The sequence below is a fragment of the Chiloscyllium punctatum genome, chromosome 23 (genome assembly GCF_047496795.1).
Source record: "Chiloscyllium punctatum isolate Juve2018m chromosome 23, sChiPun1.3, whole genome shotgun sequence".
Taxonomy (NCBI): domain Eukaryota; kingdom Metazoa; phylum Chordata; class Chondrichthyes; order Orectolobiformes; family Hemiscylliidae; genus Chiloscyllium; species Chiloscyllium punctatum.
Window position 1 is genome coordinate 39,557,941 of NC_092761.1, and position 72,089 is coordinate 39,630,029.

The 72,089-nt window shown below is 42.4% G+C and overlaps 1 protein-coding gene and 1 pseudogene across 1 annotated transcript; one reads left to right on the plus strand and one right to left on the minus strand.

The window, feature by feature from the left end:
* Positions 1 to 29,276: 29,276 nt before the first annotated feature.
* LOC140493946 (endogenous retrovirus group 3 member 1 Env polyprotein-like) lies at positions 29,277 to 41,624 on the minus strand. The gene is made up of 3 exons (XM_072592897.1): positions 40,797 to 41,624; positions 29,390 to 31,133; positions 29,277 to 29,283 (listed from the first exon to the last, which is right to left on the minus strand). The coding sequence occupies exons 2-3, from the start codon at positions 30,952 to 30,954 to the stop codon at positions 29,277 to 29,279; spliced, it is 1,572 nt and encodes a 523-aa protein (XP_072448998.1). The 5' UTR covers positions 30,955 to 31,133; positions 40,797 to 41,624.
* On the plus strand, positions 38,282 to 38,922 carry LOC140493947 (heat shock 70 kDa protein-like; annotated as a pseudogene).
* Positions 41,625 to 72,089: the final 30,465 nt, after the last annotated feature.

Here is a 72,089-nt window from a genome sequence, read left to right on the forward strand (position 1 = left end):
ACCTGCCAGTTTCTGCTGTGTGAATGAGTTTAATTATGGATCTGTACCTGCCAGTTTCTGCTGTGTGAATGAGTTTAATTATTGATCTGTACCTGCCAGTTTCTGCTGTGTGAATCAGTTTAATTATTCATCCATACCTGCCAGTTTCTGCTGTGTGAATGAGTTTAATTATTGACCTGTACCTGCCAGTGTCTGCTGTGAAAATGAGTTTAATTATTGATCTGTACCTGCCAGTTTCTGCTGTGTGAATGAGTTCAATTATTCATCCATACCTGCCAGTTGCTGCTGTGTGAATGAGTTTAATTATTGATCTGTACCTGCCAATCTCTGCTGTGTGAATGAGTTTAATAATTGATCTGTACCTGCCAGTTTCTGCTGTGTGAATGAGTTTAATTATTGATCTGTATCTTCCAGTGTCTGCTGTGTGAATGAGTTTAATTATTGCACTGTACCTGTCAGTTTCTGCTGTGTGAATGAGGTTAATTATTGATCTGTACCTGCCAGTTTCTGCTGTGTGAATGAGTTTAGTTATTGTCCTGTACCTGCCTGTGTCTGCTGTGTGAATGAGTTTAATTATTGACCTGTACCTGCCAGTTTCTCCTGTGCGAATGAGTTTAAGTATTGATCTGTACCTGCCAGTTTCTGCTGTGTGAATGAGTTTTATTATTGATCCATACCTGCCAGTTTCTCCTGTGAATGATTTTAGTTATTGACCTCTACCTGCCAGTCTCTGCTGTGTGAATGAGTTTAATTATTGATCTGTACCTGCCAGTTTCTGCTGTGTGAATGAGTTTAATTATTGATCTGTACCTGCCAGTTTCTGCAGTGAGAATGAGTTTAATTGTTGATCTGTACCTGCCAGCGTCTGCTGTGTGAATGAGTTTAGTTATTGATGTGTACCTGCCAGTTTCTGCTGTGTGAATGAGTTTAATTGTTGATCTGTACCTGCCAGTTTCTGCTGTGTGAATGAGTTTAATTGTTGATCTGTACCTGCCAGCGTCTGCTATGTGAATGTGGTTAGTTATTGATGTGTACCTGCCAGTTTCTGCTGTGTGAATGAGTTTAATTGTTGATCTGTATCTGCCAGCGTCTGCTGTGTGAATGAGTTTAATTATTGATCTGTACCTGCCAGTTTCTGCTGTGTGAATGAGTTTAATTATTGATCTGTACCTGCCAGTTTCTGCTGTGTGAATGAGTTAAATATTGATCCATACCTGCCAGTTTCTGCTGTCTGAATGAGTTTAATTATTGACCTGTACCTGCCATTTTGTACTGTGTGAATGAGTTTAATTATTGATCTGTACCTGCCAGTTTCAGCTATGTGTATGATTTTAATTCTTGATCCGTACCTGCCAGTTTCTGCTTTCTAAATGAGTTTAATGATTGATCTGGACCTGCCAGTTTTTGCTGTGTGAATGAGTTTAATTATTTTTCTGCACCTGCCAGTTTCTGTTGTGTGAATGAGTTTAGTTATTGACTTGTACCTGCCAGTGTCTGCTGTGTGAATGAGTTTAATTATTGACCTGTACCTGCCAGTTTCTGCTGTGTGAATGAGTTTAATTATTGATCTGTACCTGCCAGTGTCTGCTGTGTGAATGAGTTTAATTATTGACCTGTACCTGCCAGTTTCTGCTGTGTGAATGAGGTTAATTATTGATCCATACCTGCCAGTTCCTCCTGTGAATGAGTTTAATTATTGACCTGTACCTGCCAGTTTCTGCTTTGTGAATGAGTTTAATTATTGATCTGTACCTGCCAGTTTCTGCTGTGTGAATGAGGTTAATTATTGATCTGTACCTGGCAGTTTCTGCTGTGTGAATGAGTTTAATTATTGACCTGTACCTGCCAGTGTCTGCTGTGTGAATCAGTTTAATTATTGATCCGTACCTGCCAGTTTCTGCTGTGTCAATGAGTTTAATTATTGATCCATACATGCCAGTTTCTGCTGTGTGAATGAGTTTAATTATTGACCTGTACCTGCCAGTTTCTGCTGTGTGAATGAGTTTAATTATTGATCTGTACCTGTCAGTTTCTGCTGTGTGAATGAGGTTAATTATTGATCTGTACCTGCCAGTTTCTGCTGTGTGAATGAGTTTAGTTATTGTCCTGTACCTGCCTGTGTCTGCTGTGTGAATGAGTTTAATTATTGACCTGTACCTGCCAGTTTCTGCTGTGTGAATGAGGTTAATTATTGATCCATACCTGCCAGTTTCTCCTGTGAATTAGTTTAATTATTGATCTGGACCTGCCAGTTTCTGCTGTGTGAATGAGTTTAATTATTGACCTGTACCTGCCAGTTTCTGCTGTGTGAATGAGTTTAATTATTGATCTGTCACTGCCAGTTTCTGCTGTGTGAATGAGTTTAATTATTGATCCATACATGCCAGTTTCTCCTGTGCGAATGAGTTTAAGTATTGATCTGTACCTGCCAGTTTCTGCTGTGTGAATGAGTTTTATTATTAATCCATACCTGCCAGTTTCTCCTGTGAATGATTTTAGTTATTGACCTCTACCTGCCAGTCTCTGCTGTGTGAATGAGTTTAATTATTGATCTGTACCTGCCAGTTTCTGCTGTGTGAATGAGTTTAATTATTGATCTGTACCTGCCAGTTTCTGCAGTGAGAATGAGTTTAATTGTTGATCTGTACCTGCCAGCGTCTGCTGTGTGAATGAGTTTAGTTATTAATGTGTACCTGCCAGTTTCTGCTGTGTGAATGAGTTTAATTGTTGATCTGAACCTGCCAGTTTCTGCTGTGTGAATGAGTTTAATTGTTGATCTGTACCTGCCAGCGTCTGCTATGTGAATGTGGTTAGTTATTGATGTGTACCTGCCAGTTTCTGCTGTGTGAATGAGTTTAATTGTTGATCTGTATCTGCCAGCGTCTGCTGTGTGAATGAGTTTAATTATTGATCTGTACCTGCCAGTTTCTGCTGTGTGAATGAGTTTAATTATTGATCTGTACATGCCAGTTTCTGCTGTGTGAATGAGTTAAATATTGATCCATACCTGCCAGTTTCTGCTGTCTGAATGAGTTTAATTATTGATCTGTACGTGCCAGTTTCTGCTGTGTGAATGAGTTTAATTATTGACCTGTACGTGCCAGTTTCTACTGTGTGAATGAGTTTAATTATTGATCGGTACCTGCCAGTTTCAGCTATGTGTATGAGTTTAATTCTTGATCCATACCTGCCAGTTTCTGCTTTCTAAATGAGTTTAATTATTGATCTGGACCTGCCAGTTTTTGCTGTGTGAATGAGTTGAATTATTTTTCAGCACCTGCCAGTTTCTGTTGTGTGAATGAGTTTAATTATTGATCTGTACCTGCCAGTTTCTGCTGTGTGAATGAGTTTAATTATTGACCTGTGCGTGCCAGTTTCTGCTGTGTGAATGAGTTTAATTATTGATCTGTACCTGCCAGTTTCAGCTATGTGTATGATTTTAATTCTTGATCCGTACCTGCCAGTTTCTGCTTTCTAAATGAGTTTAATTATTGATCTGGACCTGCCAGTTTTTGCTGTGTGAATGAGTTTAATTATTTTTCTGCACCTGCCAGTTTCTGTTGTGTGAATGAGTTTAGTTATTGACTTGTACCTGCCAGTGTCTGCTGTGTGAATGAGTTTAATTATTGACCTGTACCTGCCAGTTTCTGCTGTGTGAATGAGTTTAATTATTGATCTGTACCTGCCAGTGTCTGCTGTGTGAATGAGTTTAATTATTGACCTGTACCTGCCAGTTTCTGCTGTGTGAATGAGATTAATTATTGATCCATACCTGCCAGTTTCTCCTGTGAATGAGTTTAATTATTGATCTGTACCTGCCAGTTTCTGCTGTGTGAATGAGTTTAGTTATTGACCTGTACCTGCCTTTGTCTGCTGTGTGAATGAGTTTAATTATTGATCTGTACCTGCCAGTTTCTGCTGTGTGAATGAGGTTAATTATTGATCTGTACCTGCCAGTGTCTGCTGTGTGAATGAGTTTAATTATTGACCTGTACCTGCCAGTTTTTGCTGTGTGAATGAGTTTAATTATGGATCTGTACCTGCCAGTTTCTGCTGTGTGAATGAGTTTAATTATGGATCTGTACCTGCCAGTTTCTGCTGTGTGAATGAGTTTAATTATTGATCTGTACCTGCCAGTTTCTGCTGTGTGAATCAGTTTAATTATTCATCCATACCTGCCAGTTTCTGCTGTGTGAATGAGTTTAATTATTGACCTGTACCTGCCAGTGTCTGCTGTGAAAATGAGTTTAATTATTGATCTGTACCTGCCAGTTTCTGCTGTGTGAATGAGTTCAATTATTCATCCATACCTGCCAGTTGCTGCTGTGTGAATGAGTTTAATTATTGATCTGTACCTGCCAATCTCTGCTGTGTGAATGAGTTTAATAATTGATCTGTACCTGCCAGTTTCTGCTGTGTGAATGAGTTTAATTATTGATCTGTATCTTCCAGTGTCTGCTGTGTGAATGAGTTTAATTATTGCACTGTACCTGTCAGTTTCTGCTGTGTGAATGAGGTTAATTATTGATCTGTACCTGCCAGTTTCTGCTGTGTGAATGAGTTTAGTTATTGTCCTGTACCTGCCTGTGTCTGCTGTGTGAATGAGTTTAATTATTGACCTGTACCTGCCAGTTTCTCCTGTGCGAATGAGTTTAAGTATTGATCTGTACCTGCCAGTTTCTGCTGTGTGAATGAGTTTTATTATTGATCCATACCTGCCAGTTTCTCCTGTGAATGATTTTAGTTATTGACCTCTACCTGCCAGTCTCTGCTGTGTGAATGAGTTTAATTATTGATCTGTACCTGCCAGTTTCTGCTGTGTGAATGAGTTTAATTATTGATCTGTACCTGCCAGTTTCTGCAGTGAGAATGAGTTTAATTGTTGATCTGTACCTGCCAGCGTCTGCTGTGTGAATGAGTTTAGTTATTGATGTGTACCTGCCAGTTTCTGCTGTGTGAATGAGTTTAATTGTTGATCTGTACCTGCCAGTTTCTGCTGTGTGAATGAGTTTAATTGTTGATCTGTACCTGCCAGCGTCTGCTATGTGAATGTGGTTAGTTATTGATGTGTACCTGCCAGTTTCTGCTGTGTGAATGAGTTTAATTGTTGATCTGTATCTGCCAGCGTCTGCTGTGTGAATGAGTTTAATTATTCATCTGTACCTGCCAGTTTCTGCTGTGTGAATGAGTTTAATTATTGATCTGTACCTGCCAGTTTCTGCTGTGTGAATGAGTTAAATATTGATCCATACCTGCCAGTTTCTGCTGTCTGAATGAGTTTAATTATTGACCTGTACCTGCCATTTTGTACTGTGTGAATGAGTTTAATTATTGATCTGTACCTGCCAGTTTCAGCTATGTGTATGATTTTAATTCTTGATCCGTACCTGCCAGTTTCTGCTTTCTAAATGAGTTTAATGATTGATCTGGACCTGCCAGTTTTTGCTGTGTGAATGAGTTTAATTATTTTTCTGCACCTGCCAGTTTCTGTTGTGTGAATGAGTTTAGTTATTGACTTGTACCTGCCAGTGTCTGCTGTGTGAATGAGTTTAATTATTGACCTGTACCTGCCAGTTTCTGCTGTGTGAATGAGTTTAATTATTGATCTGTACCTGCCAGTGTCTGCTGTGTGAATGAGTTTAATTATTGACCTGTACCTGCCAGTTTCTGCTGTGTGAATGAGGTTAATTATTGATCCATACCTGCCAGTTCCTCCTGTGAATGAGTTTAATTATTGACCTGTACCTGCCAGTTTCTGCTTTGTGAATGAGTTTAATTATTGATCTGTACCTGCCAGTTTCTGCTGTGTGAATGAGGTTAATTATTGATCTGTACCTGGCAGTTTCTGCTGTGTGAATGAGTTTAATTATTGACCTGTACCTGCCAGTGTCTGCTGTGTGAATCAGTTTAATTATTGATCCGTACCTGCCAGTTTCTGCTGTGTCAATGAGTTTAATTATTGATCCATACATGCCAGTTTCTGCTGTGTGAATGAGTTTAATTATTGACCTGTACCTGCCAGTTTCTGCTGTGTGAATGAGTTTAATTATTGATCTGTACCTGTCAGTTTCTGCTGTGTGAATGAGGTTAATTATTGATCTGTACCTGCCAGTTTCTGCTGTGTGAATGAGTTTAGTTATTGTCCTGTACCTGCCTGTGTCTGCTGTGTGAATGAGTTTAATTATTGACCTGTACCTGCCAGTTTCTGCTGTGTGAATGAGGTTAATTATTGATCCATACCTGCCAGTTTCTCCTGTGAATGAGTTTAATTATTGATCTGGACCTGCCAGTTTCTGCTGTGTGAATGAGTTTAATCATTGACCTTTACCTGCCAGAGTCTGCTGTGTGAATGAGTTTAATTATTGATCTGTACCTGCCAGTTTCTGCTGTGTGAATGAGTTTAATTATTGATCCATACATGCCAGTTTCTCCTGTGCGAATGAGTTTCAGTATTGATCTGTACCTGCCAGTTTCTGCTGTGTGAATGAGTTTTATTATTGATCCATACCTGCCAGTTTCTCCTGTGAATGATTTTAGTTATTGACCTCTACCTGCCAGTCTCTGCTGTGTGAATGAGTTTAATTATTGATCTGTATTTGCCAGTTTCTGCTGTGTGAATGAGTTTAATTGTTGATCTGTACCTGCCAGTTTCTGCTGTGTGAATGAGTTTAATTGTTGATCTGTACCTGCCAGCGTCTGCTATGTGAATGTGGTTAGTTATTGATGTGTACCTGCCAGTTTCTGCTGTGTGAATGAGTTTAATTGTTGATCTGTATCTGCCAGCGTCTGCTGTGTGAATGAGTTTAATTATTCATCTGTACCTGCCAGTTTCTGCTGTGTGAATGAGTTTAATTATTGATCTGTACCTGCCAGTTTCTGCTGTGTGAATGAGTTAAATATTGATCCATACCTGCCAGTTTCTGCTGTCTGAATGAGTTTAATTATTGATCTGTACCTGCCAGTTTCTGCTGTGTGAATGAGTTTAATTATTGACCTGTACGTGCCAGTTTCTACTGTGTGAATGAGTTTAATTATTGATCTGTACCTGCCAGTTTCAGCTATGTGTAAGAGTTTAATTCTTGATCCATACCTGCCAGTTTCTGCTTTCTAAATGAGTTTAATTCTTGATCTGGACCTGCCAGTTTTTGCTGTGTGAATGAGTTTAATTATTTTTCAGCACCTGCCAGTTTCTGTTGTGTGAATGAGTTTAGTTATTGACTTGTACCTGCCAGTGTCTGCTGTGTGAATGAGTTTAATTATTGACCTGTACCTGCCAGTTTCTGCTGTGTGAATGAGTTTAATTATTGATCTGTACCTGCCAGTGTCTGCTGTGTGAATGAGTTTAATTATTGACCTGTACCTGCCAGTTTCTGCTGTGTGAATGAGGTTAATTATTGATCCATACCTGAAAGTTTCTCCTGTGAATGAGTTTAATTATTGATCTGTACCTGCCAGTTTCTGCTGTGTGAATGAGTTTAATTGTTGATCTGTACCTGCCAGTTTCTGCTGTGTGAATGAGTTTAATTGTTGATCTGTACCTGCCAGCGTCTGCTATGTGAATGTGGTTAGTTATTGATGTGTACCTGCCAGTTTCTGCTGTGTGAATGAGTTTAATTGTTGATCTGTATCTGCCAGCGTCTGCTGTGTGAATGAGTTTAATTATTGATCTGTACCTGCCAGTTTCTGCTGTGTGAATGAGTTTAATTATTGATCTGTACCTGCCAGTTTCTGCTGTGTGAATGAGTTAAATATTGATCCATACCTGCCAGTTTCTGCTGTCTGAATGAATTTAATTATTGATCTGTACCTGCCAGTTTCTGCTGTGTGAATGAGTTTAATTATTGACCTGTACGTGCCAGTTTCTACTGTGTGAATGAGTTTAATTATTGATCGGTACCTGCCAGTTTCAGCTATGTGTATGAGTTTAATTCTTGATCCATACCTGCCAGTTTCTGCTTTCTAAATGAGTTTAATTCTTGATCTGGACCTGCCAGTTTTTGCTGTGTGAATGAGTTTAATTATTTTTCTGCACCTGCCAGTTTCTGTTGTGTGAATGAGTTTAGTTATTGACTTGTACCTGCCAGTGTCTGCTATGTGAATGAGTTTAATTATTGACCTGTACCTGCCAGTTTCTGCTGTGTGAATGAGTTTAATTATTGATCTGTACCTGCCAGTTTCAGCTATGTGTATGAGTTTAATTCTTGATCCATACCTGCCAGTTTCTGCTGTGTGAATGAGTTTAATTGTTGATCTGTACCTGCCAGCGTCTGCTGTGTGAATGAGTTTAGTTATTGATGTGTACCTGCCAGTTTCTGCTGTGTGAATGAGTTTAATTGTTGATCTGTACCTGCCAGTTTCTGCTGTGTGAATGAGTTTAATTGTTGATCTGTACCTGCCAGCGTCTGCTATGTGAATGTGGTTAGTTATTGATGTGTACCTGCCAGTTTCTGCTGTGTGAATGAGTTTAATTGTTGATCTGTATCTGCCAGCGTCTGCTGTGTGAATGAGTTTAATTATTGATCTGTACCTGCCAGTTTCTGCTGTGTGAATGAGTTTAATTATTGATCTGTACCTGCCAGTTTCTGCTGTGTGAATGAGTTAAATATTGATCCATACCTGCCAGTTTCTGCTGTCTGAATGAGTTTAATTATTGATCCGTACCTGCCAGTTTCTGCTGTGTGAATGAGTTTAATTATTGACCTGTACGTGCCAGTTTCTACTGTGTGAATGAGTTTAATTATTGATCTGTACCTGCCAGTTTCAGCTATGTGTATGAGTTTAATTCTTGATCCATACCTGCCAGTTTCTGCTTTCTAAATGAGTTTAATTATTTTTCTGCACCTGCCAGTTTCTGTTGTGTGAATGAGTTTAATTATTGATCTGTACCTGCCAGTTTCTGCTGTGTGAATGAGTTTAATTATTGACCTGTACCTGCCAGTTTCTGCTGTGTGAATGAGTTTAATTATTGATCCATACCTGCCAGTTTCTGCTGTGTGAATGAGTTTAATCATTGACCTGTACCTGCCAGAGTCTGCTGTGTGAATGAGTTTTATTATTGATCCATACCTGCCAGTTTCTCCTGTGAATGATTTTAGTTATTGACCTCTACCTGCCTGTCTCTGCTGTGTGAATGAGTTTAATTATTGATCTGTACCTGCCAGTTTCTGCTGTGTGAATGAGTTTAATTATTGATCTGTACCTGCCAGTTTTTGCAGTGAGAATGAGTTTAATTGTTGATCTGTACCTGCCAGCGTCTGCTGTGTGTATGAGTTTAGTTATTGATGTGTACCTGCGAGTTTCTGCTGTGTGAATGAGTTTAATTATTGATCTGTACCTGCCAGTTTCTGCTGTGTGAATCAGTTTAATTGTTGATCTGTACCTGCTAGCGTCTGTTGTGTGAATGAGGTTAGTTATTGGTGTGTACCTGCCAGTTTCTGCTATGGGAATGAGTTTAATTGTTGATCTGTATCTGCCAGCGTCTGCTGTGTGAATGAGTTTAATTATTGATCTGTACCTGCCAGTTTCTGCTGTGTGAATGAGTTTTATTATTGATCTGTACCTGCCAGTTTCTGCTGTGTGAATGAGTTTAATTGTTGATCTGTACCTGCCAGTTTCTGCTGTGTGAATGAGTTTAATTATTGATCTGTACCTGCCAGTTTTTGCAGTGAGAATGAGTTTAATTGTTGATCTGTACCTGCCAGTTTCTGCTGTGTGAATGAGTTAAATATTGATCCATACCTGCCAGTTTCTGCTGTCTGAATGAGTTTAATTATTGATCTGTACCTGTCAGTTTCTGCTGTGTGAATGAGTTTAATTATTGACCTGTACGTGCCAGATTCTGCTGTGTGAATGAGTTTAATTATTGATCTGTACCTGCCAGTTTCAGCTATGTGTATGAGTTTAATTCTTGATCCATACCTGCCAGTTTCTGCTTTCTAAATGAGTTTAATTATTGATCTGTACCTGCCAGTTTCTGCTGTTTGAATGAGTTTAATTATTTTTCTGTACCTGCCAGTTTCTGCTGTGTGAATGAGGTTAATTATTGATCTGTACCTGGCAGTTTCTGCTGTGTGAATGAGTTTAATTATTGACCTGTACCTGCCAGTGTCTGCTGTGTGAATCAGTTTAATTATTGATCCGTACCTGCCAGTTTCTGCTGTGTGAATGAGTTTAATTATTGATCCATACATGCCAGTTTCTGCTGTGTGAATGATTTTAGTTATTGACCTGTACCTGCCAGTGTCTGCTGTGTGAATGAGTTTAATTATTGACCTGTACCTGCCAGTTTCTGCTGTGTGAATGAGTTTAATTATTGATCTGTACCTGACAGTTTCTGCTGTGTGAATGAGGTTAATTATTGATCTGTACCTGCCAGTTTCTGCTGTGTGAATGAGTTTAGTTATTGTCCTGTACCCGCCTGTGTCTGCTGTGTGAATGAGTTTAATTATTGACCTGTACCTGCCAGTTTCTGCTGTGTGAATGAGGTTAATTATTGATCCATACCTGCCAGTTTCTCCTGTGAATGAGTTTAATTATTGATCTGGACCTGCCAGTTTCTGCTGTGTGAATGAGTTTAATCATTGACCTTTACCTGCCAGAGTCTGCTGTGTGAATGAGTTTAATTATTGATCTGTACCTGCCAGTTTCTGCTGTGTGAATGAGTTTAATTATTGATCCATACATGCCAGTTTCTCCTGTGCGAATGAGTTTAAGTATTGATCTGTACCTGCCAGTTTCTGCTGTGTGAATGAGTTTAATTATTGATCCATACCTGCCAGTTTCTCCTGTGAATGATTTTAGTTATTGACCTCTACCTGCCAGTCTCTGCTGTGTGAATGAGTTTAATTATTGATCTGTACCTGCCAGTTTCTGCTGTGTGAATGAGTTTAATTATTGATCTGTACCTGCCAGTTTCTGCAGTGAGAATGAGTTTAATTGTTGATCTGTACCTGCCAGCGTCTGCTGTGTGAATGAGTTTAGTTATTGATGTGTACCTGCCAGTTTCTGCTGTGTGAATGAGTTTAATTGTTGATCTGTACCTGCCAGTTTCTGCTGTGTGAATGAGTTTAATTGTTGATCTGTACCTGCCAGCGTCTGCTATGTGAATGTGGTTAGTTATTGATGTGTACCTGCCAGTTTCTGCTGTGTGAATGAGTTTAATTGTTGATCTGTATCTGCCAGTTTCTGCTGTGTGAATGAGGTTAATTATTGATCCATACCTGCCAGTTTCTCCTGTGAATGAGTTTAATTATTGATCTGGACCTGCCAGTTTCTGCTGTGTGAATGAGTTTAATCATTGACCTTTACCTGCCAGAGTCTGCTGTGTGAATGAGTTTAATTATTGATCTGTACCTGCCAGTTTCTGCTGTGTGAATGAGTTTAATTATTGATCCATACATGCCAGTTTCTCCTGTGCGAATGAGTTTAAGTATTGATCTGTACCTGCCAGTTTCTGCTGTGTGAATGAGTTTAATTATTGATCCATACCTGCCAGTTTCTCCTGTGAATGATTTTAGTTATTGACCTCTACCTGCCAGTCTCTGCTGTGTGAATGAGTTTAATTATTGATCTGTACCTGCCAGTTTCTGCTGTGTGAATGAGTTTAATTATTGATCTGTACCTGCCAGTTTCTGCAGTGAGAATGAGTTTAATTGTTGATCTGTACCTGCCAGCGTCTGCTGTGTGAATGAGTTAAATATTGATCCATACCTGCCAGTTTCTGCTGTCTGAATGAGTTTAATTATTGACCTGTACGTGCCAGTTTCTACTGTGTGAATGAGTTTAATTATTGATCTGTACCTGCCAGTTTCAGCTATGTGTATGAGTTTAATTCTTGATCCATACCTGCCAGTTTCTGCTTTCTAAATGAGTTTAATTATTGATCTGGACCTGCCAGTTTTTGCTGTGTAAATGAGTTTAATTATTTTTCTGCACCTGCCAGTTTCTGTTGTGTGAATGAGTTTAATTATTGATCTGTACCTGCCAGTTTCTGCTGTGTGAATGAGTTTAGTTATTGATCTGTACCTGTCAGCGTCTGCTGTGTGAAGGAGTTTAATTATTGATCTGTACCTGCCAGTTTCTGCTGTGTGAATGAGTTTAATTGTTGATCTGTACCTGCTAGCGTCTGTTGTGTGAATGAGGTTAGTTATTGGTGTGTACCTGCCAGTTTCTGCTATGGGAATGAGTTTAATTGTTGATCTGTATCTGCCAGCGTCTGCTGTGTGAATGAGTTTAATTATTGATCTGTACCTGCCAGTTTCTGCTGTGTGAATGAGTTTAATTATTGATCCATACCTGCCAGTTTCTGCTGTGTGAATGAGTTTAATCATTGACCTGTACCTGCCAGAGTCTGCTGTGTGAATGAGTTTTATTATTGATCCATACCTGCCAGTTTCTCCTGTGAATGATTTTAGTTATTGACCTCTACCTGCCAGTCTCTGCTGTGTGAATGAGTTTAATTATTGATCTGTACCTGCCAGTTTCTGCTGTGTGAATGAGTTTAATTATTGATCTGTACCTGCCAGTTTTTGCAGTGAGAATGAGTTTAATTGTTGATCTGTACCTGCCAGTTTCTGCTGTGTGAATGAGTTAAATATTGATCCATACCTGCCAGTTTCTGCTGTCTGAATGAGTTTAATTATTGATCTGTACCTGCCAGTTTCTGCTGTGTGAATGAGTTTAATTATTGACCTGTACGTGCCAGATTCTGCTGTGTGAATGAGTTTAATTATTGATCTGTACCTGCCAGTTTCAGCTATGTGTATGAGTTTAATTCTTGATCCATACCTGCCAGTTTCTGCTTTCTAAATGAGTTTAATTATTGATCTGTACCTGCCAGTTTCTGCTGTTTGAATGAGTTTAATTATTTTTCTGTACCTGCCAGTTTCTGCTGTGTGAATGAGGTTAATTATTGATCTGTACCTGGCAGTTTCTGCTGTGTGAATGAGTTTAATTATTGACCTGTACCTGCCAGTGTCTGCTGTGTGAATCAGTTTAATTATTGATCCGTACCTGCCAGTTTCTGCTGTGTGAATGAGTTTAATTATTGATCCATACATGCCAGTTTCTGCTGTGTGAATGATTTTAGTTATTGACCTGTACCTGCCAGTGTCTGCTGTGTGAATGAGTTTAATTATTGACCTGTACCTGCCAGTTTCTGCTGTGTGAATGAGTTTAATTATTGATCTGTACCTGTCAGTTTCTGCTGTGTGAATGAGGTTAATTATTGATCTGTACCTGCCAGTTTCTGCTGTGTGAATGAGTTTAGTTATTGTCCTGTACCCGCCTGTGTCTGCTGTGTGAATGAGTTTAATTATTGACCTGTACCTGCCAGTTTCTGCTGTGTGATTGAGGTTAATTATTGATCCATACCTGCCAGTTTCTCCTGTGAATGAGTTTAATTATTGATCTGGACCTGCCAGTTTCTGCTGTGTGAATGAGTTTAATCATTGACCTTTACCTGCCAGAGTCTGCTGTGCGAATGAGTTCAAGTATTGATCTGTACCTGCCAGTTTCTGCTGTGTGAATGAGTTTTATTATTGATCCATACCTGCCAGTTTCTCCTGTGAATGATTTTAGTTATTGACCTCGACCTGCCAGTCTCTGCTGTGTGAATGAGTTTAATTATTGGTCTGTACCTGCCAGTTTCTGCTGTGTGAATGAGTTTTATTATTGATCCATACCTGCCAGTTTCTCCTGTGAATGATTTTAGTTATTGACCTCTACCTGCCAGTCTCTGCTGTGTGAATGAGTTTAGTTATTGATGTGTACCTGCCAGTTTCTGCTGTGTGAATGAGTTTAATTGTTGATCTGTACCTGCCAGTTTCTGCTGTGTGAATGAGTTTAATTGTTGATCTGTACCTGCCAGCGTCTGCTATGTGAATGTGGTTAGTTATTGATGTGTACCTGCCAGTTTCTGCTGTGTGAATGAGTTTAATTATTGATCTGTACCTGCCAGTTTCTGCTGTGTGAATGAGTTTAATTATTGATCTGTACCTGCCAGTTTCTGCTGTGTGAATGAGTTAAATATTGATCCATACCTGCCAGTTTCTGCTGTCTGAATGAGTTTAATTATTGATCTGTACCTGCCAGTTTCTGCTGTGTGAATGAGTTTAATTATTGACCTGTACGTGCCAGTTTCTACTGTGTGAATGAGTTTAATTATTGATCTGTACCTGCCAGTTTCAGCTATGTGTATGAGTTTAATTCTTGATCCATACCTGCCAGTTTCTGCTTTCTAAATGAGTTTAATTATTCATCTGGACCTGCCAGTTTTTGCTGTGTGAATGAGTTTAATTATTTTTCTGCACCTGCCAGTTTCTGTTGTGTGAATGAGTTTAATTATTGATCTGTACCTGCCAGTTTCTGCTGTGTGAATGAGTTTAATTATTGACCTGTACGTGCCAGTTTCTGCTGTGTGAATGAGGTTAATTCTTGATCTGTACCTGCCAGTTTCTGCTGTGTGAATGAGTTTAGTTATTGTCCTGTACCCGCCTGTGTCTGCTGTGTGAATGAGTTTAAGTATTGACCTGTACCTGCCAGTTTCTGCTGTGTGAATGAGGTTAATTATTGATCCATACCTGCCAGTTTCTCCTGTGAATGAGTTTAATTATTGATCTGGACCTGCCAGTTTCTGCTGTGTGAATGAGTTTAATCATTGACCTTTACCTGCCAGAGTCTGCTGTGTGAATGAGTTTAATTATTGATCTGTACCTGCCAGTTTCTGCTGTGTGAATGAGTTTAATTATTGATCCATACATGCCAGTTTCTCCTGTGCGAATGAGTTTAAGTATTGATCTGTACCTGCCAGTTTCTGCTGTGTGAATGAGTTTAATTATTGATCCATACCTGCCAGTTTCTCCTGTGAATGATTTTAGTTATTGACCTCTACCTGCCAGTCTCTGCTGTGTGAATGAGTTTAATTATTGATCTGTACCTGCCAGTTTCTGCTGTGTGAATGAGTTTAATTATTGATCTGTACCTGCCAGTTTCTGCAGTGAGAATGAGTTTAATTGTTGATCTGTACCTGCCAGCGTCTGCTGTGTGAATGAGTTTAGTTATTGATGTGTACCTGCCAGTTTCTGCTGTGTGAATGAGTTTAATTGTTGATCTGTACCTGCCAGTTTCTGCTGTGTGAATGAGTTTAATTGTTGATCTGTACCTGCCAGCGTCTGCTATGTGAATGTGGTTAGTTATTGATGTGTACCTGCCAGTTTCTGCTGTGTGAATGAGTTTAATTGTTGATCTGTATCTGCCAGTTTCTGCTGTGTGAATGAGGTTAATTATTGATCCATACCTGCCAGTTTCTCCTGTGAATGAGTTTAATTATTGATCTGGACCTGCCAGTTTCTGCTGTGTGAATGAGTTTAATCATTGACCTTTACCTGCCAGAGTCTGCTGTGTGAATGAGTTTAATTATTGATCTGTACCTGCCAGTTTCTGCTGTGTGAATGAGTTTAATTATTGATCCATACATGCCAGTTTCTCCTGTGCGAATGAGTTTAATTATTGATCTGTACCTGCCAGTTTCTGCTGTGTGAATGAGTTTAATTATTGATCCATACCTGCCAGTTTCTCCTGTGAATGATTTTAGTTATTGACCTCTACCTGCCAGTCTCTGCTGTGTGAATGAGTTTAATTATTGATCTGTACCTGCCAGTTTCTGCTGTGTGAATGAGTTTAATTATTGATCTGTACCTGCCAGTTTCTGCAGTGAGAATGAGTTTAATTGTTGATCTGTACCTGCCAGCGTCTGCTGTGTGAATGAGTTAAATATTGATCCATACCTGCCAGTTTCTGCTGTCTGAATGAGTTTAATTATTGACCTGTACGTGCCAGTTTCTACTGTGTGAATGAGTTTAATTATTGATCTGTACCTGCCAGTTTCAGCTATGTGTATGAGTTTAATTCTTGATCCATACCTGCCAGTTTCTGCTTTCTAAATGAGTTTAATTATTGATCTGGACCTGCCAGTTTTTGCTGTGTGAATGAGTTTAATTATTTTTCTGCACCTGCCAGTTTCTGTTGTGTGAATGAGTTTAATTATTGATCTGTACCTGCCAGTTTCTGCTGTGTGAATGAGTTTAATTATTGACCTGTACGTGCCAGTTTCTGCTGTGTGAATGAGTTTAATTATTGATCTGTACCTGCCAGTTTCAGCTATGTGTATGAGTTTAATTCTTGATCCATACCTGCCAGTTTCTGCTTTCTAAATGAGTTTAATTATTGATCTGGACCTGCCAGTTTTTGCTGTGTGAATGAGTTTAATTATTTTTCTGCACCTGCCAGTTTCTGTTGTGTGAATGAGTTTAGTTATTGACTTGTACCTGCCAGTGTCTGCTGTGTTAATGAGTTTAATTATTGACCTGTACCTGCCAGTTTCTGCTGTGTGAATGAGTTTAATTATTGATCTGTACCTGCCAGTGTCTGCTGTGTGAATGAGTTTAATTATTGACCTGTACCTGCCAGTTTCTGCTGTGTGAATGAGGTTAATTATTGATCCATACCTGCCTCTTTCTCCTGTGAATGAGTTTAATTATTGATCTGTACCTGCCAGTTTCTGCTGTGTGAATGAGTTTAGTTATTGACCTGTACCTGCCTTTGTCTGTTGTGTGAATGAGTTTAATTATTGATCTGTACCTGCCAGTTTCTGCTGTGTGAATGAGGTTAATTATTGATCTGTACCTGGCAGTGTCTGCTGTGTGAATGAGTTTAGTTATTGACCTGTACCTGCCAGTGTCTGCTGTGTGAATGAGTTTAATTATTGACCACTACCTGCCAGTTTCTGCTGTGTGAATGAGTTTAATTGTTGATCTGTACCTGCCAGCGTCTGTTGTGTGAATGAGGTTAGTTATTGGTGTGTACCTGCCAGTTTCTGCTATGGGAATGAGTTTAATTGTTGATCTGTATCTGCCAGCGTCTGCTGTGTGAATGAGTTTAATTATTGATCTGTACCTGCCAGTTTCTGCTGTGTGAATGAGTTTAATTATTGATCCATACCTGCCAGTTTCTGCTGTGTGAATGAGTTTAATCATTGACCTGTACCTGCCAGAGTCTGCTGTGTGAATGAGTTTTATTATTGATCCATACCTGCCAGTTTCTCCTGTGAATGATTTTAGTTATTGACCTCTACCTGCCAGTCTCTGCTGTGTGAATGAGTTTAATTATTGATCTGTACCTGCCAGTTTCTGCAGTGTGAATGAGTTTAATTATTGATCTGTACCTGCCAGTTTTTGCAGTGAGAATGAGTTTAATTGTTGATCTGTACCTGCCAGTTTCTGCTGTGTGAATGAGTTAAATATTGATCCATACCTGCCAGTTTCTGCTGTCTGAATGAGTTTAATTATTGACCTGTACGTGCCAGTTTCTGCTGTGTGAATGAGTTTAATTATTGATCTGTACCTGCCAGTTTCAGCTATGTGTATGAGTTTAATTCTTGATCCATACCTGCCAGTTTCTGCTTTCTAAATGAGTTTAATTATTGATCTGTACCTGCCAGTTTCTGCTGTTTGAATGAGTTTAATTATTTTTCTGTACCTGCCAGTTTCTGTTGTGTGAATGAGTTTAATTATTGACCTGTACGTGCCAGTTTCTGCTGTGTGAATGAGTTTATTTTTTGATCTGTACCTGCCAGTGTCTGCTGTGTGAAAGAGTTTAATTATTGACCTGTACCTGCCAGTGTCTGCTTTGTGAATGAGTTTAATTATTGATCCATACCTGCCAGTTTCGGCTGTGTGAATGAGTTTAATTATTCATCCATACCTGCCAGTGTCTGCTGTGAAAATGAGTTTAATTATTGACCTGTACCTGCCAGTGTCTGCTGTGAAAATGAGTTTAATTATTGATCTGTACCTGCCAGTTTCTGCTGTGTGAATGAGTTTAATTATTGATCTGTACCTGCCAGTTACTGCTGTGTGAATCAGTTTAATTATTCATCCATACCTGCCAGTTTCTGCTGTGTGAATGAGTTTAATTATTGACCTGTACCTGCCAGTGTCTGCTGTGAAAATGAGTTTAATTATTGATCTGTACCTGCCAGTTTCTGCTGTGAATGAGTTCAATTATTCATCCATACCTGCCAGTTTCTGCTGTGTGAATGAGTTTAATTATTGACCTGTACCTGCCAGTGTCTGCTGTGAAAATGAGTTTAATTATTGATCTGTACCTGCCAGTCTCTGCTGTGTGAATGAGTTTAATAATTGATCTGTACCTGCCAGTTTCTGCTGTGTGAATGAGTTTAATTATTGATCTGTATCTTCCAGTGTCTGCTGTGTGAATGAGTTTAATTATTGCACTGTACCTGCCAGTGTCTGCTGTGTGAATGAGTTTAATTGTTGATCTGTACCTGCCAGTTTCTGCTGTGTGAATGAGTTTAATTATTGATCTGTACCTGCCAGTGTCTGCTGTGTGAATGAGTTTAATTGTTGATCTGTACCTGCCAGTTTCTGCTGTGTGAATGAGTTTAATTATTGATCTGTACCTGCCAGTGTCTGCTGTGTGAATGAGTTTAATTATTGCCCTGTACCTGCCAGTGTCTGCTGTGTGAATGAGTTTAATTGTTGATCTGTACCTGCCAGTTTCTGCTGTGTGAATGAGTTTAATTATTGACCTGTACCTGCCAGTTTCTGCTGTGTGAATGAGTTTAATTATTGATCCATACCTGCCAGTTTCTGCTGTGTGAATGAGTTCAATTATTGACCTGTACCTGCCAGTTTCTGCTGTGTAATTCAGTTTAATTATTTTTCTGTATCTGCCAGATTCTGCTGTGTGATTGAGGTTAATTATTGATCTGTACCTGCCAGTTTCTGCTGTGTGAATGAGTTTAGTTATTGACTTGGACCTGCCAGTGTCTGCTGTGTGAATGAGTTTAATTATTGACCTGTACCTGCCAGTTTCTGCTGTGTGAATGAGTTTAATTATTGATCTGTACCTGCCAGTTTCTGCTGTGTGAATGAGGTTAATTATTGATCTGTCCCTGCCAGTTTCTGCTGTGTGAATGAGTTTAGTTATTGACCTGTTCCTGCCTGTGTCTACTGTGTGAATGAGTTTAATTATTGATCTGTACCTGCCAGTGTCTGCTGTGTGAATGAGTTTAATTAGAGACCTTTACCTGCCAGTTTCTGCTGTGTGAATGAATTTAATTATTGACCTGTACCTGCCCGTTTCTGCTGTGTGAATGAGGTTAATTATTGATCCATACCTGCCAGTTTCTCCTGTGAATGAGTTTAATTATTGACCTGTACCTGCCAGTTTCTGCTGTGTGAATGAGTTTAATTATTGATCTGTACCTGCCAGTTTCTGCTGTGTGAATGAGGTTAATTATTGATCTGTACCTTGCAGTTTCTGCTGTGTGAATGAGTTTAGTTATTGTCCTGTACCTGCCTGTGTCTGCTGTGTGAATGAGTTTAATTATTGACCTGTACCTGCCAGTTTCTGCTGTGTGAATGAGGTTAATTATTGATCCATACCTGCCAGTTTCTCCTGTGAATGAGTTTAATTATTGATCTGGACCTGCCAGTTTCTGCTGTGTGAATGAGTTTAATCATTGACCTTTACCTGCCAGAGTCTGCTGTGTGAATGAGTTTAATTATTGATCTGTACCTGCCAGTTTCTGCTGTGTGAATGAGTTTAATTATTGATCTGTACCTGCCAGTTTCTGCTGTGTGAATGAGTTTAATTGTTGATCTGTTTCTGCCAGCGTCTGCTGTGTGAATGAGTTTAATTATTGATCTGTACCTGCCAGTGTCTGCTGTGTGAATGAGTTTAATTATTGATCTGTACCTGCCAGTTTCTGCTGTGTGAAAGAGTTAAATATTGATCCATACCTGCCAGTTTCTGCTGTCTGAATGAGTTTAATTATTGATCTGTACCTGCCAGTTTCTGCTGTGTGAATGAGTTTAATTATTTTTCTGCACCTGCCAGTTTCTGTTGTGTGAATGAGTTTAATTATTGACCTGTACGTGCCAGTTTCTGCTGTGTGAATGAGTTTATTTTTTGATCTGTACCTGCCAGTGTCTGCTGTGTGAAAGAGTTTAATTATTGACCTGTACCTGCCAGTGTCTGCTGTGTGAATGAGTTTAATTGTTGATCTGTCCCTTCCAGTTTCTGCTTTGTGAATGAGTTTAATTATTGATCCATACCTGCCAGTTTCGGCTGTGTGAATGAGTTTAATTATTGACCTGTACCTACCAGTGTCTGCTGTGTGAATGACTTTAATTATTGATCCGTACTTGCCAGTTTCTGCTGTGTGCATGAGTTTAATTATTGACCTGTACCTGCCAGTTTCTGCTGTGCGAATGTGTTTAATTATTGACCTGTACCTGCCAGTTTCTGCTGTGTGAATGAGTTTAATTATTGATCCGTACCTGCCAGTGTCTGCTGTGTGAATGAGTTTAATTATTGATCCATACCTGCCCGTTTCTGCTGTGTGAATGAGTTTAATTATTGACCTGTACCTGCCAATGTCTGCTGTGTGAATGAATTTAATTATTGAGCCATACCTGCCAGTGTCTGCTGTGTGAATGAGTTTAATTATTGACCTGTACCTGCCAGTTTCTGCTGTGAATGAGTTTAATTATTGATCCGTACCTGGCAGTTTCTGCTGTGTGAATGAGTTTAATTATTGATCTGTACCTGCCAGTGTCTGCCGTGTGAATTAGTTTAATTATTGACCTATACCTGCCAGTGTCAGCTGTGTGAATGAGTTTAATTATTGATCTGTACCTGCCAGTTTCTGCTGTGTGAATGAGTTTAATTATTGACCTGTACCTGCCAGTGTCTGCTGTGTGAATGAGTTTAATTATTGATCGATACCTGCCAGTGTCTGCTGTGTCAATGAGTTTAATTATTGACCTGTACCTGCCAGTGTCTGCTGTGTCAATGAGTTTAATTATTGACCTGTACCTGCCAGTGTCTGCTGTGTGAATGAGTTTAATTATTGATCTGTACCTGCCAGTTTCTGCTGTGTGAATGAGTTTAGTTATTGACCTGTACCTGCCTTTGTCTGCTGTGTGAATGAGTTTAATTATTGATCTGTACCTGCCAGTTTCTGCTGTGTGAATGAGGTTAATTATTGATCTGTACCTGGCAGTGTCTGCTGTGTGAATGAGTTTAGTTATTGACCTGTACCTGCCAGTGTCTGCTGTGTGAATGAGTTTAATTATTGACCACTACCTGCCAGTTTCTGCTGTGTGAATGAGTTTAATTGTTGATCTGTACCTGCCAGCGTCTGTTGTGTGAATGAGGTTAGTTATTGGTGTGTACCTGCCAGTTTCTGCTATGGGAATGAGTTTAATTGTTGATCTGTATCTGCCAGCGTCTGCTGTGTGAATGAGTTTAATTATTGATCTGTACCTGCCAGTTTCTGCTGTGTGAATGAGTTTAATTATTGATCCATACCTGCCAGTTTCTGCTGTGTGAATGAGTTTAATCATTGACCTGTACCTGCCAGAGTCTGCTGTGTGAATGAGTTTTATTATTGATCCATACCTGCCAGTTTCTCCTGTGAATGATTTTAGTTATTGACCTCTACCTGCCAGTCTCTGCTGTGTGAATGAGTTTAATTATTGATCTGTACCTGCCAGTTTCTGCAGTGTGAATGAGTTTAATTATTGATCTGTACCTGCCAGTTTTTGCAGTGAGAATGAGTTTAATTGTTGATCTGTACCTGCCAGTTTCTGCTGTGTGAATGAGTTAAATATTGATCCATACCTGCCAGTTTCTGCTGTCTGAATGAGTTTAATTATTGACCTGTACGTGCCAGTTTCTGCTGTGTGAATGAGTTTAATTATTGATCTGTACCTGCCAGTTTCAGCTATGTGTATGAGTTTAATTCTTGATCCATACCTGCCAGTTTCTGCTTTCTAAATGAGTTTAATTATTGATCTGTACCTGCCAGTTTCTGCTGTTTGAATGAGTTTAATTATTTTTCTGTACCTGCCAGTTTCTGTTGTGTGAATGAGTTTAATTATTGACCTGTACGTGCCAGTTTCTGCTGTGTGAATGAGTTTATTTTTTGATCTGTACCTGCCAGTGTCTGCTGTGTGAAAGAGTTTAATTATTGACCTGTACCTGCCAGTGTCTGCTTTGTGAATGAGTTTAATTATTGATCCATACCTGCCAGTTTCGGCTGTGTGAATGAGTTTAATTATTCATCCATACCTGCCAGTGTCTGCTGTGAAAATGAGTTTAATTATTGACCTGTACCTGCCAGTGTCTGCTGTGAAAATGAGTTTAATTATTGATCTGTACCTGCCAGTTTCTGCTGTGTGAATGAGTTTAATTATTGATCTGTACCTGCCAGTTTCTGCTGTGTGAATCAGTTTAATTATTCATCCATACCTGCCAGTTTCTGCTGTGTGAATGAGTTTAATTATTGACCTGTACCTGCCAGTGTCTGCTGTGAAAATGAGTTTAATTATTGATCTGTACCTGCCAGTTTCTGCTGTGAATGAGTTCAATTATTCATCCATACCTGCCAGTTTCTGCTGTGTGAATGAGTTTAATTATTGACCTGTACCTGCCAGTGTCTGCTGTGAAAATGAGTTTAATTATTGATCTGTACCTGCCAGTCTCTGCTGTGTGAATGAGTTTAATAATTGATCTGTACCTGCCAGTTTCTGCTGTGTGAATGAGTTTAATTATTGATCTGTATCTTCCAGTGTCTGCTGTGTGAATGAGTTTAATTATTGCACTGTACCTGCCAGTGTCTGCTGTGTGAATGAGTTTAATTGTTGATCTGTACCTGCCAGTTTCTGCTGTGTGAATGAGTTTAATTATTGATCTGTACCTGCCAGTGTCTGCTGTGTGAATGAGTTTAATTGTTGATCTGTACCTGCCAGTTTCTGCTGTGTGAATGAGTTTAATTATTGATCTGTACCTGCCAGTGTCTGCTGTGTGAATGAGTTTAATTATTGCCCTGTACCTGCCAGTGTCTGCTGTGTGAATGAGTTTAATTGTTGATCTGTACCTGCCAGTTTCTGCTGTGTGAATGAGTTTAATTATTGACCTGTACCTGCCAGTTTCTGCTGTGTGAATGAGGTTAATTATTGATCCATACCTGCCAGTTTCTGCTGTGTGAATGAGTTCAATTATTGACCTGTACCTGCCAGTTTCTGCTGTGTAATTCAGTTTAATTATTTTTCTGTATCTGCCAGATTCTGCTGTGTGATTGAGGTTAATTATTGATCTGTACCTGCCAGTTTCTGCTGTGTGAATGAGTTTAGTTATTGACTTGTACCTGCCAGTGTCTGCTGTGTGAATGAGTTTAATTATTGACCTGTACCTGCCAGTTTCTGCTGTGTGAATGAGTTTAATTATTGATCTGTACCTGCCAGTTTCTGCTGTGTGAATGAGGTTAATTATTGATCTGTCCCTGCCAGTTTCTGCTGTGTGAATGAGTTTAGTTATTGACCTGTTCCTGCCTGTGTCTACTGTGTGAATGAGTTTAATTATTGATCTGTACCTGCCAGTGTCTGCTGTGTGAATGAGTTTAATTAGAGACCTTTACCTGCCAGTTTCTGCTGTGTGAATGAATTTAATTATTGACCTGTACCTGCCCGTTTCTGCTGTGTGAATGAGGTTAATTATTGATCCATACCTGCCAGTTTCTCCTGTGAATGAGTTTAATTATTGACCTGTACCTGCCAGTTTCTGCTGTGTGAATGAGTTTAATTATTGATCTGTACCTGCCAGTTTCTGCTGTGTGAATGAGGTTAATTATTGATCTGTACCTTGCAGTTTCTGCTGTGTGAATGAGTTTAGTTATTGTCCTGTACCTGCCTGTGTCTGCTGTGTGAATGAGTTTAATTATTGACCTGTACCTGCCAGTTTCTGCTGTGTGAATGAGGTTAATTATTGATCCATACCTGCCAGTTTCTCCTGTGAATGAGTTTAATTATTGATCTGGACCTGCCAGTTTCTGCTGTGTGAATGAGTTTAATCATTGACCTTTACCTGCCAGAGTCTGCTGTGTGAATGAGTTTAATTATTGATCTGTACCTGCCAGTTTCTGCTGTGTGAATGAGTTTAATTATTGATCTGTACCTGCCAGTTTCTGCTGTGTGAATGAGTTTAATTGTTGATCTGTTTCTGCCAGCGTCTGCTGTGTGAATGAGTTTAATTATTGATCTGTACCTGCCAGTGTCTGCTGTGTGAATGAGTTTAATTATTGATCTGTACCTGCCAGTTTCTGCTGTGTGAAAGAGTTAAATATTGATCCATACCTGCCAGTTTCTGCTGTCTGAATGAGTTTAATTATTGATCTGTACCTGCCAGTTTCTGCTGTGTGAATGAGTTTAATTATTTTTCTGCACCTGCCAGTTTCTGTTGTGTGAATGAGTTTAATTATTGACCTGTACGTGCCAGTTTCTGCTGTGTGAATGAGTTTATTTTTTGATCTGTACCTGCCAGTGTCTGCTGTGTGAAAGAGTTTAATTATTGACCTGTACCTGCCAGTGTCTGCTGTGTGAATGAGTTTAATTGTTGATCTGTCCCTTCCAGTTTCTGCTTTGTGAATGAGTTTAATTATTGATCCATACCTGCCAGTTTCGGCTGTGTGAATGAGTTTAATTATTGACCTGTACCTACCAGTGTCTGCTGTGTGAATGACTTTAATTATTGATCCGTACTTGCCAGTTTCTGCTGTGTGCATGAGTTTAATTATTGACCTGTACCTGCCAGTTTCTGCTGTGCGAATGTGTTTAATTATTGACCTGTACCTGCCAGTTTCTGCTGTGTGAATGAGTTTAATTATTGATCCGTACCTGCCAGTGTCTGCTGTGTGAATGAGTTTAATTATTGATCCATACCTGCCCGTTTCTGCTGTGTGAATGAGTTTAATTATTGACCTGTACCTGCCAATGTCTGCTGTGTGAATGAATTTAATTATTGAGCCATACCTGCCAGTGTCTGCTGTGTGAATGAGTTTAATTATTGACCTGTACCTGCCAGTTTCTGCTGTGAATGAGTTTAATTATTGATCCGTACCTGGCAGTTTCTGCTGTGTGAATGAGTTTAATTATTGATCTGTACCTGCCAGTGTCTGCCGTGTGAATTAGTTTAATTATTGACCTATACCTGCCAGTGTCAGCTGTGTGAATGAGTTTAATTATTGATCTGTACCTGCCAGTTTCTGCTGTGTGAATGAGTTTAATTATTGACCTGTACCTGCCAGTGTCTGCTGTGTGAATGAGTTTAATTATTGATCGATACCTGCCAGTGTCTGCTGTGTCAATGAGTTTAATTATTGACCTGTACCTGCCAGTGTCTGCTGTGTCAATGAGTTTAATTATTGACCTGTACCTGCCAGTGTCTGCTGTGTGAATGAGTTTAATTATTGATCTGTATCTTCCAGTGTCTGCTGTGTGAATGAGTTTAATTATTGCACTGTACCTGCCAGTGTCTGCTGTGTGAATGAGTTTAATTGTTGATCTGTACCTGCCAGTTTCTGCTGTGTGAATGAGTTTAATTATTGATCTGTACCTGCCAGTGTCTGCTGTGTGAATGAGTTTAATTGTTGATCTGTACCTGCCAGTTTCTGCTGGGTGAATGAGTTTAATTATTGATCTGTACCTGCCAGTGTCTGCTGTGTGAATGAGTTTAATTATTGCCCTGTACCTGCCAGTGTCTGCTGTGTGAATGAGTTTAATTGTTGATCTGTACCTGCCAGTTTCTGCTGTGTGAATGAGTTTAATTATTGACCTGTACCTGCCAGTTTCTGCTGTGTGAATGAGGTTAATTATTGATCCATACCTGCCAGTTTCTGCTGTGTGAATGAGTTCAATTATTGACCTGTACCTGCCAGTTTCTGCTGTGTAATTCAGTTTAATTATTTTTCTGTATCTGCCAGATTCTGCTGTGTGATTGAGGTTAATTATTGATCTGTACCTGCCAGTTTCTGCTGTGTGAATGAGTTTAGTTATTGACTTGGACCTGCCAGTGTCTGCTGTGTGAATGAGTTTAATTATTGACCTGTACCTGCCAGTTTCTGCTGTGTGAATGAGTTTAATTATTGATCTGTACCTGCCAGTTTCTGCTGTGTGAATGAGGTTAATTATTGATCTGTCCCTGCCAGTTTCTGCTGTGTGAATGAGTTTAGTTATTGACCTGTTCCTGCCTGTGTCTACTGTGTGAATGAGTTTAATTATTGATCTGTACCTGCCAGTGTCTGCTGTGTGAATGAGTTTAATTAGAGACCTTTACCTGCCAGTTTCTGCTGTGTGAATGAATTTAATTATTGACCTGTACCTGCCCGTTTCTGCTGTGTGAATGAGGTTAATTATTGATCCATACCTGCCAGTTTCTCCTGTGAATGAGTTTAATTATTGACCTGTACCTGCCAGTTTCTGCTGTGTGAATGAGTTTAATTATTGATCTGTACCTGCCAGTTTCTGCTGTGTGAATGAGGTTAATTATTGATCTGTACCTTGCAGTTTCTGCTGTGTGAATGAGTTTAGTTATTGTCCTGTACCTGCCTGTGTCTGCTGTGTGAATGAGTTTAATTATTGACCTGTACCTGCCAGTTTCTGCTGTGTGAATGAGGTTAATTATTGATCCATACCTGCCAGTTTCTCCTGTGAATGAGTTTAATTATTGATCTGGACCTGCCAGTTTCTGCTGTGTGAATGAGTTTAATCATTGACCTTTACCTGCCAGAGTCTGCTGTGTGAATGAGTTTAATTATTGATCTGTACCTGCCAGTTTCTGCTGTGTGAATGAGTTTAATTATTGATCTGTACCTGCCAGTTTCTGCTGTGTGAATGAGTTTAATTGTTGATCTGTTTCTGCCAGCGTCTGCTGTGTGAATGAGTTTAATTATTGATCTGTACCTGCCAGTGTCTGCTGTGTGAATGAGTTTAATTATTGATCTGTACCTGCCAGTTTCTGCTGTGTGAAAGAGTTAAATATTGATCCATACCTGCCAGTTTCTGCTGTCTGAATGAGTTTAATTATTGATCTGTACCTGCCAGTTTCTGCTGTGTGAATGAGTTTAATTATTTTTCTGCACCTGCCAGTTTCTGTTGTGTGAATGAGTTTAATTATTGACCTGTACGTGCCAGTTTCTGCTGTGTGAATGAGTTTATTTTTTGATCTGTACCTGCCAGTGTCTGCTGTGTGAAAGAGTTTAATTATTGACCTGTACCTGCCAGTGTCTGCTGTGTGAATGAGTTTAATTGTTGATCTGTCCCTTCCAGTTTCTGCTTTGTGAATGAGTTTAATTATTGATCCATACCTGCCAGTTTCGGCTGTGTGAATGAGTTTAATTATTGACCTGTACCTACCAGTGTCTGCTGTGTGAATGACTTTAATTATTGATCCGTACTTGCCAGTTTCTGCTGTGTGCATGAGTTTAATTATTGACCTGTACCTGCCAGTTTCTGCTGTGCGAATGTGTTTAATTATTGACCTGTACCTGCCAGTTTCTGCTGTGTGAATGAGTTTAATTATTGATCCGTACCTGCCAGTGTCTGCTGTGTGAATGAGTTTAATTATTGATCCATACCTGCCCGTTTCTGCTGTGTGAATGAGTTTAATTATTGACCTGTACCTGCCAATGTCTGCTGTGTGAATGAATTTAATTATTGAGCCATACCTGCCAGTGTCTGCTGTGTGAATGAGTTTAATTATTGACCTGTACCTGCCAGTTTCTGCTGTGAATGAGTTTAATTATTGATCCGTACCTGGCAGTTTCTGCTGTGTGAATGAGTTTAATTATTGATCTGTACCTGCCAGTGTCTGCCGTGTGAATTAGTTTAATTATTGACCTATACCTGCCAGTGTCAGCTGTGTGAATGAGTTTAATTATTGATCTGTACCTGCCAGTTTCTGCTGTGTGAATGAGTTTAATTATTGACCTGTACCTGCCAGTGTCTGCTGTGTGAATGAGTTTAATTATTGATCGATACCTGCCAGTGTCTGCTGTGTCAATGAGTTTAATTATTGACCTGTACCTGCCAGTGTCTGCTGTGTAAATGAGTTTAATTATTGATCTGTACCTGCCAGTTTCTGCTGTGTGAATGAGTTCAATTATTCATCCATACCTGCCAGTTTCTGCTGTGTGAATGAGTTTAATTATTGATCTGTACCTGCCAGTTTCTGCTGTGTGAATGAGTTTAATTATTCATCCATACCTGCAAGTTTCTGCTGCGTGAATCAGTTTAATTATTGATCCATACCTGCCAGTGTCTGCAGTGTGAATGAGTTTAATTATTGATCTGTACCTGCCAGTTTCTGCAGTGACTGAGTTTAATTATTGATCTGTACCTGCCAGTTTCTTCTGTGTGATTGAGTTTTATTTTTGATCCATACCTGCCTGTTTCTCCTGTGAATGATTTTAGTTATTGACCTCTACCTGCCAGTCTCTGCTGTGTGAATGAGTTTAATTATTGATCTGTACCTGCCAGTGTCTGCTGTGTGAATGAGTTTAATTATTGCCCTGTACCTGCCAGTGTCTGCTGTGTGAATGAGTTTAATTATTGTTCGAAACGAAAATCGCTTCTTAATAATCGCTCTCGACAAATTCAGGAAAACAAAGGTTTATTAGCAAGTCTGCAGAAATGGGCACCCTTCTGAGTAAAAGGCGCGCTGAGGCTTACAAAGTTTCTCATTATATACAGCACAAGTCCCTCCCCTCCTTGGTTCTAATGAGCCATGAGGTTCACATTCTTAAAAACATTATTATTCTCCAATTTGCACCCTTATCACAAAGTCTGCAACAAATGTCTCCAGACCCTCCCCTTCCTGGCTCTTAACGAGCCATGAGGTTCACATTCTTAAAAACATCATTCTTCTCCAATTTGCACCCTTATCACAAAGTCTGCAATAAATGCCTCCCATGTTCCTATAGGTGCTGTCTTTCTTCCCCTGTAGTCTTATCAGTCAAGGACTCATCCTTCCCTGCCTGTGTTTATGGTTTCATCAATCAAGGGCCTGTTTGTTTTTACTCTGCTCACAAACTGCATACACTATTTTAAACTATTTTACTTTTGAGTATACAAAATGTTTTAAAAAAGCAAAAGTCTAATGTTTTAGAAAAGAAGCAAAAGTTTTGTCTTTTATTATAGATCAGTCTGTGGTCTAGGCACATCTTAAAGTTTGCACCGAAATTACCTCTCACAATTCCACCCTTTTCTCTTTTTAAGATGTGCCTAGACCAAGATAAACCCCCCCTCCTTAAGGGCCCGGGAAATCTTTGGTCTTTCGCAGCAACATCACTTTAAGTTCCCGTGTCCCATGTTGTGGAAACACCACTGCCTGGAGTCGGGAAATATTTTTCTGAATTAGAAGCTGAATACAGGGAATTAGGCAGGGTAATACGAGAAGAAGAATCACAACCCCCCCAACCATCAGTAACGCCGTGTGCCACCAACTACCACCTAGGAGACCACCCCACAATCCGATGCCACTAAGAGGACGCCAAGATTGTACTGGCACATGGGCCAATTTCCGAATTTCATCGGAAATTTCCAAAACCGCTTTACCATTATCGTCAATTTCTAGGCAGCAGTTAGTCAGGTTAAACTTCCCGCACACGCCCCCCTCCGAGGCAAGTCGGTTTTGATATATAGCAGCCCTCATCTGATTCTGCTGCTTAGCCAGCAGCTCCAGGGCCAGGGCAGTCTGGTTAGTAATAACCTCTACGACTGCTTGGAGCCTGATAATACGATTTAACATATAGATAGGAGTACGGTATCCCCATGATCCGTCCTGTGCCCATGTAGCTGGCCCATAGTATTCAATAATCCGGGCCGGTGGCCACTCATCCCCCCAATCACCGACTTGGATATCCCTTGGCGACCTACGGAGGGAGTCAAAGAGTTTAATTCCCAAATCGTCGCCTTCCTTCCGTGGTAATAGGAAGAACGCAGGTCGTATTAGACCCAGGAAGCATACCCCAGCCCATCCCATGGGCAGTTTGGAGTATGCCTGATTACCGCATATCCAAAATAGGCCATCTGGAGCAGGCCCTCCCTGCCTCACAACGTTATCCCACAGCTCCTTCACCCCGGGGACGCCCTCATAAGGACCAGGACCACTGCAATTCCAGTAATCAGCCCCCAGCTTGTCAGAGGAGGAATCAGTACGTATTGGAACGCACGAGCCATGATCTCGGTTTGCAATGTACCAAGTAATATCCTCAGGCCACCATACTCGCGTGGTCGCATCCAATACATTCTGACAGGGACTAATCCCTACCTCCACGGTCCCCTTGCCTTCAATACAGAACTGGCCCTCAGGGCTATTTGTCAGTCTCCACCCCTGGCTTTTCCTTTCGTTGACATGAGTCCAAGTGGTTTGCAGCAATTCCCATATGTCTAAGCTTTGACCAGTCCACGGCCATTGTTCTGACATATGCGGCCCCCCACAAACCCAGCAATTGCTAACATTTAAAACAGTGGCTATTCTAGAGGTGAGATCAATAAACAGGTTTTGTGTAATATCAGGGAGTTCAATCTTTTCTTCTACCTGTTCGTATACAGATGGCACTTTAGAGAGCACGACCATTCTTTGACGGTCTTGCTCTTTTCCCAACCCCCGATCAGTGTTCTGTACCCTGGTCTCCTTGACTCTGTCAACCTGCTCTCTGAGCAACACGGAAGATGGGTCCCACCTTCCAGTTTTGCTAATACATACCCAGCGCTCATTTATAGGGCATCCACGGATTTTGCCACCGTATCCCTTATTATACACCTGATAATAGGGTCTTCCGCCCTCCCAACATTCATGGCGTGCACTCACATCATAACACCAATCGTCCACATAGGAATGGGACACAAATGATCCCGTGTAGATTCGAATCCCAAGTCTTACTATAGTTCGACATTTGTCACATCTCCCCTCACCCTCCCCCACATACAGGAGTAAACTGATCAATATCCCCACCAATACAGTCCAAGTAGAGTTCATTATTGCTGTCTTTTCAGTTTTACCACCAACGGCTTGTCCCCTTGCTCGCATGTCCAAGTGCTTTCTCCTTCAGGCGGAACAGGCCCCTTTATCCTCGACGCGTGGACCCACCCTTTTTCTTTCGTCCGAACAGCTGCTTCAGTTGTTAACAGAACCAGGAACGGTCCTTCCCACCGCGGCTGGAGCTTTTCGGCCTTCCAGGTCTTAACAAGTACCCAATCTCCGGAGTTCTGCAAAAGAACGGGATAAGGCCAGTAAATAGTTTCTGACAAATACATCTCCCCCTTGTAAAGTGGGACATCCATCAACCTTACTCCAATATGGTAATCCAAACAGCATTTCATCGTCTCATACTTCAGGATGCGAGAGTCTGTTAACCAGCGGTGAGCCTTCTGAGCCAGTATGGCACTAACCGAATGTGGGGAATATACTGTGATCCTTCCTCCAAAGGTAAGTTTTCGGGCCTCTTCCACTAACATTGCCGTAGCTGCCACTGCTTGTATACAGGTCGGCCATCCACATGAGACAGGATCTAACATTTTTGACAAAAATGCAACTGGCTGACGTTTCCCTGCCCGCAGCTGGGTAAGCACGCCCTGGGCAATTCCGCCGGCGCTATTGACATATAACTGGAACGGTTCCTTCAGGGTGGGTAAAGCTAATACCGGAGCTCGGATCAGTTTACTTTTAATAATATTAAATCGCTGCTCCTCCTCATCTGACCAGTCCACCTTTTGTCCTTCTTGTCCCAGTTTGTCGTACAAGAATTTTACTAAAGTGGTGTAACTTTCAATCCATATCCGGCAATATCCTACTAGCCCCAGGAATTGTCTGATTTCCTTCTTCGTCCTGGGTATTGGCATACCCGTAATCCCTGATATTCGTTCTGGCGTGATACGGCGATGCCCCTTACTGACTTGATGGCCCAGATATCTTACTACTTGCTCCACAAACTGGAGTTTTGTCCTGGAGACTCGTAGGCCCTGTTTCCCCAGGAAGTTCAGCAGGGCAACGGTGTCTGCCCGTACCTCCTCCTCTCTTGGTCCTGAGAGCAAGAGATCATCGACATATTGGAGCAATTGATTCTCCGCGTTACACCGAAATCCTAAGATCTGCTCCAGTATTTGTCCAAACAAGTTGGGTGACTCCGTGAATCCCTGCGGCAAGACTGTCCATCTTAACTGTCGCTTTTGTCCTGTGGAGGGACTCTCCCATTCAAAGGCAAAAAGGTTCCGTCTTTCTTCGTCAAGGGGGCAACTCCAGAAGGCATCCTTCAGATCTATTACGCTGAACCATTCATGTTCGGGGGAAATTTTACTCATTAACGTGTAGGGATTGGGTACCACCGGGTACCTAGCCTGGACTACTTCATTCAACCCCCGCAAGTCTTGCACCAGCCTATATGTCCCATCCGGCTTCCTCACAGGGAGTATTGGAGTATTGAAAGGGGACATATATTCCTCCAGTAGTCCATCTGTGATTAATCTTTCTATCACAGGTTGTAACCCCTCCCGTCCTTCCATAGCAATCGGGTACTGTTTCCTTCTTACGGGGCCTCTTCCTGGTAACATGGTGATTTGGAGAGGTTTGATGTTTAAACCCCCTCTGTTCCCTTCTCGGTACCATACTTCCGGGTATATTTGTTGATCATCTTCTTCGGTGAGGGCGAACAATCTTACCACCATTTCCCCGTTACTTGGTACCGTTCCGATCCCTAGTTTGACCTGCAAGTCTCTTCCTAACAAATTAAACCCCGCCGATGGCAGTAGAAGGAGGTCTCGTTTAGTAGTTCTGTCTTCATACCCAATTTCCACGTCCTCCACCACTGGGACTTGTAATTTCTGTCCTCCAATTCCAGATATCCCCATAACTTTTCCTCCTGCTCGGGTGCCGGGGGGTATTTGGATTATACTTGATCTTTCGGCTCCCGAGTCCACCATAAATGTGATCTCCGATCCTTGGGGTCCTACTTTCAAGTTTACCAGGGGTTCCTGTCTATAGTCCTTTTGCCCCAAGGGTAGGAACCCCCGACCTCCCTAATCTTCCTCCATCAGGGCGTACGACCGCACTTCCCGCTTGTAGCGGGGGCACTCCCGTTTAAAATGTCCCTCTTCATTACAGTAGTAACATCTGAGTATCCTCCTCGTTTCCCTGTCGCGGTCTCGCGCTCCTCCACTCTTCCTTTGTTCCGGCCATGGTTCTCTTTTCCTCTGCTCTTGCCACGACTCTCCCCTTTCCTGTTTCTGCCACGGCTCCCCATTTTCCCTCCTTCCAGCTGTCACTTGTTGCACCGTTTGCATCATTATCTTTGTCGCCTTCTTCTGCTTCTCATCGTCCCTTCTCACAAACACCTTTTAAGCGTCCCGTAGTAGTTCACTTAGAGATTTACTATCCCAATCATCCATTTTCTCTAACTTCTTTCGTATGTCCGGCCAGGCTTTTGATACAAACTCTACCCGTATGAGTTGTTGCCCCACGTCCGTCTCAGGGTCCACCCCAGCGAACTGCTGCAAGTTCTTCCTAATCCTGTCTAGGAAGTCCGTAGGGGTCTCCTCCGGGTTTTGATGATTACCAAAGGCCTTGGTAAAATTGTGCCCCTTCGGGGCTGCCTGTCTTATTCCTTTTATCCAATATTCCCGCATGTCTCTCATGTTGCGCCGTCCTTCCTCCGTGTTCTTATTCCACTCGGGGTCGGTGAGGGGAAACTTCTGCTCCCCTCCTTCTCCCCCCTCTTTCTCCCAGACCAAGAGCGCAGCTTGTCGTATCATCTGACGTTCCTGGCTAGAGAACAATGTTTTCATGATGGAACATATCTCTTCCCACGTGTAAGTATTCGGACCCAGGAACTGATCTAATTGTTCAGCCAGGCCCATGGGGTCCTCTAGTAGACCCTTCATCTCCCTCCTGAAATTTCGTACTTCAGTACTCGTCAAGGGAACGTTCACATATCCCGTCCTTCCTTCCTCGCCCCCCATGGGCACTTCCTGGAGTGGATTCATTATTGCAATTGAGGTAGGGTTTTGTCCGTGACCCCTTCCAGCTCGAGATCTGGTCTGTACCCCTGAGGTAGCCTGTGATTCCCCCCATTGTCTTCCCCTTCCTCTGACTCGTCGTCACCCGAAGGAACATTTTGTGGGGCAGACGGGGTCACGTAGGGCGGTGGTAAGTGATCTAAAGGTTCCCATTCTTTCTGCCTTCTCGAGTCTTCATTAGTTGCCTGCATTTGGCAAGATATCGTAACCGGTAGCCAACAAAAGGCATAATCACTTTCTTCCAGATTATCATCAGGTTTTGAATTGACATATAAAATGAGAGCTTGCCGGACCCAGTCTTCGTCAGTACCGAAGCTAGGCCACCACACTGAGTCGCCCTGAATAGGTTTCTGGGACCACTTTTCACAGTATTTTACCATCTTCCTTCTAGATTTTCCTTTTCTCCCACCCTGATTCCAATTATTTAACATTCTTCCTAACGGACTATCGTCAGGTACCCCGGGGTATGTGTCATTGTCCCTGTTTAAGCCTACCCTTCCCTTAATCGCTTTGGATCCCCTATTTCCCATTGCCGAGGACTTTGCATTTCTCGTATTATCCCGTGATAATCTATCACAATTTAGCCAATTCCCGGACCTTCAGTCCCGTGATCGCCCAGGTTCCTTTGCAGGCACCCCCGGTCTTTGGATTCCTGTGTCCTACGTCTCTGTGACACAGATCACAGGCACCCCGTAGGTCCACGTTCCTCCTCAAACACGGTCTCTGCAAAATCCCTCACAGGCGAGCCCCGGCCTCTAGATACCTGAGTCCCACGTCTCTGTAGAAAAATCCACAGGCACCCCGTAGGTCCCCAGGTCTCCGGAAACACGGTCCCCGCAAGTTTTTTCTTACCTGGGTTCGGTGCACCGAAATTACTTGATCGTTAACCGTCCCCACTGCCTCGGCTACACCCCTCCTTTGTTTTCCTGAGCCTCCCGGGTATCACTCGCTCAAGCCGCGCGGGGCGACAAGCAAGGAATCAGGGACTGCCGAAATCGGCAGGGTGCACCTTCTCCGATGTCCTTCCTCAGCTCCCCTTGCGGCCGGAGTGTTGACCGGATGAGCCCCCAAGTTGTTAGAAACGAAAATCGCTTCTTAATAATCGCTCTAGACAAATTCAGGAAAACAAAGGTTTATTAGCAAGTCTGCAGAAATGGGCACCCTTCTGAGTAAAAGGCGCGCTGAGGCTTACAAAGTTTCTCATTATATACAGCACAAGTCCCTCCCCTCCTTGGTTCTAACGAGCCATGAGGTTCACATTCTTAAAAACATTATTATTCTCCAATTTGCACCCTTATCACAAAGTCTGCAACAAATGTCTCCAGACCCTCCCCTTCCTGGCTCTTAACGAGCCATGAGGTTCACATTCTTAAAAACATCATTCTTCTCCAATTTGCACCCTTATCACAAAGTCTGCAATAAATGCCTCCCATGTTCCTATAGGTGCTGTCTTTCTTCCCCTGTAGTCTTATCAGTCAAGGACTCATCCTTCCCTGCCTGTGTTTATGGTTTCATCAATCAAGGGCCTGTTTGTTTTTACTCTGCTCACAAACTGCATACACTATTTTAAACTATTTTACTTTTGAGTATACAAAATGTTTTAAAAAAGCAAAAGTCTAATGTTTTAGAAAAGAAGCAAAAGTTTTGTCTTTTATTATAGATCAGTCTGTGGTCTAGGCACATCTTAAAGTTTGCACCGAAATTACCTCTCACAATTATTGATCTGTACCTGCCAGTTTCTGCTGTGTGTTAGAAACGAAAATCGCTTCTTAATAATCGCTCTAGACAAATTCAGGAAAACAAAGTTTTATTAGCAAGTCTGCAGAGTCAGGCACCCTTCTGAGTAAAAGGCGCGCTGAGGCTTACAAAGTTTCTCATTATATACAGTACAAATCCCTCCCCTCCTTGGCTCTAACAAGCCATGAGGTTCACATTCTTAAAAACATCATTATTCTTCGATTTACACCCTTATCACAAAGTCTGCAACAAATGTCTCCAGACCCTCCCCTCCCTGGCTCTAACGAGCCATGAGGTTCACATTCTTAAAAACATCATTATTCTTTGATTTGCACCCTTATCACAAAGTCTTCAGAGTCTCCAAAGTTGTTTCTCTCACCCTGCAGTATTATCAGTCAAGGCCTCATTCTTCCCTGCCTGTGTTAATGGTTTCATCAATCAAGGGCCTGTTTGTTTTTACTCTGCTCACAAATTGTCAGCATTCTGCACAATTTAAACTATTCTACTTTTGAGTATACAAAATGTTTTAGAAAAGAAACAAAAGTTTTGTCTTTTATTATAGATCAGTCTGTGGTCCAGGCACATCTTAAAGTTTAAACCGAAATTACCTCTCACAATTCCACCCTTTTCTTTCTTTAAGATGTGCCTGACCAATATAGCCCCCCCTCCTCAAGGGCCCGGGAAATCCTTGGTCTTTCGCAGCAACATCACTTTAAGTTCACGCGTCCCATGTTGTGGAACCACCACTGCCTGGAGTCGGGAAATATTTTTCTGAATTAAAAACTGAATACAGGGGGTTAGGCAGGGTAGTACGAGAAGAAGAATCATGCCCCCCCCCAACCACCAGCAACGCCGTGCGCCACCAGCTACCACCTAGGAGACCATCCCACCATCCGATGCCACTAAGAGGACGCCAAGATTGTACTGGCACATGGGCCAATTTCCGAATTTCATCGGAAATTTTCAAAACCGCTTTACCATTGTCGTCAATTTCTAGACAGCAGTTAGTCAGGTTAAACTTCCCGCACACACCCCCCTCCGAGGCCAACAGATAATCCAAGGCAAGTCGGTTTTGATATATAGCAGCCCTCATCTGATCCTGCTGCTTAGCCAGCAACTCCAGGGCCAGGGCAGTCCGGTTAGTAATAACCTCTACGACTGCTTGGAGCCTGATAATTCGATTTAACATATAGATAGGAGTACGATATCCCCATGATCCGTCCTGTGCCCATGTAGCTGGCCCGTAGTATTCAATAATCCGGGCCGGTGGCCACTCATCCCCCCAATCACCGACTTGGATATCCCTTGGTGACCTACGGAGGGAGTCAAAGAGTTTAATCCCCAAATCATCGCCTTCCTCCCGGGGTAATAGGAAGAACGCAGGTCGTATTAGACCCAGGAAGCATACCCCAGCCCATCCCATGGGCAGTTTGGAGCATGCCCGATTACCGCATATCCAAAATAGGCCATCTGGAGCAGGCCCCCCCTGTTTCGCAACTTTATTCCACACCTCTTTTACCCCAGGAATGCCCTCATAAGGGCCGGAGCCGCTACAATTCCAAAACCGAGAGTCATCACCCAGCCTCACACAATTGCGGTTCTCCTGTTTTGCAATGTACCATGTGATATCCTTAGGCCACCAGACTTGTGTGGTTGCATTCAACACACTCTGACAGGGGCTGATACCCACCTCAATCTTCCCTTTCCCTTCAACACACAACTGGCCTTCCGGGCTGTTAGTCAGTCTCCACCTCTGTCCTTTTCTTTCGTTGACATGTGTCCAATTATACTGATGTAACTCCCATATATCTAAGCTATGACCAGACCACGGCCATTGTTCAGTCATATGCGGCCCCCCACAAACCCAGCAATTGCTAATATTTAACACGGTGGCTATCCTAGACGTAAGATCAATAAACAGGTTCTGTGTTACATCGGGAAGTTTGATCTCCTCTTCTACCTCCTTGTATATAGACGGCACCTTGGAGACAACGACCGTCCTTTGACGGTCCTGCTCTTTCTCTAACTTCCGTACAGTATTCTGTACTCTGGTCTCCCTGACTCTGTCCACATGTTCCTTGAGCAACATGGAGGGTAGGCCCCACTGCCCAGCTTTGTTAACACACACCCAGTGGTCATTTTTAGGGCATCCACGGACTTTGCCACCGTATCCTTTATTATATACCTGATAATAGGGTCTCCCATCCTCCCAACATTCATGGCGTGCACTCACATCGTAACACCTATCGTCCACATAGGAATGGGACACAAATGATCCCGAGTAGATTCGAATCCCAAGTCTTACTGTAGGTCGACATTTGTCACATCTCCCCTCACTCTCCCCCACATACAGGAGTAAATTGATCAATATCCCCACCAATACAGTCCAAGTAGAGTTCATAATTGCTGTCTTTTCAGTTTTACCACCAACGGCTTGTCCCCTTGCTCGCATGTCCAAGTACTTTCTCCTTCAGACGGAACAGGCCCCTTTATCCTCGATGCGTGGACCCACCCTTTTTCTTTCGTCCGAACAGCTGCTTCAGTTGTTAACAGAACCAGGAACGGTCCTTCCCACCACGGATGGAGCTTTTCGGCCTTCCAGGTCTTAACAAGTACCCAGTCTCCGGGCTCCACCTTATGCAAGAGGAAGTCGAGCGGCGGAGTCTGAGCCAGGAGACCTTTCCTCCGGAGTTCTCTTGGGCAAATTTGACCTCAGTGGGATCCCTCCTGCGCCACGTGGTGTACCACAGATTGAGGTCACCTTTGATATTGACGCAAATGGCATCTTGAATGTCTCTGCTGTGGACAAGAGCACTGGCAAAGAGAGCAAAATCACCATCACCAATAACAAGGGCAGGTTGAGTAAGGAGGAGATCGAGAGGATAGTGCAGGAAGCGGAGAGGTACAAAGGTCAGGATGATATGCAGCGTGAGAAAATTACAGCCAAGAATTCCCTGGAGTCGTACGCATTTAACATGAAGAGTTCAGTGGAGGAAGAGAAAACGAAAGGCAAGATCAGTGAGGAAGATAAGAACAAAGTCATCGAAAAGTGTAACCAGGCCATCTCCTGGCTGGAGGCAAACCAAACAGCAGAGAAGGAGGACTTTGAGCAGCAGTTGAAAGATTTGAAAAAAAAATATGCAAGCCCATCATTGCCAAACTTTACCAGGGAGGTATGCCCGAAGGGCCATTCTCAGAACAAGTCAGAAAGGACCCTTCTGGTGGACCAACAATTGAAGAGGTTGATTGAAACTTTAACTCTCTTCAAAGTAATATCATTTTCAGTTGGTCTCTCTTCTCCACCATTCCATCCCCCCACCTCCCTGAAATTGCAACAGTCCTTTAGAATTTCTCGGGGCTTCTGTAAACCCAGTTGATTTGGACATTTGCACAGTTAGGTAAATGATGGCCTACATTTCTGAAGTTTGGGTGTTTGAATGGTAGCAATTAAACGTGTCAATGGTGAATTTTTCTGCAAACTGTTTCCTGTATGTTTTATACATTGAGTAGTTTACACCCTTTTAGCTGCTAATGGAGTTCTTTCTCAGTTTTCTGCACACTACAAGAATGCACCGTATGATTCAGAAATTCAGTCAGTTGTCACTAATCCTGAGAAGTTATTGTTTAGACAGGTTATACTTACAGTTAAGCAAGCCAGCTATCCTTTCTGTCATGTAGTTGGAACAGTGTTCCCTGATAATAAATAGTATACAACAGAGATTCTATTTTCATACAGACCACAAGAAGGTGGTGTTATAACAATTGGCAGCCTTTGCAGACTTAATTTGTATGCAATTATTGGGGAAAGTAATCACAATTAAATATCTTTGGTGGAAAATGCATAACATCCGAGCAGTGGCTATCAATAATACAATTTCTCTCCGTGCACAACCAATTTTCAGATGATGTCCTTTGTGTTCTCCAAAAGCTTGTTTAACCATTTGAATCATTAAGTGGATAGGACCAATTTTCATGCATTGTGTGTCTGTTGCTGTCATAAATGTTTTTTTGTTTGCAGCAAAATTTAAGTTTTTTTTTGATACCTTCCAGACATTGATTCTCTCACAATCTTTTCCATTTTTATGACTTTTCTTTCAACTCTGTCTGTTTTTTTTTTCCCTTGGTTAATCATTCTTTGATATTCCCTTCCTGGAATCATTTTTCCTCACTGAGGAAACTGGGAGTCATGAACTATTTTCATAAAAGTGTGCAGTTGTTCATTAGTTGTCTTTTCTATTAAACTTCTTTCTGAGTCCACTCCAGTTAACTCTGCACAATGCCTACCTTCTTCGAGTTTATAGCACAGTTGTTTTCAACCCAAGTTTCTTACTCTTAACATGAATGCTAACTTCTATCATATTATGGTCACTGTAACCTTTAGAGTTTATTTTTACTTTGTGATCATGTATTAAACCTTCCTCAGTATATATTATCAGACGCAAAATAGCTTGATTCCCATTTGGATGTAGAACATATGATTCTAGAAAAGTGTCCTTCTGACTTCCTTAGGCAACTTGATTTTCCCAATCTACATGAAAATTAAAATCACCAGTGATAAATATACTGCCTGTTTTTTTACACACCTTATTTTCTCCCTGAACTATTCTGTCCCAAAGAAAGCTACTGTTGATGGGTCTGTGGACAACTCCCAGCAGCATCTTTACCCATTATTTTTATAAGCTCCCACTTATATGGATTTTACAACATATGTTTCAAAGATCATTTCCTGCTACTTATACTTATTCTATCTACAAATAACAAAACATACCCCAGCCCATCCCTTAATCGCCTTAGATCCCTTATTTCCCATTGCCGAGGACTTCGTAATTTTCCCGTGATAATCTATCACAATTTAGCCAATTCCCGGACCTTCAGTCCCGTGATCGCCCAGGTTCCTTTGCAGGCACCCCCGGTCTTTGGATTCCTGTGTCCTACGTCTCTGTGACACAGATCACAGGCACCCCGTAGGTACACGTTCCTCCTCAAACACGGTCTCTGCAAAATCCCTCACAGGCAAGCCCCGGTCTCTAGATACCTGAGTCCCACGTCTCTGTAGAAAAATCCACAGGCACCCCGTAGGTCCCCAGGCCTCCGGAAACACGGTCCCCGCAAGTTTTTTCTTACCTGGGTTCGGTGCACCGAAATTACTCGATCGTTAACCGTCCCCACTGCCTCGGCCACACCCCTCCTTTGTTTTCCTGAGCCTCCCGGATATCACTCGCTCAAGCCGCGCGGGGCGACAAGCAAGGAATCAGGGACTGCTGAAATCAGCAGGGTGCACCTTCTCCGATGTCCTTCCTCAGCTCCCCCCGCGGCCGGAGTGTTGATCCCGGACGACGAGCCCCCAAGTTGTTAGAAACGAAAATCGCTTCTTAATAATCGCTCTAGACAAATTCAGGAAAACAAAGTTTTATTAGCAAGTCTGCAGAGTCGGGCACCCTTCTGAGTAAAAGGCGCGCTGAGGCTTACAAAGTTTCTCATTATATACAGTACAAATCCCTCCCCTCCTTGGCTCTAACAAGCCATGAGGTTCACATTCTTAAAAACATCATTATTCTTCGATTTACACCCTTATCACAAAGTCTGCAACAAATGTCTCCAGACCCTCCCCTCCCTGGCTCTAACGAGCCATGAGGTTCACATTCTTAAAAACATCATTATTCTTTGATTTGCACCCTTATCACAAAGTCTTCAGAGTCTCCAAAGTTGTTTCTCTCACCCTGCAGTATTATCAGTCAAGGCCTCATTCTTCCCTGCCTGTGTTAATGGTTTCATCAATCAAGGGCCTGTTTGTTTTTACTCTGCTCACAAATTGTCAGCATTCTGCACAATTTAAACTATTCTACTTTTGAGTATACAAAATGTTTTAGAAAAGAAACAAAAGTTTTGTCTTTTATTATAGATCAGTCTGTGGTCCAGGCACATCTTAAAGTTTAAACCGAAATTACCTCTCACATGTGTGAATGAGTTTAATTGTTGATCTGTACCTGCCAGCGTCTGCTGTGTGAATGTGTGAGTGCTCTTATGAACATCATTGTCATCATCAATTTTTTTTGTCTATTTCTGCAATGTGAGTGAGTGTAGGTATCAATCTGTACTTGTCTGTTTCTACTAGTGTAACAAATTAGCTTAATTCTCTGCCAGCCACTAATATTCTCTGTTACTGTGTGATTCATTCAGTGATAGTGGTTGTTCAGGTTTTGAAGCTGGGTCTTAATTTCTTCTGCATTTTGTGATTTAAGAATTGACGGTGGTTTGGGGGATTGGGCGTGGGGGAGCTGGTGGTGGAGGCTTCATGGTAGGAGAATGTATATTTACCAGATACTAGTCCTGTCTTTCCATGTGGGATTTCAGTTTAGTTTTCTGTATGAACTCTGCAAAAACACACTGAACCTATGTGATTGACAGAATAGGTATGCTCCAGCATTTCTCTTTTCCACGAGGCTTAATTTAATTGTGCTCAGTCTCTTTTTAATATTATGTGTGCAGAGTACAGTAGTCTATATCAGCCACTGCTGGGCACTGAAGGAATCTAACATTTAGCACAATTTGAGAGTTTCTTCATTTTGTATCCAATGTCACTTGTATTTCTGTTTGAATGGAGGAGACTTTGTTTTTTTTTGGCACGTCCTTTGGTCCATTTAACAACAAAGTCTCATTTCAGTCATTTTTGTATGAGAAGTGTCCTGCTTTTGAATCCCTACTTCTCTGGAAACAAATTAAATTGCAACATTTGTTTCAGTCTGAAATTTGGCCTGCTTTCTAATTCCTCCAATTTGTTGAAAGCAGCATTTGTTCCATCTCCAATCAAAATCATGGTGAGATATTCGGAAGAGTAATTAACCTGCAATTCAAATTGGGCTAATTTACTGGAATTCATTCGACATCATGCAGTATTTTCTCTTGCAGTGAACAATGAGAATTTACTTTCTGATCAAGCTGATACCATGCATGTAAATCCTATAGGAAGTGCATTCATATACTCAGACTGAAGTATCTCGCACACACCCTGTCCTGTTTAACAATTTTAATGAAAGTCTAGCCGTCAACCATGTGACCTTTGTGGCTTGTGATGTTATATTCTTTTGGACGAGGCAAGAGAAAAAAGAAAATGGAAACATAGAAAAGAGTAATTTTGTATGTTTTATTTTCAGTTTTTTTCTTTTAACCCGGCAGTATTTGCACATTATTCTGTACTCACTGTGCACTGACAACATCTCATTACACTCTTTGTTGTGTCAAGAAATCATCAGTTTCCATCCAGCCCTGAAATACATGAAAAAGTAGAATAACTGGCACATTCTGCAACTGTTTGATCTTCTGCGTGAATGCAGAATTAATTTTGTTTGTTCCATGTTCTTGCACGGTTTGTACACTTTTTTGGAATTAATTCTCCATCCATCAGTATGCGCTATTTAATGGGACCGTGGGATTCAGTTTATTGTCAACGAGTCACACTTATCATTATTAAACTCCATTTGCTATTTTTTGGTCCACTTCCCCAGGCTGATCAAAATCCTGCTGCAATTTCAGATGATCTTCCTCACTGTCCACAATACCGCCTGTTTGGTGACACCTGCAAACTACATGCCTTGTACATTCTATCCAAATCATTGATATAGACGACAAACAGTAATGGGCCGGCACCGACCCCTGAGGCACTTCAATAGTCACAGGCCTCCAGTCTGACAAGTATCCTCCCACTATTACCTTCCACTTTCTACAATCATGTGAACTATGTAACCAATTTCACACATTCTAATATGTCCAACACTTCCTCTATTATGAAATAGACTGTACCCACTAACTTACCGAAGTTCCCAAGTCTTCATGTTTGTTTCTATGGTAAATACAGTGGAGAAATATTCATTGAGGTCCTTGTCCATCGCCTGCAGTTCTACACATGCATGTCCACTTTGTTCCTTGAGGGGCCCAATTTTCTCCCTCTAGATATTGTTTTCCTTTAATATACTTAAAGAACCTCATTGGATTCACTCTAATCTTCTCAGCCAAAGCTATTTCACGTCCCCTTTTTGCCTGCCTGATTTCCTTCTTCAGTGAACTCCTGTATCTCCTTCATACATTCCCTGATCCCTGATGCCTGTACTGGACCCGTGCCTGCTTCTTTTTTCTGGTCAAAGCCTCAATATCTCTTGTCATCCAGGGTTCCTTCTCCTGCCAACCTTGCCCTTCACCCTCATAGGAACATACAGACCTTGAACTCTAGCTATCTCACTTTTAAAGGCCTCCCACTTGCTGGAGATCCTTTTGCCCGCAAACAAACCTCTCCAATCAATCCCTACAAGCTCCTGTCTTGTTCCATCAAAGTTCATCTTGCCCCAGTGTAGCAGTTGAACCAGTGGACCAGTTTTATCCCTCTCCATAACAAAATTTAAACTTAATAGACCCATGATAACCATGCATAGTGACAATTCTTTTGAAGTAAAGGCAGATGTTAATTTTCTATGTTAGTGTCAAGGAGAAAGTGCAATGAACAAATCAACTGCATTGTGGCTGACTGACCACAGTGATCCCAATAAAGGAATGAGATTTGGCTCATTCACTTGCCCTTTCTTTTGTAGCTGGGACATTATCCAGCCGTGTACAGTGTTGTTGCTTTCCTTTCCTGGTATGCTTGTGTTGTTTTATGATGGAGAGGAGAAAGGCAGGAAGACCTTTATATTCATTCACGAAGGGGAGAAATTTGGAACAGTGAAACTATACTTATTGAAGAAACAACACTGTTGGAATCTTCTTGTAAATAAAAACAAAGTAAGCAGCTTGATAAATTCTCCTGATTTGGTTAAATCTGTCTTTCTCCACTGTTTTGAAAGATAATTATTTGATTATACTGATAACATGACATCAGGTTTGTGTGTGTTTTGTGCAATACTTCATAGGGAGGATCAAGAGGAAAACAAGGTCCTTTGAAGAACAATTAACCAAATTTGAAAAGAAAGGTATACACCGGCATGGTGGCAGAGGGCAGCACGGTGGCACAGTGGTTAGCACTGCTGCCTCACAGCGCCAAAGACCCAGGTTCAATTCCCGCCTCAGGTGACTGACTGTGCGGAGTTTGCACATTCTCCCCGTGTCTGCGTGGGTTTCCTCTGGGTGCTCCGGTTTTCTCCCACAGTCCAAAAATGTGCAGGTTTGGTGAATTGGCCATCCTAAATTGCCTGTAGTGTTAGGCGAAGGGGTAAATGTAGGTTGGGTTGCGCTTCAGTGGGTCATTGTGGACTTGTTGGGCCATAAGGGCCTGTTTCCACACTGTGAGTAATCTAATATTTCCGCAAGGTGAAGAAACTGAGGGATAATGTTGGGATAAAGAAAAATATGACATCGCTTCTGCCGCTGTGATACATTTATGGAAACAGAATAATGATAGAATTGTTCGCTGGTTGTTCCTGACCAGTGCAAACTGAATGGGCTGAAGATCCAAAAGAATTAACTCTGATTTCTCTTCACACACACACTGCTAGACCTGTTGAATTTTTCCAGCTGTTTCCGTTTTAGTGTATGGAAGTCATTTATTGATTTTTTGGGTCTATGTATGGGATAAAGGTGTAATTCTATCCTTTGCAGTTATTAGTAAACAAAATGAAAGTGTGATTTGTTCTTTACTTCTTTACTTTGGGCAGCACGGTGGCACAGTGGTTAGCACTGCTGCCTCACAGCGCTGGAGATCCGGGTTCAATTCCTGCCTCAGGCGACTGACTGTGTGGAGTTTGCACATTCTCCCCGTATCTGCGTGGGTTTCCTCCGAGTGCTCCGGTTTCCTCCCACACTCCAAAGATGTGCAGGTTAGGTGAATTGGCCATGGTAGATGTACATGTAGGGGTATGGGTGGGTTACGCTTCGGCGGGGCGGTGTGGACTTGTTGGGCCGAAGGGCCTGTTTCCACACTGTAAGTAATCTAAAAAAACTTTTGATAACTCTCATCCTATCTGTGAGTTCAGCTTCCTTCTATCTCTGTATTTATTGTCAAATCCATGTCATAGTAGAATTGCTATTTTAAACCTTATTCATTACTTTAAATATGCTCTTAATAAATGTAGATTTGATTTATTTGCTGAGTATATATCATGGATGAGGATTCGGTCTGTCCCCTTCAAAATATCAATGGGCTATAAATGACAACTTATTGGAAATTGGTTGGTGTGCATTATGAATGGAAGGAAATAAAACAATAAACTTGCATTTCCTTCCTGGTATTTGGCTCTTGTTTTGAACATACCTCTCTGGAAATTGAATCAAACTAACAGTGAGCTCAATCTGCACACGGTCATGGGAAAGGACATTCTCCACTCCGGCAGTGAGAATGTACTTGCTGTTTGTTAGAAGGCGCTGGTCATAGAGATGTACAGCATGGAAACAGACCCTTCGGACCAACCCGTCCATGCCATCCAGATATCCCAACCCAATCTAGTCCCACCTGCCAGCACCCGGCCCATATCCCTCCAAACCCTTACTATTCATATACCCATCCAAATACCTCTTAAATGCTGTAATTGTACCAGCCTCCACCACTTCCTCTGGCAGCTCATTCCATACACGTACTACTCTCTGTGTGAATATGCAAGATTCTGAGCAGACTCTCCCTTGTGGAAGAGTGTTATAATCTCAGAGAGGAGTTGCTCATTTAAGACAGAAATGAGGAAGAATTTCTTCTCTCAAAGTTTGGTGATTTCATCAAAGTCTTTACAGCAGAGGGCCATCAGGCCAGGGTTGTTAAGTATATTCAAAGCCCAGTAGACAGATTTCTATTATTAAGGCAATTAGGATTATGGGAATTGTAACAGAGTGGAGTTGAGTGCTATCAAATCAGCTACAAACTGAAAGCTCCTATGTCTTATGGCTCTTAATTCTTGCTTTCACTTTTTTTCCACCCCAGTTTTTCATTTATGGTGTTTTATGCATGTCACTGTGCTTTACCTTTTATTTTGTATATAGCTTTTTTCATGCTTTTCACTCGTGTTAAATATTGATCTAAGTGCACAAACATCTGGTCTACAAAAAAATTGTATTGCTCAGATATTTCAAAGGGCTTTGCTGCAAGAAGGCACAAAAAGTGAAAGTGGAGGTGGAGCGGATAGATGGGACCCCCAAATGATCCTTCCACATTCGACAGATATTTACCTGTACCTCTACCAATGTCATCTCCTGTTTCCGTTGCACCCAACGTGGTTTCCTCTACATCGGGGATACAGGGTGCCTTCTTGCGGATTGTTTCAGAGAAAATCTCTGGGACACCTGCAACCACCAATCCCACCACCCCTTGGCTGAACACTTCAAATCCCTCTCCCACTTCTTCAAGGACATACAAGTCCTAGATCTCCTCAATCGCCAAACCTGACGCCTGGAGAAAGAATGCCGTGGGACCCTGCAACCACACGGCACTAATGTGGATTTCAAGTTTCCTCATTTCCCCTCACCTCCACATCATCCCAGTCCCAAGTCTCCAACTTGGCACTGTCCTCCTGACCTGTCCATCACCTTGCCCATCTATCTACTCCATCTCCCCAACCTATCACCTTCTCCCTCACCTTTATCTGCCTAACACTTCCTCAGTGACCTTACTCCCCAACCCCACCCCACCTCCCATTTATCTCTCAGACCCTCAGCCTACAAGTCTCATTCCTGATAAAGGGCTAATGTTCAAAACATCGATTCTCCTGCTCCTTGGATGCTGCCTGACTGGCTGTGCTTTTCCAGCATCACATTCTCAACTACCTTCATATTTGATCCTCTCCTTCCTTATTTCTCTTTGTTATCCTCTGTTTGTTTTGTAGCCTTGCCAATATTCTGATTTCCCAGTAAACTTAGCCACTTTATAGGCTCTCTCTTTTTCTAAGATACATTTCCTGGCTTCCTTTGTCAGCCATGGCTGTCTATTCCCCTCCACCAACTCCCCCCACCCCCACCCCGAATAATCTTTCTTTTCTTTGGGACTTCTGTACTGTCTTCAATTACATTCTGCCATCGTGGCTCTACTGTCTTACCCACTAGGCTCTGCTTCCAGTCGATTTTCGTCAGTTCCTCTCTCATGCCCCTTTAATGGTCTTTATTTGATTGTATTACATCTGATTACATCTGATTTTGCCTTCTATCTTTCAAACTGCAGACTGAACTCTGATCGCTGCCTCCTAAGTGTTCCCTTACTTTAAGATCTTTTATAAAGTCTGGCTCGTTACATAACACTAAGTCCAGAATAACCTGCTCCATTTTAGGCTCCATCACAAGCTGTTCCAAAAAGCTATCCTGTAAGCATTCCATGAATTCCCTTTCTTTCAATCCACCGGCAACATTATTCACCTAGTCAATTTGCATATTGAAGTCACCCATGATTACCCTGACCTTGCCTTTTTGACATAACCTATCTATTTCCTGGTACATCATGCACCCCTGGTCCTGACCACTGCTGTGAGGTCTGCACATAATTCCCATTATGGTATTTCTTTGCCTTTTTGGTTCCTCAACTCCACCCACACAGACTCCACATCATCTGACCCGATGTCATTCAGTGCCATAGGTTTAATTTCATTCTTAACTATCAAGGCAACCCCACCCCCTCTGCCCACCTCCCTGTCTTTTTGAAGTTATAAATCCTTGGATGTTTAACTGCCCATCCTGAAGCCCCTGCAACCACATCTCTGTGATGCCTACCACATCATAATCATTTGCGATGATTCATACCGTTAATTCATTTACTTTGTTACGAATACTATGCAAAGTGCTAACTTTCTTATCATTATTAGAGACATTGAAAATCATAAGATGTCCTAAGTTATTGCTCCTTTTTGCTGCATTCCTGGTCTGCATCGAGCTGAAATCCACCTGCACACGTGTTATCCTGCTGTTCATCTTTCCATTTAACTCCACGATCCCTCTCACTTTCCTTTTCCCTTTCCCCTGACTCAGAATTTTAAAGTTCTCCTGACCACCCTATTTATCCTTTTAGCTAGAACACTGGCTCCAGATCAGTTCGAGTTGAGACCGTCCCATCAGTACAGATCCCCATGGTTCCAAAACTGATGCCGATGCTGCATGAAATGGAATCCCTCTTTCCGACATCAATCCCTCAGCCATGTGTTTACTTCCCTAACTTTCTTATCCCAACGCCAACTGGCACGTGGCTCAGGCAGTAATCTGGAGATTATGACTGTACATCAATTTCCTTCTTAGTGCTTGATAATCCCCAAACAGGTCCTCCACCCTAGCTTTGCTGACGTTGTTAGTCCTGACATGGACCACAACAACTGGATCCTCCCCCTCCCACTCCAATATCCTTTCAAGCCGGTCAGAGATGTCCTGCACCCTGGCACTGGGCAAGTAACACACCATGCGGGACTCCCGATCTGGCTTGCAAAGGATACTATCTGTCCCCCTAATTATAGAATCCCCTATAACAGCTACCTGTCTTTGTTCTCTCCCCCCCCACCCCCCCACCGAATGGTCTTCTGCAACATAGTACCGTGATGAGCTGGCTCATCCTGTCCACAGCCCTTTCCCTTATTCGTACAGGGAGCAAGAATCTCATACCTGTTGGGCAAGGTCAAGGGCTGAGGCTCCTGCACTCCTGAACTCAGGTTCCCCCTACCTGCCTCATTTACAGTCCCACCCTGTTTTCCCTGATCACTGACTGATTTTGAATTACTTAATCTACCAGGTGTGACTGCCTCCTGAAACAAAGCATCCAGGTACCTCTCCCCCTCCTGGATGTGTCACAGTGTTTGAAGCTCAGATTCCAGATCATCAACTCTGATCCAGAACCAACACTTGCTGCAGATGTGGTCACTGCCGTTCACAATGGGATCAGCCAGCTCCCTCATCGTACAGCTACAGCACTTCACCTGTCCATCCATCTCTACTTATTTCATTACTTTATACAAATTTATGAGTTAAATAATTTCTAGTATTTTTCAGCTGCAGTCTTACTCAGTTAACCAATTCAACTTTTAATCAATCACATGATACACAAGAAATATAAATTGAAAAGCCTTACCTTAACACGAGGAGTCCTTGTTGGTTAGAGCTGCCTCTGGAACAGAAATGGAGGGCTCTGCTCGTCGAGCTAAGTTTTTTTGAAACTTTAAGTGGTGACTCACCTTCCCTGTTGGCCCCCCAATATATTCACACAAAGAACAACTTCTAATAACAATTGTGGCCTTCTGCCATCTGCTGGATGAATGGGAGCAGTGCAAGGCAGGAACTGTCGTTCAGCCTGATTTTAAACTGCAATGAATAACTTCTGTTAGACAAAAAAAAACTGCAGATGCTGGGAATCCAAAGTAGACAAGCAGGAGGTTGGAGGAACGCAGCAAGCCAGGCAGCATCAGGAGGTGAACAAGTCAACAGTTTAGGTAGAACCCTTCTTCAGGAGGAGGGGTGGAGATGATGGGAGCTGCAGTTAAAGGTGTGGGGTGGGGGAGTAATGAGGGAATGATAACATTGGTATGGTACTGAAAGGTTACAATGATTACAAGATGTTATGATAATCAAATTTAAAGTTCGAAAGTCTTGCTGCACAGTCATTCTAACAGAGCTGTAAATCAGAGATGGTAGCAAAGTGTTGACCAGTGCAGCTTGTCCAGCTATGAACGGGACAGGGGTGTGATGGAAACCGCTCAGCAGGGTTAGAGGATCAGACACAGTCACAGAGGGAGGGAAATTCCCTGTCTAGAGATGGGAAAGGGGGAAGTGAACTCAGAAAGAGTTTGTGGCTGTGAGGGGGATCCAATGGGAATGGGTATTGAAACTGTCCTTTCAGATGAATGGAGACGTTGTCCAAATGTGTTTCCCCAGATTCGGTCACAAATAAGGCTTTCTCCCATTCTCATCAGCGTTGCTGATGCTGCCAATCAAGGAAAAAACCAGCTTCTTTTTATATTCATCTGTGGGACGTGGGCATCGCTGTCTGGGCAGCCTTGATATCCCATCCCTATTTGTCCCTTGAGAAGGTGGTGGTGAGCTGCCTTCTTGAATCACTGCAGTCCACTTGTTGTGGGTTGTCCCAGAATGCATTAGGGGGGGAATTCCAGGCTTTTGACCCAATAACTGTGAAGGAACGGCGGTATATTTCCAAGTCAGGATGGCGAGTGGCTTGGAGGGGAACTTGCAGGTGGTGGTGTTCCCAAGTACCTGCTGCCCTTGTCCAACTAGGTGGAAGTAGTCACAGATTTGCAAGATGTTGTCCAAGGAGCTTTGGTGAATTTTTGCAATCATCTTGTATATAGTACACACTGCTGCTACTGAGTGGAGGGATTGAATGTTTGTAGATGTAGTGCCAGTCAAGCGGGTTGCTTTGTCCTGGATGGTGTCAAACTTCTTGGGTGTTGTTGGAGCTCCACTCATCCAGGCAAATGGGGGATATTCCATCACACTCCTGACTTGTGCCTTGTAGATGGTGGATAGACTTTGGGGTGTCAGGAGTTGAGTAACTCGCTGCAGTATCCCTCATCTCTGACCTGCTCTTTTAGCCACTGTGTTTATGTGATGACTCCAGTTTCATCTCTGGTCATTGGTAACCCCAAGGATGTTGATGCTGGGGGAGGGGGTTGCGGGGAGTGGTGGTAATACCATTGAATGTCAAGCGGTGGTAGTTAGAGTGTCTCTTATTGGTGATGGGCATTGTCTGGCATTTGTGTGGCACAAATGTTACTTGCCACTTGTCGGATCAAGCCTGGATATTGTCCAGATCTTGTTGTATTTGAGCACGGACTGCTTCAGTATCTGAGGAGTCGCAAATGGTGCTGAACAGTGTACAAGTATCGGTGAACATCCCCACTTCTGACCTGATGACAGAGAGAAGGTCATTAATGAAGCATCTAAAGTTTGTTAGGCTGAGGACACTACCCTGAGGGACTTATTGCTGAGCAGGTGCTGAATGATAGCCCTGTTGGTGACCCCTTCCATCACTTTACTGATAATGGAGAGTAGACTGATTGGACAGTAATTGGATGGGCTGGATTTGCCCTGCTTTTTGTTTACAGGTCATGCCTGGGCCATTTTCCACATTGTCGGGTAGATGCCAGTGTTGGAACTGGAGAGGTACTGATTCATCAGCCGAAGGAGGACAGGACGTCGTAACCAGTAAAAGTTTTTCTTGCCCATGTTTAACCTGAAGTCATGAGACATCATGAAGCCTGGAGTCAATGTCAAGGACTCCCAGGACAACTCCCTCCCAAATATATCCCACTGTACCGCCACCTCTGCTGGGTTTATGCTCATGGGACAGGACATTTCCAGGAATGGTAATCTGTGAGGTCTGATTCCATAAGAATGACTGTGTAAGGCTGTTTCTTGACTAGTCTGTGAGACAGCTCTCCCAATTTCAGCACTAGCCCCCAGATGTTGGTAAGGAGGGCATCGCATGGTCGACAGGGCTGTTTGTGCTTTTGCTGTTGTCTTTCCCTGTTCCAAGGTCGATGCCAGGTGGTCCGTCTGGTTTCATTTCTTTGTTGTGACTTTCTAGCGATTGATGCAACTGAGTGTCTTGCTGGGGCATTTCAGAGGACAGCTGAGAGTTAACCACATTGCTGTGGCTCTGGAGTCACATGTAGGCCAGACCAGGTAAGGATGGCAGATTTCCTTCCCTAGTGAACCAGTTGGGGTTTTCTGATAACTGAAATGGTTTCATGGTCATCAGTCGACCATTAATTTCAGATCTTTGAAAAAATGAATTAGGTTTCTACCATGACAGGATTTGAACCCAGAACACTATTCTGGGTTTCTGGATTAATCGCTGAATGATAATACCACTAGGCCAATGCCTCCCATTAGCTCCAGGCCCAGGTTCTCAGTCTGTGTCTGACATTATCTGGTAACTTGGTTGAGGGAAAGACAGGACAAGTTCCCAAGAAGGCCGCTAAGAAAGTGTTGAAGAAGGTGTCAGCGAAGGGCGGCAAGAGGAAGTGAAGGTCCAGGAGAGAAAGTTACTCCATCTACATCTACAAAGTGTTGAAGTAGGTTCACCCCGACACCGCCATCTCCTCTAAGGCCATGAGCGTCATGAACTCGTTCATCAGCGATCTTTTCGAGCAGATCGCGAGGGAACCTTCCCGCCTGGCCCAGTACAACAAGCGCTGCACCATCAGCTCCCGGGAGATCCAGACCTCCGTGTGGCGGCTGCTGCTGCCCGGGGAGATGGCCAAGCACGCCGTGTCGGAGGGTACAAAGGCAGTGACCAAGTACACCAGCTCCAAGTGAAACACCGCATTGGACTGAAACACACACCCATCCAGAACCCAACGGCTCTTTTCAGAGCCACCCACCACTTCCCTGAAACAGCTGAAAAATTGTGTCTTCAACATTGATCTGTTTTATTTTGTGGAACATGTTCTGACGTCTGCTATGTTTGTGCTTTTTTCTCTGTGCCTGCCTTTGCTTCTGTTTATTTGACAAAGATACTCGAGCAGTTCAGGAATGACAAACCAGCGAACAAACAGCATTTGTCCGATTTGTCTGAATGAAGCTTTCTGATGTTAATGAGGGGCTTTCAAACTGAACTGAGATAAAACTAGAGCAGGGTCTGAACTGGAATAGCAAAGGGAGCTTTTGCTGAAGTCAGATCAAGTGCATATGGTTGGACCAGAGTCCTTTCGAGTTCCCTACATGCCCTCATCCCAATTACTTCTCGTGTAGGTGACTTCTACTGCCTTCCAAAGATACACAAAGCCACTATACCAGCACATCCCATCGTATCAGGTAATGGGACCCTGGGTGAGAACCTCTCTGGCTATGTTGAAGGCATTTTGAAACCCATTGTACAGGGGACTCCCAGCTTCTCTCACGACACTACGGATTTCTTTCAGAAACTCAGCACCCACGGATCAGTCGAACCGGGAACATCCCTCATCAAAATAGACGTTTTAGCACTCTACACCAGCATCCCCCACAATGAATGCATCATGGCAACAGCCTCAGTACTCAACACCAATAACTGCCAATCTTTGAGCACCGTCCAACAAATCATCCACTTTATCCTCGACCACAACATTTTCACATTTGACAACCAATTATTCATCCAGACACACGGAACAGCCATGGGGTCCAAACTTACACCCCAATATGCAAACATTTTCATGCACAGGTTCAAACAAGAGTTCTTCTCTACACAGGCCCTCCAACCAACACTATAAACCGAGTACATTGACAACATTTTCTTCCTATGGACCCATGGTGAGGATTCACTGATAAAACTCTACAGTGATATCAACAAGTTTCATCCCACCATCAAACTCACCAGAGACTACTCTCTACTATCTGTCTCATTTTTGGACACATCTCCATCAAGGACAGACACCTCAGCACCACACTCTACCGCCAACCCACAGACAACCTCATGATGCTACACTTCTCCAGCTTCCACCCAAAACATATTAAAACAGCCAACCCCTATGGACAAGCCCTACACATACACCAGATCTGTTCAGATGAGGAGGAACATGTCAGGCACCTGGAAGTACTCAGGGATGCCCTCATAAGAACGGGGCACGATGCTCAACTGATCGGCCGTCAGTTCCAACGTGCCACAGCAAGGAACCGTAATGACCTCCTCAGGAGACAGACACGTGCTGCAACCGACAGAGTAACCTGCATTGTCGAGTACTTCCCAGGAGCTGAAAAACTATGCCATGTTCTTCGCAGCCTACAACACATTATCAATGAGGATGAGCACCTCGCCAAGACTTTCCCCACATCTCCACTGCTCGCCTTTAAACAACCGCCAAACCTCAAACAGATCATTGTTTGTAGCAAACTGCCCAGCTCTCAGGGTAACTCCATACAACCCTGTCACGGTAGGTGCTGCAAGATGTGTCAGAGTGTTGACACAGATACCACCATTATGCATGGGGACACCTCCCATTATGTACATGACAGGTACTCATGTGACTCAGCCAATGTTGTCTATCTTATACACTGCAGGCAAGGATGCCCTGAGGCAAGGTACTTTGGTGAGACCAAGCAGAGGCTACGGCAACGGAAGAATGGATACCGCACAACAATCAACAGAGGAGTGTTCCCTCCCCTCAGAGACCCATCAGTGGTCTGGGACATTCAACCTCGGACCTTCGGGTGACCATCCTCCAAGGTGGACTTCGGGACAGGCAGCAACACCAAGTGACCGAGCAGAGGCTGATAGCCAAGTTCGGTACCCATGGGGAGGGCCTCAATCGGGACCTTGGGTTCATGTCACACTGCAGGTGACCCCATTGAGTAAAAACAATGACTGCAGATGCTGGAAACCAGATTATGGATAGTGGTGCTGGAAGAGCACAGCAGTTCAGGCAGCATCCGAGGAGCAGTAAAATCGATGTTTCGGGCAAAAGCCCTTCATCAGGAATATAGCCTGAAGGGTGGAGAGAGTATTTTACTTTGCTGAAAAACTGCATGAATCCATGTCACGTGACCCCATTGCATATACACACACACAGACACTCTCTCTCTCACACACACACACATACACGCACAAACACAGACAGACACAGACACACACACACTCTTACAGACCCATACACTCACGCACACGCTATCTCATTTGCTCACACATATACTCCCAAACTCACACATACACCCTCTGACAGACTTATACCCCTTTACACTCCCACTCACACACATACACACGCTGTCACAGACATGCGCACACAGTTTGTGGGGTGAATTTGCACTTGCAGAATTCCATTTTACTTTGCTGAAAAACTGCATGAATCCACGTCAGATTCGGTCAATCCATATTTTAGATTAGAATCAGTCTGACCATTGTGACACAGATAGTCTCACACAAGGCACCTCATACCTTCAATATATTATCTGGGCCGACATGACATCAATTGTTAAAGTTCACGTGAGAGTGTAACATTTCAAAAACGTTCTGCAATTTACATTCTGCGATTTACTTATGAAAGAACTCAAACCAACATGTTCATTCTAAAAGACTTAACAAAGAAGCCAGGTCTTTTTCAATATACAATTTCAGTTATATCACACTGTAAACTTTTGCTATAAATTTCGTGTCTTACAATCTTAAACTCCACAACCCCCTGATGAAGGAGCAGCACTCTGAATGCTAGTGCTTCCAAATAAACCTGCTGGACTATAATCTGGTATTATGTGATTTTTAACTTTTCTATTCATGTACCCATCCAGATGCCTGTTAAATGTTGTAATTGTACCAGCATCCACTCCTTCCTCTGGCAGCTCATTCCATACACTCATGACCCTCGATGTGAAAAAGTTTCCCCTTAGGTCCCTTTTCAATTTTTCTCCTCTCACCCTAAGGCTATGCCCTCCAGTTCTGAATTCACCCACCTCGGGGTAAAGACCTTGTCTCATCACCCTATTCATGCCCCTCATGATTTTATAAAACTTGATAAGGTGTCAGCTTCTGATGCTCCAGGGAAAACAGCCCCAACCTATTCAGTCTCTCCCTATTGCTCAAACCGTCCAACCCTGCCAACATCATTATAAAACCTTTCTGAACCCTTTCAAATTTTACAACAGCCTTCCTCTTGGAGGGAGACCAGAATTGCACACAATATTCCAAAATTCCTGTGATGAGGAACAAGGTTATTTTGTCCTTGGGTTGTTTTTTAAGAGAAGACACAAAGGCCAAAGGATCTGGGAAGAGCCTAGTTTAACAACGGCTGGGGCATGGCCCGTTCTCCCAATTCAGGTTTTTATTTTCTAGTTTGGTTTAGCTGTAGCAGTCACAAGATGCTGCAGGCCAGAAAGATTCCAAGATTCAGCAAGTGGTTCCTAACTGACTTTCTCTCTGTAATCTCATAGATGGTGTCCATAGAATCCCGACAGTTTGGATACAGGCTCTTAGGCCCAACAAGTCCATACCAATCCTCTGAAGGGTATCCCACCCAAACCCACTACCCTATTGCTCTACATTTACCCCTGACTAATGCATCTAACCTACACACCCTGGAACACTACGGGCAACATAGCATGGCCAATTCACCTAACCTGCACACCTTTGGACTGTGGGAGGAAGTTGGAGCACCCAGAGGAAACCCACGCAGACACGGGGAGAATGTGCAAATTCCATACAGACAGTCACCCGAGGCTAGAATCAAACCCAGGTCCTTGGTGCTGTGAGGCAACAGTGCTAACCACTGAGCCACCATGCCAGATGTTGGATATTGTTCCTTCCCGCCCATTTGAGTTTGGCTTTTTTGCCAAGGGGTTATTTATGGGATGTTAATGGATTGGAACAGCTCCTTACTTAAGTTGCTTACTTAAATTCAGGTCAGTTACATTTTCCAATTGTAATTCAAAATTCCGTTTTCTTTTGTTCATTTTTCAACTGTAGTATTTAAATAAATTATATTTTGCTTAAAGCTGAGTGGTTTGACCAACTATATCACACCTGGAATATCTACTTCACATTTGCCTTTAAGGTAAGAGAAAGTTCGGGTCCTGGCTACCTTCTTAAGATTTTTCGAGGGGGTCTGGCCTGGTCCAAAACAATTCTCACATATCTGCCCATGTGATTGTAATAACTCCTTCAGGACATTTTGATTTTCTTCTGGAAGGTAACTCAGTAATTTATCCCAATTTTTGAGAACTCGCTTATTATCCAATTTAATTTGAAGAATATGAAATTCAAATTTGTCCAGAGTGGATTGTCACACTGAGATGTAACAATAACCATGTTCTCCTTTTGCAAAAGCTTCCCCATGAAAATACTCTGTTGGCATATTCACATGACACGCTCTGTGATTTTTCCTTCTATCTGGTGTTCTTAATAAATAACTTGCCTCATTCAATCTCCTTTCAAATTGATTAGAGCCCATTAAACCTTGTTTTTAAAGATTCACCAACCACTGAATGTCATATGAACACTGTATCTCCTCGTGCCAAACTACAAATTACTTGTCTACTCCCTGTTTCATTACATGCTTTGTTACTTTCAATTATTGTTTAACCAACTCAACCATTCTATTTGATCTTCTGAAGTTTGGCCCATTTTCCAAACATGTGATCTTTGAACTCTGACTTATCAATTTTTCCTTAATTACTTTCAGTGGTCCTCTTACCTTATGCCAAAAAACTGATTTAATTGGACTGAATTTAACTAATTAATTAGGTGGTATCCCTAGTTGCAAGAAGTACAAATGGAATTTCTTTATCACAATCCCCTGGGTAATCTATGAGTCCTCCAAATGGTCTTTGAAGTTAAACACCTCCATTCTAATTCTCCTTGCAATTCTGGAAGGTAGGCATTTTTTGGCTGAAGCTATTCATAACTTGCTTGAATAATGTTGATGTAATTGATCTGATTATATTTCTGTGGGTTGTCCATATCTAGTTAAAAAAAAAGTAACTGTTCAACAATCCATTGAGGCATAAAATTGTGCAATAGAAAGGCCTCCAGAAATGTAGCAGATATATCTATTAGGATCAGTGAATATTGTTTCAGGGAGGGGTCCCATGCAATTAATTAAGACACATGTTGAAGTTTCCTTAAATGCTGGAAAATGTTTTAACTGTGCTGGTTTTATCACTGCCTGAGGGTTTCCTATTACATGGCAAATTCAAACACATCTCAGGCCAACCTCAGATTTTTTTTGTATTTTGGCTTCAGTTTTCCTTATGACCAAAAGGTGCCTGATAAGCTATCTATGAACTTCAACCCATATTTCATCTGCCCAAATATGTAATGGTCTCCATTCACTCATCGAGACTTCATTATGAATGTAGTAACGTTCTGGAATGCACTCAATCTTCTGTGTTTGCTTTTTGACACAACTGCTTAGTTCCTCATCTTCTTGCTGTAATTAACTACTTCCCTGAAATAAAGATATCCATTTTTCCTCTGCCTGTTTTTGTTTTTTTTTTCCTGACCATTTGACCAAGTATTGCTTCTGATAATTGAACTTCCTTAACTCTTTGATTCCTCCTCCTGCTTCAGCTTGCGGCTCTGTGACCTTGCTGCCACACAGTCAGGACACATCCTGGGATATACTTTCTGGAACATTCCAGTTGTCTGATATTCCACTGGCTTTTCAACCACAGTCGGCATATCTCCCACCCATGACTCAGCTACATAATTCCCAAGGATAAGCTGTAACTCTGCAACAGAGCATTTCTCTATTACTCCTTGCATCACCTCAACACTTTTCCCTGAACTCTCCAACCTGACTGTATATAATGGAACACTGCTCTTCTCATCATGAATTCCACATATTGACACCTTATCTGGTAACAATACTTCCAAAGCTGGTTAGACTTCCTTACCTCCCACCACCAAGCATTGATTTGCTCTTACATCTCTTTAAATCTTAGTTTCTTTACCTATTCCTTCTGGTACATGAGGAGACCTTACCCACACAAGTAAATTCTTTAAAGAGATTCCTTATTAACCAACCCCTGACCAGGCGGTATTCCTTTGCAGCTCTTTAGCTTCCATTAGAATCACTTTTACCATGTTAATAAACACCGCTGTCTTATCTTGATTCATCTAATCTTTTTCATGATGTTTTCTTAAACCACCAATGCTGCAATTTCATAAACAAAAACAGAAACTGCTGGAAAATCTGAGAGGAGAAGTCAAAGTTAACATTTTGGTACCAGTGACCCTTCATCAGAATTGATAGTAGCTGGGAAAAAAGTTTGTTTTTAATACAGAAGACAGGGTGGAGGGGAAGGGAAAAGTAGTAAGGGAAAAGTAGGGAAAAGTTGAGATCAAACTCAAAGACAGAACAGTTTGACAAACAAAGGACTGGATAACAGTCAACCCAGGGGAATGAATGGCTGCCAATGAGGACTATTATTGGCTAACAATGTATCATAGCAGACCACCTCAGCAAATTCTGTACTCAATGCCTCTGTGCCTCCTTCTTCGACGAAAACTCCCAACCTTCCTCCAACCCTTCTCCAACATTCCTACTTCAGTTGGTCACCCCCAACTGGCCATTGTATCTGCCCAACACCTCTTCATTGCTGGTTGCTGACATGACATCAGCCATCTCAATTTCTCCACCCCCCCTCTCGCCCACTCCAACCTCACCCCCTCCAAATGTGCAGTGCTCCACTCGCTCCATCCCAACCCCTGGTTCACCATCAAACCCACTGGAGAATGGACCTCTCCGTCGCATTGGTCAAACACCAACTCTCTGACACCACATCGTATCTCCCCTTTGCCCACAACTCCACCGTGACCAAACATGCTGCAAAAGGAAAACAATAAGCAGGTGTCAGGCAACTTGATTTCACCTTCAGTACATCCTAAAGCTCTGCATATTCGTCCAATTGTTTGGCAGCCTAAGGATCCATCTGGAAAACAATTCACCTGACCTGCATATCTCTGGACTGTGGGCGGAAACCCAAGCTGACACAGGGAGAATGTACAAACCCCACACAGACAGTCGCCCAAGGCTGGAATCGAACCTGGGACTTTGGAGCTGTGAGGCAGCAGTGCTAACCACTGAGCCACTGTGCCACCCTCAGGAGACAATTGGTCGATGGCAACTATGATGTAATTAAGAATAGGTCATGGCGAGAGTGGGTGAGAGCGGCGGGTGGGGAGGATTTGTTGGTGGAGGTGTGAAACGAGGGAATATCTACTTCACTAACGTCTATTAGGGAAGGAATATTTCAGTCCTTACCTGGTCAGATTTACATGTGACTCCAGAGTCAAAGTGATGTAGTTCACCTCTAAATGCCCTGTACGCAATTAGGGATGGGCAATAAACGTTGGCTTTGCCAGAAATACCTGCTTCCCACGTACAATTATTATACATGTCGACGGATTGATTTTGGACTCTTGTAAGCTAAAGCCAATGGAATGGAACTTGGTCTTGGGGGGTGGGGGGGGTGGGAATGAATGACTTCAATCTGCCCTTCTAAACATTTGTGAAGGCTGTTTGAGAAGAGATGGACTCACCTTTGGTAGAAAGACATTGATTCAATACTTCATCAGCAGTGCCTGGCTGCAGCATCACCAACAACGAAGAAAAGTTAAAAATCACACAACACCAGGTAATAGTCCAATAGGTTTAATTGGAAGCACTAGCTTCCAATTGATGAAGGAGCTCTCAAAGCTAGTGCTTCCAATTAAACCTGTTGGACTATAACCTGGTGTTGTGTGACTTTTAACTTTGTACACTCCAGTCCAACACCTGCATCTCCAAATCACGACAGTTTTCAAGCTCCACTGATTTTCTGCTGGAGGATGGAAGCTCTTTGTATGATAATACAGATGATCCTGCAGTTAATAATTACAGACACCCACAACACTGACAGAATCCATGATGCATCCTATTTCACTTATAAGTCAAACAGTAACACACACAGGTACACACGCATGACTGCACACACTGACACACACGCATACATTCACATGCAGATTCACACATATTCACACACACAGACACTAACACGTTTGCATACACATAAACTCACATACATTGAGACATGCACACTTCTACACAGTAACGCACATCAACTTACACAGCGATATAAATATGCACTTAAACAACAAGGGAGATACACATATGCAAAAACACTCTTTGTCACACAGACAGACACACACTCTATCACAGGCATATATACATACACAATTGTGCACATACACATAAACAGACTGTCATGCACACGCTCACTCATAGAGATACTGTACACAAACATGCATGCTCACACACATAGTATTATGCATTCACACACTCATTTGAACAACACACCCAACATTCACACGCAAAATGAGACAATGTGCACTAATACAATGGTGACAGTGTAGGATAACTGATATTTGAGCACATAGCAGTATTCAGCTGCCAGATCCAGCTGCCAACTATTGAGACTCTATAGTTAGGGGGACAGGTAGAAGATTCTGTGGGAACGAGAGAGCCTCGCGGTTGGTGTGTTGCCTCCCAGGTGCCAGGGTCCGTGATGTCTCAGATTGTACTTTCAGGATCATTGAGGGTGAGGGGGAGCAGCCCCAAGTCGAGGTCCACACAGACACCAATTATATAGGTAGGAAAGGGGTGGCAATATAAGGAAGAAATTCAAAGAGCTAGCATGCAAGCTTAGAGCTAGAAAAGAGTTGTTATCTCTGGTTTGGTACCCATGCCACATGCTAGCGAGGAGAGGAAGAAGGAGAGAGAGGATTTGAACATGTAGCTACAGGGATGGTGCAGGAGGTTGGGATTCAGATACCTGGATAATTGGGGCTCATTCTGGGATAGGTGATACCTCCACAAATGGGATGGTCTGCACCTGAAGTAGAGGCGTACCACTATCCTGAGGAGGGGTGAGGGGTGGTGGGATAGGGGGTTAAGAGTTTGCTAATGCTCTTCGGGAAGATTTAAACTAATTCAGCAGGGGATTGGAAACCTGAACTGTAGCTCCAGTGTACAGAAGATTGAGAGTAGTGAGGTCACAAATGCAATTTCAAGGTCGCAGGAGTGTACCAGCAGGCAGGAAGATGGTTTGAAGTGTGTCTACTTCAATGCCAGGAGCATCCAGAATAAGGTAGGTGAATGTGTAGTATGGGTTTGTACCTGGGACTTTGATGTTGCGGCCATTTCAGAGACATGGGGATAGCAGGGGCAGGAAAAGTATTTGCAGGTTCCAGGGTTTAGATACTTCAGTAAGATCAGGGAAGGTGTTAAAAGGTGTGGCATTGTTAGTCAAGGACAGTATTACAGTGGCAGAAAGGACATTTGATGAGGGCTGGACTACAGAGGTACTATGGGCTGAGGTTAGAAACAGGAAAGGAGAGGTCACTCTGTTGGGAGTTTTCGATAGGCCTCCAAATAGTTCCAGAGATGTAGAGGAAAAGATTGCGAAGCTGATTCTGGATAGGAGCGAAAGTAACAAGACAGTTGTTATTGAGGAATTTAACTTTCTAAATATTGACTAGAAATGCAATAGTTTGATTTGATTTGTCCAATGAGTGCAGGAGGGTTTCCTGACACAGTATGTAGACAGGCTAACAGGAGGCAAGGCTACACTGGATTTGGTACTGCATAAGGAACCCGGTCAGGTGTTAGATTTGGAGGTAGGTGTGCACTTTGATGATAGTCACCACAATTTGGTTACATTTACTTCAGCGATGAAAAGGGATGGGTATATACCACAGGGCAAGAGTTATAGCTGGGGGAAAGCCAATTATGATGTGATAAGGCAAGATTGAGGATGTATAGGCTGGGGCTGGAAACTGCAGGGGAAAGGCACAACTGAAATGTGGAGCTTGTTGAAGGAACAGCTACTGCATGTCTTTGATATGCATGTACCTGTCAGGCAGGGAGGAAGTGGTTTACTAAAGAAGTTGACTCTCTTGTCAAGAGGAAGAAAGAGGCTTGTGTCAAGATGCAACATGAAGGATCAGTTAGGGCGCTTGAGAGTATTACAAGTTAGCCAGGAAGGGCCTAAAGATAGATCTAGGAAGTGCCAGGTGAGGACATGAGAAGTCAATGAAACCCGAAAGTTTTCCCCAGGTATACCAAGAATAAAAGCATGACAAGAGTAAGATTAGGGCCAGTCAAGGACAGTCGTGGGAAGTTGTGTGTGGAGTCCCAAGAGATAGGAGAGGTGTTAAATGATTTTTTTTCTGTCCGTATTCACACATGAAAATGACAATATTGTCAAGGAAAATACTGAGATACAGGCTACTAGACAAGATAGGGATGAGGTTCACAAAGAGGATGCGTTAGCAATTCTGGAAAGTGTGAAAATAGATACGACGGCTGGGCCAGATGGGATTTATCTGAGGATTCTCTGGGAAGCCAGAGAGGAGATTGCAGAGCCTTTGGCTTTGATATTTACGTAGTCATTATCTGCAGGAATAGTGCAGGAAGACTGGAGGATCGCAAATGTTGTCCCCCTGTTCAAGGAGGGGAGTAGAGACAACCTTGGTAATTACAGACCAGTGAGCGTTACTTCGGTTGTGGGTGAAGTGTTGGAAAGGATTATAAGAGATAGGATTTATAATCATCTAGTCATGAATAATTTGATAGTCAACACCGTTTTGTGAAGGGTTGGTCATGCCTCATAAACATTATTGAGCTCTTGAGAAGGTGATCAAGCAGGTGAATGAGGATAATGGTGTTGATGTGGCACATGGATTTCAGTAAAGTGTTTGATAAGATTCCCCTCAGTAAATTATTGCAGAAAATATGGAGGCACTAGATTGAGGGTGATTTAGCCGATTTGGATTAGAAATTGGCTAGCTGAAAGAAGACAGATGATGGTGGGTGATGGGAAATGTCTACTAGTGCTCTACCCCAAGGATCTGTTTTGGGCCCATTGCTGAAGGATAAGTTAGTGAATTTGTGGATGACAGTAAAGTTGGTGGATTTGCAGACAGTGCAGAAGGATGTTGCAGGTTACAGAGTGAGACAGATAAGCTGCAGAGCTGGGCTGAGAGGTGGCAATGGAGTTTAATGCAGGCAACTCTCTGTGTGGAGTTTGCACATTCTCCCCGTGTCTCCAGGTGCCCCGGTTTCCTCCCACAATCCAAAAATGTGCAGGTTAGGTGAATTGGCCATGCTAAATTGTCCATAGTGTTAGGTGAAGGGGTAAATGTAGGAGAATGGGTCTGGGTGGGTTACACTTTGGCGGGTCGGTGTGGACTTGTTGGGCCGAAGGGCCTGTTTCCACACTACGTAATCTAATCTAAGTAATCTAATCTAATCTAATCTAAAAGTGTGAGGTGATTCATTTTGGAAGGAGTAACAGAAGTACAGAGTACTGGGCTAATGGTAAGATTCTTGATAGTGTAGATGAGCAGAGAGATCGCGGTATCCATGATAGGGTTGTTAAGAAGGCATATGATGTGTTAGCTTTTGTTAGTAGAGGGATTGACTTTCAGAGCCATGTTGCAGCTGCACAAAACTCTCGTGTGGCCACACTTGGAGCATTGCATTCAGTTCTGGTCGCCGCATTACAGGCAGGATGTGGAAGCATTCGAAAGCATTCAGAGAAGATTTACTTGGATGTTGCCTGGTATGGAGGGAAGGTCTTATGAGGAAAGGATGAGGGAATTGAGGCTGAGGTTAGAGAGCAGGATAAGAGGTGACGTAATAAAGACAAACAAGATGATCAGAGGATTAGATCAGGTGGACAGTGAGAGCCTTTTTCCTCGGATGGTGATGGATGGCATGAAGGGCATAGCTTTAAATTGAGGGATGGTAGATATAGGACAGATGTCAGAGGTAGGTTCTTTACTCAGAGAGTAGTAAGGGCATGGAATGCCATGCCTGCAACAGTAGTAGACTCACCAACTTTAAGGGCATTTAAATGCTCATTGGATAAATTTATGGATGATAATGGGTAGTGTAAAATAGATGGGCTTCAGATTGGTTTCAAAGGTCGGCGCAATATGAGGGCCGAAGGGTCTCTACTGCAGTATAATGTTCGGATATCAGGCATTTGCCCGAAAAGTCGGTTCTCCTGCTCCTGAGATGCTGCTTGATCTGCTGTGCTTTTCCAGCACCACACTCTTGACTTTGACCTCCAGCATCTGCATGTTCTAGATATTCTATGTTGTATGTTCTAGATTGTCTGTCGCAATTCAATACCTACATTGTGAGATAACTAATATACGGACACTCAGCATTGTGCAGCCTGTGTATTGTCTACAGTGATATAATAGTGCGAGAGCCTGATATTTGAACATTGAGCTGTGTGCAGCCTATGTAATGAACACACAAGTACACCATGAGATAATGGATCCTTTCTAGTCTTTACCATGGGGCAATAAAAAGGTTGTTAACCCTTGGGAATGGGCCTTCTGGATGGAGAGATCCATGTTTGAGGCAAATATTTAACAGACCGATTGACTGTCCAAAATGTTCAAAGATCATTTCCCTTGATATCTCTGAAATGGAAGTATTTCTGTCAATTGTGCTCACCTCCAGGTTTATAACCTGCTTTTGCATCCATGAGGAGAGATTAGCTGATTCTCACCCACTGAATTACTCTTCAAGAACTAATAATAACAAGCAAGTTATTGAGGGCTCTAGTGGTATCATGGAGCTGTCCCCATTTTTCATCCATGAGATTTGAATTCATGTCCCACATTTCCTTATCAGACTTAGGAAGTACAAAACCAATGTTAAAATGGCAGTGGAGTTTTGATTAGAATTACAAAAGGCTGCTGTCAGTTGAGGCCATCGTTGGTGGGGGTGGAGGGGGGGGAGATGGGGGAGAGAATAGCAACAGTCTGTGTTTAAACTCATGGCAATTCTGCTTAGATCTTTAAAAGAGGCTGGGAGATTATGCTGACAGCATCATTTCTTGTTTCCCAATTTTTCAGCTCGAACTTGCCCTTCTGATTACATATCTACTTCAGACATGACATGGTATCACTGAGTGAGCTCCCCTTCACACGGGAGGTTACAGTTAACCAACTCTAAACCAATTTTCCTCATTCTCCAACTTAGTTTTCTCCCAGTTCCCATTAGCATATCTCTAACGGTGACTGAACCTCCCTAATCTCATACATTTCATGAAAGCAGACCTCAAGAACTACTCCCAGTGCCCTGGCACCAATAATGACCCCTTGACTTAACCAGCCGATACGTTGTTGCTAACATTGGCTTAACTACTTGCAAATCAGATGCCTGTCTCCCTTATTCATCGATGATAGCAATTGAAATCCTGGGGCTCTGGAACATGCTGTCAGTCATTTCCATTAATTCTCGACTTGCCTCTTATGTCCCATTCCCAGCACCTCACGCTACTTTTCCACCTCTGTCTTCTTTTGGTCTCCAAATGAGCATCCCTATTGCACTGCCTCTACATGATGATTCTCTCTCTCTGAATCTCATTCACTTTTTCTCTCTTGCTCCCAATGAACCCTTTTCTGCTTTGTAATTCATTTCCCCTGACTCTGCTGTACCCTATTCCTATGCATCATCATTTGTGAAAACAGTCTTTCAACTTACCATCTTCACACTATTGTTGTGTTGACTTGAGGTTGTGTCGCACAGTTGGCTGGATGGCTGGTTTGTGATGCAGAATGATACCAAAAAGAAAGGCATAATTCTTATAGCAGCTACAAAATATATGACGAGGAGTAGGCCATTCGACAGTTAAAACCCTTATTATGAGGTGATACCCTCTGGTCCGAGACTTTCCCACAAGGGGAAACAATATTTATGCATCGAGTCTGTCAAGTTCCCTAAGAATCTTGTATATTTCAAGAAAGTTGCCTCTCGTTCTTCTAAACTCTCCTGTTCCTTGGATACTGCCTGACCTGCTGTGCTTTTCCTTTGCAACACCTTTTTGACTTTGACCTCCAGAATCTGAAGTCTGCACTTTCTCCTTCTCCTAAACTCCAAATGAGTACAGGGCCAATCCATTCAACCTCTCTTCATAAGGCAGTCCCTTCATACATGGGATCATTCTTCTGAACCTTCCCATAAACAAGATGGGCAAGTTAGCCCAGGGTCTGTCAATGAAGTCAGGACAGTGGTCCATCCCCCAGCCATTGAAAGGCTGTACCAGAATCAACTTACCAACTGGAAAGAACAATGCTTTGCAGACCTCCTGCTCAGGGCTCTATCCCAGGCTCAGACTGTCCTTCATCATGAAACCAAAGATCTTAATCGGTTGTGGTGCTGCTGAGAATTATGCTGATACTGTATAAAACTTTGCTGAGTGCAATGTTGGGAGGGATGTCAAAGCACTGGAGGTGTACAGAGGAAATTGAGCAGCATGTTGTCTCAGCTGAAGAGTTTCAGTTATGAAGAGAGATTGGACAGACTGGAGTTGTTTTCCTCAGAACAGAGGAAATTGAGAGGGGACATGATTGAGATGTATCAATGATGAGAGGCACAGACAGCATAGGCAGGAAGAAACAACTCCCCATTAATGGCCAGACGACATAACTGGATTGAGCAGATTACTTTATGAGGAAAGTTTAAACAGAGTTGGCCTGTATTCCATGGGGTTTAGAAAAGTCAGAGGTGACTTAATTGAAACAGATAAGACCATGAATTGACTTGACTGTGTGGATCTCGAAAGGATGTTTCTTCTTGTGGGAGAATTTCGATCAAGATTTCAAAGATTAAAAATAAGATGGAGTCCATTTAAAACAGAGAAGTATTTTTTTCTCTTGAAAGTTGAGAGACTTTGGAACTCCCTTCCACAACAGGCAGTGGATTCCAAAACTCGAAAATATTGCTAAGGCAAAGATAGACAGATTCTTGATGACCAAGGGGATGAAAGTGATTGGGTGATATGCAGGAATATGCAGTTAAGGTTAAAATCAGATGAGGCATGCTCTAATTGAATACTGAAGTTGACTTGAATATATTCTCTGAAGGTACATTAAAACACAATCCTCTTTCATGCTAGCTCAGAATAATGTCACAATCTTCTGATCATTGCAAATCAAAAAGCCTAATACACACATCTTCCCCAAAGTTCTCCCTTCTGGTTCAGCTTGCATAATCTCATCAATTTGCTTTAAACAATTTTCACTGTGATATTATTCTCAGCACCATATCAATATCACCGTACCCCTCCTATGTCAGGTTATCATTGTTCCTGAAACAATTACACTAATTTGTGAAAATTTTTCCAAATTCAGAGAGATGACAGAGGGTATGTATTCATCCTAAAGAGCATTGGCAGAAGCAGGGCAGAGGTATCCCACAGTTGAGAACAAAGCATCAATCATCACGATGGATGGCACACTTCTCTTGAATATGCTTTGCTCATTCATGGGTCAAGCCAGAATTTATTGCCCAGAGGGCAGTTAAGAGTTAACCACATTGCTGTGGGTTTGGAGCCACATGTAGGCCAGCTGTTTCCTTCCCTGAACAACATTAATGATCCAGATGGGTCTTTTCAACAATCAATAATGGATTCATGGTCATCATTAGGTTCTTATTTCCAGATTTTACCGAGTTCAAATTACCCCATCTGCCAGGGTGGGATTCAAACACAGTCCCCACAACATTTTCTGGGTCTCTAGATTAGCAGGATAGCAATAATTCCACTAGGCCATTGCCTTCCTCCATATTGCATACACTTGTCATTCCAGACTGAAACAGAACACAAGCCATTGTTCGATTAAAAACAAGACACCTCAACTGTTTTTAATGAATCCTGACTACTTGACGATAGTGTGTTTTTGCTGAGAGTGTGATGGACCAGGCTGAGAAGGAAACATTAATCCTCAATGAATGAAGGAGTTTGCAGATGACAGCAAACTTAGTAACATATTGGACAATGAAGATAGTTATCTAAAAGTACTGAAATGTTGTCTGTCCTGTTCCTCGGATGCTGCCTGATCTGCTTTGCTTATGCAGTACTTTTTCGACAGTGTTCACTATCGAAAATGAAAATGTTGGCGAGGAAGATACAGAGATACTTGCATCTAGACTAGAAGAGATTGAGGTTCACAAAGAAGAAGTATTAGAAATACTGCAGAGTGTGAAAATAGACAAGTCCCCTGGGCTGGATGGGATCTATCCTAGGATCCTCTGGGAAGCAAGGGAAGAGATTGCCGAGCCTTTGGCATTGATCTTCAAATCATCATTGTCTACAGGAATAGTGCCTGAGGACTGGAGGATAGCAAATGCGGCTCCCTTGTGAAGGGTAATTACAGACCAGTGAGTCTCACTTCAGTTGTTGGTAAAGTGTTGGAAAGGTTATAAGAGATAGGATTTATACCCATCTAGAAAAGAATAATCTGATCAGGACAGTCAGCACGGTTTTGTGAAGGATAGGTCATGCCTAACAAATCCTATTGACTTTTTTGACAAAGTGACCAAACAGGTAGATGAGTGTAAACCAGTTGATGTGGTGTATATGGATTTCAGCAAGGTGTTCGATAAGGTTCCCCACAGTAGGCTGTTGTACAAAATGCGGAGGAATGGGATTGTAGGAGACATAGCAGTTTAGATCAGTAATTGGCTTGCTGAAAGAAAACAGAGGGTTGTAGTTGATGGAACATGTTCATCTTGGTGTCTAGTTACTAGCGGCATTCCGCAAGGATCGGTGTTGGCTCCACTGCTGTTTGTCATTTTTATAAATGACCAGGATGAGGGCTTAGAAGGGTGGGTTAGTAAATTTGCGGACGACACTAAGGTCGGTGGGGTTGTGGATAGTGACGAAGGATGTAGTAGGTTGGAGAGAGACATAGATATGATGCAGAGCTGGGCTGAGAGGTGGCAAGTGGAGTTTAATGTGGACAAGTGTGAGGTGATACTCTTTGGATGGAGTAATCAGAATGCAAAGTACTGGGCTAATGGTAAGATCCTTGAGAGTGTAGATGAGCAGAGAGCTCTCGGTGTCCATGTACACAGATCCCTGAAAGTTGCCACCCAGATTGACAGGGTTGTTAAGAAGGCATACAGTGTTTTGGCTTTTATTAATAGAGGGATTGAGTTCCGGAACCAGGAGGTTATGCTGCAGCTGTACAAAGCTCTGGTACAGCCACACTTGGAGTATTGTGTACAGTTCTGGTCACCGCATTATAAGAAGGATGTGGAAGCTTTGGAAAGGATGCAGAGGAGATTTACTCGGCTGTTGCCTGGTATGGAAGGAATGTCTTACAAGGAAAGGCTGAGGGCCTTGAGGCTGTTCTCGTTAGAGAAAAGAAGGTTGAGAGGTGACTTAATAGAGACATACAAGCTAATCAGAGGGTTAGATAGGGTGGACAGGGAGAGCCTTTTTCCAAGTATGGGAACGGCAAACACGAGGGGACACAACTTTAAAGTGAAGGGAGATAGGTATAGGACAGATGTCAGAGGTAGTTTCTTTACTCGGAGAGTAGTAAGGGTATGGAATACTTTGCCTGCAACGGTAGTAGATTCACCAAGTTTAAGTGCACCTAAGTCGTCATTGGACAGGCATATGGACGTTCATGGACTATTTTAGGTGGGATGGGCTTCAAATTAGTATAACAGGGTGGCGCAACATTGAGGGCCGAAGGGCCTGTACTACGCTGTAATATTCTATATTCTATGTTCTACGTACCACACTTTTCCACTCTTGATCAAATGGGCCAATGGAGTAGCAGATGTTTAATTCAGATAAATGTGAGTGTTGCATTTTGATAAGACATACCAGGGCAGCACTTATGAAGTTAATGTTGGGGCCCTGTGGAGTGTTATTGAACAGAGAGACCAGGGAGTGCAAGTATCTCGTTCCTTGAAATGCATCATAGATGGACAGAGTGTTGAAAGTGTTTGTCACACTTGCCTTCATTGGTCAGAATATTGAGTATAGGAGTTGGGACATCATGTTGCGCTGTACAGGATATTGGCGAGGCCTTTTTTTAAAATACAAGAATGATGGCAGAAATGGAGGGCTTCATTTATATGGAGAGGCTGGATAGGCATTTTTATCCCCCTTTTTAGAGGCTAAGAGGTTACCTGATAGATATTTATAAAATCATGAAGGGCATAGATAAGATGAATAGTCAAGGTATCTTCCCCAGAGTAGAAGAGTCCAAAACTAGAGGGCATAGGTTAAAGGTGAGAGGGGAAGGAGCCTGAGGACACTTTTTCACCCAGAGAGTGGTGTGTAGATCAAATCAACTGCCACAATAAGGTGGTAGAGGTGTGTGCAATTATATTTGGACAAATAAATGAATACAAAACGTTTAGGTGGATGTGGGCAAATGCAGGCAAATGGGCCTAGGTCATTTTGGGAAACCTGGTCGGCATGGAAGCGTGTTTCTCTGCTGCACAACTCTATAACTTCATGAGATGAGAAATCTGGAAAGATCAGACTTCCTGTCCACAAGGCTGGTCCAGACTGTGTCCAATGGGTCATGTTCAAATGCAGCTTTGGACCAGCCTGGCTCCAATGTTCCATCCCGTGCAGGTCACTTAGCAACCACTAGGTGCACAGTAAGACCTCACCAATCAGTTGGGTCACCAAACATTTTGAGGGATGTCTTGACTGATGTGTATGAGATTGTGAACAGTCCTGACAAGGGTGGTGAGCATGGAAAGGACGTGGGACACACCAGGACTCAGGGGTATTGTTTTAAAATTAGGGGTCACCCCTTCAGAAGCATGGTAAAGAAAACTCAAGAGGGGTGTGTGACTTTGGAACTCTGTCTCAGAAGGCCGTCTGAGGCATGGGGGTGTTCATTCAATATTTTTACGACAGAGGTGGATAGATTTCCTGTTGGCAGGGAAATGAAGGGTTACGAGACAGTTGGGAACATGGATGTCAAAACACAAAGCAATCAACTATGATTCAGGATTAAAGTACAGGAGCAGAGATGTCTTGCTGCAATTTTATGGGGCCTTGTTGAGACCATTTCTGGAATATTGTGTATAAGTTTGGTCAATGGAGGGGGAGTGCAACGAACATTTACCAGATTGATTCCGAGGGTGACAGTACTGACATCTGCAGTGAACTGGGTGAGTTTAGGTGATAGTTAATGGAGTTAAGAGGAAAGAGATGAGATCTCATTGAAACCTAAAAAAATTGCAA

What these genes read in the sequence shown, in the direction of transcription:
- LOC140493946 (XM_072592897.1), bottom strand. Translation starts at nt 30,954, where the DNA reads ATGCGAGCAAGGGGACAAGCCGTTGGTGGTAAAACTGAAAAGACAGCA.